This window comes from Rhododendron vialii, chromosome 12a (assembly GCF_030253575.1).
Source record: "Rhododendron vialii isolate Sample 1 chromosome 12a, ASM3025357v1".
NCBI lineage: Eukaryota > Viridiplantae > Streptophyta > Magnoliopsida > Ericales > Ericaceae > Rhododendron > Rhododendron vialii.
In genome coordinates this window covers 23207272-23271280 of record NC_080568.1, presented here as the reverse complement: position 1 = coordinate 23271280, position 64009 = coordinate 23207272, and the positions used below count along the sequence as shown (strand labels likewise).

The window sequence follows — 64009 nt, the reverse complement described above, 5'->3', positions numbered from 1 at the left end:
CCTAATCATCCTAGATTTGATTCCAAAGTAGCCTTTAATCATCCTAGAAATTGACTACAACCTAGACCTATGAATAACTAAACATGGAAGGCTATGCCTTAGCCTAATCAAACACTACCCTAGACTTGTAAGACTTGCCAACCTAGACTATGATCACCTAGATTTACCTAGAAAGCCTAAGATCCTACTTGATTTTATAGCCTTATGCCTAAATATTCGATTTGACAAGTCATGGAAGGCTTTCAATCATGATTTGCCCTTTCAACCATTGGACAATATTTGTTAGGGAAAATTTTATTCATTGGGTAATAGAAGTTAGTTTGGTTATAAATATCACCCCATTCTCACCATTCAACTCACATCTTCATCCTCCAACTTCTCTCTCTAAGAAAGTTTGTGTTCTTACTTGTTCTTGCTTAGTTTTCCTTGTTCTTGAAGCTCTTCTTGTGTTCTTTAAGAAACTCATCCCCAAACCACCTTTTCTATCCATAAAGTAGAGTAGTTTTAGTCACAAACTAGTTTCGAGAGAAACCCTTCTCTTTCGAAGCTCCGGAAGCTCACCGTAAGAAGTTACTCCACACGACGTACACATTCTCTCCGTAGTCGCCACCACTGCCAAGAAAAAAGGTAGAGTCCCATATACGCTATCTCTAAGTATACGTAGAGTCCATTGTCCATTAAACTCAACGTATAACGTAGAACCGTATGTTGGAAGTATAAGTATATAACGCCCCAAGCAAACCACTGGCCTAGTACTCTGATTTTGATCCACAAGCCACACCACATGGCCCAAAAGCTTAAGCACAAGGTACTAGTAGTAGCCCACAAGGTTTGTTATATGCCCAAAATCATCCATGTAGACTTCCGATGTGGGACGGGGTGTTACAATCTCCCCAACTTTATAGCCTCGCGCCCTCGCGAGGGCTTGAGCACTATAATCACCATTATAAATCAAACCAACAACCAAATCAAACCAAACTCCAAGGGCCCACACGGTCGTGTACATGGATGGCTTTGATACCACCTGTAACGCCCCAAGCAGATCACTGGCCTAGTACCCTGATTTTGATCCACAAGCCACACCACATGGCCCAAAAGCTTAAGCACAAGGTACTAGTAGTAGCCCACGAGATTTGTTATATGCCCAAGATCATCCATGTAGACTTCCGATGTGGGACGGGGTGTTACAAGTAGATTCTCCGTAGATAAGGTTATCTATCACTTATAATATTTTGAAATGCATGATAGTTAGTAACTTATTTTCGCTAATGGAAGTATGAACATGTTGGAATAATCGACTTTTTCCCTAATAAACACATGTGTTGTTTTGAATTTCCCACAAATGAAGAAAGAACGATTTTGCAAAAGATAAGACTTTATCGTTGATAGAAGTATTCGTATTTTGATCTTTAGATGGTTATGAGCATGTGTTATGAATTGTTTGCATTACTTGTCTTGTTGTAAAGCATAAGTGATTTTCACTCCAAAGGCGTCCGTACATGTGGCGTTATGCTTTAAGTGATGATTTAAGCATGATTAATAATATAGAGTTAGATGATCTTGCTAGTTTAGTTTCAAGATTACAATGAATGATTTATGATTACGTATGTAAAAAGTCTTACCGCAGAGTCGTTGCATAAAAACGAGACACAGAAATCGAGAAAGTAGAAACATGACACCTAGGGTGTGTTAATGGCAATGTATGTTTTGAAACTGCAATGTGACCGGACGTGGTAGCCCATTATGCGTAAGAAAACCCGCAATGTGACCGGACTTGGTAGCCATTGTGTGGATTTGTGGAAACCGCAACGTGGCCGGACTTGGTAGCCCGTTGTGTGAATGAAAACTCTCAATGTGGCCGGACTTGGTAGCCCATTGCGTGGATTATGAAAACCATAATGTGGCCGGACTTGGTAGCCCATTGTGAAGATTGCCAATGGGGCCAGACGTGGTAGCCTCATTGGTAATATGACTTGGTTATCCGCGGAGAGAAGCCAATGCAAAGTTTTGCGTGCCAATGGGAACTCGGTGCGGCGGAACCATTGTGAGGATACTCGGGAGACCGAAACGGCGGAACCGAGGTTGGGTGTGTTAAAATGACGATTTTAAAAATGTTGATTTGGTTAATGAAAGGTGAAACCAATGACATGGTCTACGAGGAGTCGCGTAGGAGAAACTCGAAAAATAATCGACACCAATGTTAGTTGAATAGCGAATGTGGATGTGTCATTGTTAACTGTTTTGTCGAATATGTATGAACTATGTGGAAATCTTTGAATTTGCGATCATTTGTTCGTAAATTAAGGGTTAGTAGGTATGGGTTATTCTATTGAGCTTTTGTAGCTCACGGTATTACCTTTGGTGACCCTGACATATTATATTGGTGGCGACACTGGTATAATGTGTCAGATTTTATAAACGAACAGGGTGAACTCTACACCTTGGAAGCCTTTGGAGCCGAGAAGCTGGCCAGGATGGAGGAACAGGGGGAACAGTAGATAGGAACCCTAGTTTCCACCCTTATTTGAATAAATGTACTTTTGTTAAGAGTTTCGATATAATATTGAGCCAGACTCTAGTTAGTTTTTCAATGAAATTGTCCTTTTAATGTACTCAAAATTAGGGCCGTTACAGTGTCCACTATAATTTTTGCATATCATTTTCAGTTGCATATATCTCTCAATGTGTAGTGTTAAAAATATGCAATATATGTCTTATTTAATATATCTCAATTATTTCTATACGATAATGATTTTAAAAACATTAAACGTAATATACGTCGAGAGATATAAGTCATTGAAAATGCGATGCAGGACCATAGTGGACACTTAAAAAGAGACAGAGGGAGTGACAAATTCAAATCTCGTTTCATCATTACCTTAGCGAAAGTGGAACAGTATGACTGATTTTCACAAAGTTCTGTAACGCCCCACATAGATCATTGCCCTAATAACTTGTTGGAGTCTAACCACATGATCCAAAATGCTTAATCCCAAGTTAATAGTAGTACCTTGTATGATTCTTTATGTGTTTAGGATCACCAATGTAGACTTTTAATGCAGGATTAGGTGTTACTAGAGCCATCAAATTGTGGCAAAGATTTTTATTTTTTTTTTGAAAGGATAAATTGTGGCGGGAAAATTTCAAAATACCCATCAACCTTTATACCAAAATTCAATTTTACTCCTAACGTTTTCTTCCGTTAATCAAAACGCCCTCTTCTATCCGAATGACTAACGGATTCCGTTAAAAGCTTCGTTACATAGCGTCCCGATCGAATTTCGATGATATGAACCGCTCAGTATGTTCAAAACGTGATTTTAAAGGTACGCTCAAGAAATTAGCAAAAAAAATGACCGAAAAAGGGTTCATTTGAACAGTTTTTATTAAAAAAACTGTAATAAAAACTGTTCAGATGAAGCCCGGAAATAAAAACTGTTCAGATGAAGCCCGGAAATAAAAACTGTTCAGATGAACCCTTTTCCGGTCATGTTTTTTGCTGATTTCTCGCTAGTACCCTTAAAATCATATTTGAATCATATTGAGCAGCTCGAATCATCGAAATTCGATTGGAAAAGGGGATGTGCGGATTGATCTGGATTTTGTTCAAGTTCGGATGTCCGGATTTTGCTTCGGACACGCAAGAAATCAACGAAAAAAATGATCAGAAAGGGCTTCAAAAAAATGATGAAGCCCTTCTCGGTCATTTTTTTTTGCTGATTTCTCGTAGATACCCTAAAAATCATGTTTTGAACACATTGAGCGGCTCGGATCATCAAAATTCGAAAGGGACGCTATTTAACAGAGCTTTTAACGAAATCCGTAAGTCATTTCGGACGGGATGGGGCGTTTTGATTAACGGAAGATAACGTTGGGAGTAAAATTAAAGTTTTTAAAAAGTTGGGAGTCTAATTTAATTTTGGTGTAAAGGTTGGAGGGTATTTTGAAATTTTCCCAATTGTGGCAAAGATCAAGATGGAGAAAAATCAAAAGTTTTTCGCTAACTTTGTGGTACACGGACAATGTTGCAGTGATTTTTGATGAAACTTGGCTTGTCGATGATTCAAGATATTATGGTGTATGCACGGTATGAATTGTCGATGATTCAAGATATTAAACAAGTTGGTAAAGATTCTGCTCTTGGGAGGCAATAATGATGGGGCATTTTCAAAAGACAAGGCATGAAGCACCATTTGGAACTTCTTCAGAATAATGTGTACGGACCAATAAATATCACAACTTATGAGGCACCTTTGTTTGATTCTTATTTTTGAAAAATATTTTTGATGTAATAAGTAATAATAAGTGAAAATAGATAAATAAAGAAAATTATAGAAAAACCGTGCAAAGAGAAAAATAGATTTCTCAGAGATGAAAACAGAACAAAAGGTAACAAAGTAGGTGGGGTATCCTGAGGAAAAAAAGAAGAGTGGAATAGAATTTCATTAATGGTGTTTCAACTTATGAGCTAACAAGTATTTTATTTTTACGAGAGTGTCTTTTTCACAGAACCTCCGGGATGTTTACGGAACTATTTAATCTCACGTGTGTCCATTTCAGTTTTGAACGGTTCAGATTTTAATAAAACTTTTCGGGAGAAATTTCAATCACAATTAATTATTACCGATAATAATTGATTTTCAATCTGGATCGTCCAAGTCGCAATTGACCTCTGTAACTTCTTCTTTACGGAACGGCAGAAAAGAATATTTCCTTTATCTCTACTTTTAAAAGGTGAACAAAGTGGGTGGGGTATCCTGAGGGAAAAAGAAGAGTGGAATAGAGTTTGCCCAAAGATGAGGAGAATTTTGTACGCGAACTTTAGAAAATACCCTCAGCTAAGGAAACTAATGGCATCTAGTCTGGGGGACTCATTTGGCACAAATTTTTGAACAATGGGGACTAAAATCGTGCAATTGTTATATCAGGAACCACAATGTCACTCTACAAGCATATATCGGGGACCAAATGTAAATAACCCCCCACAAATCACGCTTTATATCATTTAAAATGTGGGAATATCACTTTGGTTCCTCGACTGTGGAGGGGACTGGCTCACGACCAAAAACTTTACTCTCAATCGATCGTCGATCATGGCACCGCTCCTCTCTCTCCTCTGCGCCCTCTTCCTCCTCCTCAACCTTCGCGGTAAGCAATCTCTGCGTAAAACCCACTTCTCTTTTCAACTTATTTACCCGTACAACTATTTTCCTAAAACCAAACTTCAATTTCGACGTATTTTCAGCCTCCGCTCGCCTCGTGTTCGAAGAAGGCTACACGGTGAGCACTGTCCTCGACGGCAACAAGCTCAATGTCAACCCTCATTTCATCCTCCCCCGCTCCGACTCGTCCGATTTCATCGTTCTTGATTCGGAAAAAAGTACCTTTTTCACCGTCACATTTACCCCATCCCAAGGTACCCACGTAAATAAGGCCTTGTTGTTCCTGAATTTTTGTTTTGGTATGATTTTTGTTGGATTTGCGTTAATCTATTTTGGATTGACCATTTGGAGGAGTCCTATTAAAAAGTAAACATTAAACAATTACAAAAAATCAAAATTTCACAAAAAAGTAAACAATTAATCATTTGTCCTGTACTAACTATTTTAGATTGACCATTTGTCTCAACGAGAGGAGTAAAAAAGTAAACAATTACGATCAAAATCAAAAAAAGAAGAAGAAGAAGAAGAAGAAAGTACCAAACAGTTGTTTTCAGTCAATTATTTAATACTTTTTCAATTCCTAATACTTTTTCAATTCCTCTCGTCAATGATATGCTGTAGTGGATTCAATTTTGATGATCAGAAGATTCGGAACAGTTTATTTTTTTGTTTTAGAGCCAAAGTTATCTAAGAGGAAAAAAATCAGTTTCATATGATATCGTTAGTCTCCGATCCATCAGTTTTTTGGGGAAAGAATGGACGATATCCAACAAATATGCTTTGAAAAGTAGATAATTCAATTTTCTAAGAGTTAGTCGGATCATCAAATGGTTTGTGGTCCAGAAGTATTTTGTTGCTCTTCATATGTGTTTGTATTTGCTTGTACTATATCTTTATGAATATATGTGTAGAGAGTGAGATCAAGCGGTTATCTGGCAACGATTTGGGGTTTTCGGATGGTGATTTGGCCGCTGCCATGTTTAACAAGCCGAAAAGCTTTGCAGTTGATCTAAAAGGGAATGTATATGTCGCTGACAAGGGCAATCTTGCTATAAGAAAGATTAGCAAGTCAGGTATCATCACATCAATAACCCAATTTCAGATATTTTTTGTTCTGATTCCTTCGTGTTTCCGAAAGTTGGGTATTCATTTGCTTTGAGTGCAAGTTAAGAATTGTAACTTAAAGTGAAATGTTCGCGACTATGAGATCTCGATGGAAATTGGATGTGTGAGTTGTATTGCCAGCAATTGTTTGAGTTAATCAGAATTAACGTCGGCTATGATACTTGTAAGACTGATGAAGTTTTTGTTTCAAGAAGTTACAATGATTCGGGGAATACTACAAAGGACGGGGGGGTCAATTAAGGTCAACAGTTGGACTTTGTCAATTTGGGTCAATTAAGAAATGGTTGAGAAGTATCTAATCAACTTCTACTGGTCGGATAAGGCTTTTCTAAATATTTCCTTTCTCATAGGCACAAGTTTCTTTGTGCAACAAGTTTGAGTGATTACCTGTTTCATATTCAGGTAAAAGAATAACCAATAAAGAATGGGAAAAAGTCATGAACACATCGTGTGACATTTGACAAAAATACATGTACATCCCCGCACATCAGACCCATATCAAAGTCACCCTCTGAAATTGGAATGCTATGAGTTGTCTGTAGTCCCAGTGAATTTCTTATGATGTAGGCAAAATACAGCAAGTATTTCGAAATTGCGCCTCAGTAGTTATTTGCACCTCTTAAAGTAACTGATGGGATCCCATCGTTTTGATTGACTTGATATGGATCATATGATATTCTCGTTAAACCATTTTAAGAAAATATGTTTCGTGAAGTGCTCTTGGCAATTGGCATTACATCAACGGTGCCAGGTTAATTGCCAGTAATTATTGTCCTGATGTGAATATTGAGCTCATTCTTTCGACAATGATGCATTTTTAGGTGTGACCACTATTGCTGGGGGTTCTAAAACACCAGGTCATGCGGATGGACCTGGACGAAATGCATCATTCTCCCCTGATTTTGAGCTGGCTTTTATCCCTGAAAGATGTGCTTTAATGATCTGTGATCATGGTCATAAATTGGTCCGCCAAATTAACCTGAAGTCAGAGGATTGTGCCAGCGGTTCTCATTCTGGTAAGTATTCTCTGTTTTGTTCTACTGGAAATTGTGTTCTCAGGAAAAATAAATTAAAGAATTTCTGTAGACAACATGCTAACGCAATATATTAGGCCTCTCTTTTTGGTGTGTTGGTTCTCTGTAAGTTTGATGTTTGTATTGGTGAAGGTTTTTATAAATCCGGTGTTTATCAAACTAGGATGTGATTCTTCATGCCAAACTAGGTGCACAGGCAAAGATGTATTCCTTATTCGTGTTTTCAAAGGATGTGAGCCATGCAGCTATTCGTTTGGATTGTTTGGCATCCTCTTGTATTATTCTCGATGCTTGGTGACATTTGTATGCTAGTGCTAATTTGTAGGTATCTTATCATTGGAGGACATGATAAAAAGTGCTTTGGTATACCTTGTTCCTGATTATTTACCCTTACCTATGTCGTTGAAGCATCTTTGCCTGTGCACCTGGATTTTGGAAAATCAGTTGAGAGTATTTTTCAGATTCAAAGACAATGACATATCGTTAATTTTGTACATAAACGTTTCTCTCAGAATTAGGCATGTCAACTTGGGCTTGGGCTTTGGCTCTGGGGGTTTGTTGCTCCTTACTTGGCTTGATAATCGGGTTTGTTGCTCGCCCATATCTAACTTCCCGTGTAAGTATCTCCTTTATTTACTGTTGTACTACACGATCACACTGGGTTGCTTACATTTTGTCTAACCAAACTTTGTAGACAGGAAGGCTTCAACCCACTTTTGTTCAACGCGACATGGAAGCATTACCCAATGAGTCAGGGGAGACAAACACTGATGATCTGCTCAGACGTCAGAAACGCAATTGTTAGCTCACCACTTTACCTGGTTTTGAGGAGCTTCATCATGTTAAGCTTATCTCAACTGTCTCTAATGTTTAGGATAAAAACAGTAGAACCCCGAGTTTCACAAAAGACGTCTGTTTCTCTTTTAGATTCTGATGTTGTAGAAAGCAAAGAGATAACCAAGTCTCAAATGTTTGATGAACAATTAAAGGATTTGATGACTTTCGATGGAGTGGTTGAACTGCCTGAGTCTGCTGACAAAATATTTGAGCAAGGCGATGACAATGGAAACAAAAACCATGTTATGTCTGAAGGCCATCAAAGGGTAGACTATATGATACATGCTAATATAAGGGGTTTTGAGGAGCAGGGTAAAGGCGTCGCCGTGGAAGCCCTGGTGAGTAGTAGTTCAGGTTTAGTGAAGAGGAGATGAAATATTGAAGGAAGCTCTTTCTTTCTGTGCGACTTCCCCATTCTTCCTATCCACAACTGTTGTGTATGTGTGTAAGGATGGCTATGTGTGTAACCTTGACTTGTTAACATTTCGTATCTACATTATCATTTCGTGTTTTTCTTCTGATTTCACCTTCTTTTTTACCTGGTGTTGCTTCGCTTTTTGCGCGGCTTTATCTTATTTTAACTTCTTTTTCTTCACTCATAAGCGAAAAAGAAGGGGAAACGAAATGAAGGTGGATTCGAGTAGAGAGTGGTGTTGATTTTCCAATTACTCCTCTTTTTTTTATAGTCTCTCAAAAGAAAGAGAAAAGTGCTCGGTATATAATGTAGACGAATACGTCAAATTACGCATTTACGTCTTCTTTTTTTGGATCAAATTACGCATTTACGTCTATTAAGGAGAGGAGTACAACAATCTTCCTTTTGCAGGGTTAGAGGATCTCCACTCCCCTGTTCGGAGTTTTTGCTGAGCCAAACGGCTGAAAACGAAAACCCAGCAGCTTCGCCAGAAACCTCGCCTCTTACCCCGTTGCTACAGTGACTTGCCACACCCAGTGAGTCACTGTAGCTCTCTCTCTCTCTCTCTCTCTCTCTCTCTCTGCCTTCACAGCCACTTTGACGCCGAGGTTCCAGTCACCCTCCGTTGGTTTGATTGGAGTTTTGTTCCAGTGTTTCATTTCACGACTACGAAGCAAAATCTTGTTTCAGTATTTTTCTTTTATCCGCGGTCCAGTGTTTAGTTTGAGAAATTTTAGGGTCTTGATCTGTTTTCCAGTGGTTTCAATGTTTGATTTGGGATATTTGAGAAATTTTCAATTGTGCTTTGTTATTAGTGAATTTGATTTAGGGTTTTGAGTCATAGGGCTTTGAATTTGTTTTCCATTGGATTCGGTTTGGGAATGGGGAATGGGTGTTGAGTGGACATTTTAATGAGGCTCTTGGAGTATTACTCTAAATGTTACAAATTTACAAATCCCAAACAACCACTACTAATCAAACAGGAGAAAGGAAAATGATGTGATTTTGGCACTTTACTTTCTATTTTTGAAAACATCGTTTAAAAGAGAATTCATTGAGATCTATCAAATAAGATTTATATTGCATATAAATAGTACTATTACCAATTAAAAGTTATAGTTAGTTTTTTATCCGGTTGAGAAATAGGATGAGGGACAAAAAAATGGAAACGGAAGGAATACTTTTTTTTAATCTGGTCTAGTGTGAGCAATTGCGTGCACATGATCACTACCCGGACTTAATTGGTTTATTACAACTCTGATTTGAAATATAATGTAGAAAAGATTCCCTATGGTCACGTGATTGTGACTACTAGATTGTTGAAATCTATTAGAACTAACTAAAATGCATGTCCCACTTGCATTTAATAGATTTGCCGAGACAGAATCTTTATTCAGATACCAGATCATGAGTTTTTTTAGCTGAGTACCAGTTCATGAACATTACTATTAAATTACTACTTCATATCTAAGTTAAGACTTAAGACCACAGTCCACATGGTAGACCACTAATCAGTACTAACTGTAGAAAATCTTGTCTCTTCTTCTTTGGTGGTCAAGTCTTTTGTACCAAAAAAAAAGTATTTGTACTTCTGTTTCCATGCAATTTCAACCGCAGAATTGAACAATAATCTCTTCCCGGAAAGAGTCTTTGGAAACAGAAGCACAGACATTTTGAGTCCAGGTGACCTTGAGTGCGGTTTGTGTCCCTTTGATTGCCAAAACAAAATCCCATCAGCTCTTTGAATCCACTTTCATAGCACTTCAAATTTCCTTAAGGCTACATCTTGCATCAATTTCAAGTTCTTTGGCCACCAAGGGCAACTTGCACTTGGCACCAAATCTACTCCCCCCAACCAATCTCCACTTTCCAAAATGTTATTTTTCTTATACATCCATACCCTAAAATATTGGACTTGTTTCGAAATGCCAAAAACTCAATGTATACACTGATCAATACCCATGGGTATATCCCATCAAACTGATTCGAGAGCGAATACTACGGCTATTACCGATAGGATGGCTGTGATCCAGAGGCTTTATCACCACAGTTTCACGCCGCCCATCTTGCTCCTGAACTGCTCCAAACACAATCTCATTGGTTTTCTCATAGCTCCGCTCATAGTAAGTTTGTGGGGCCGATGATTGATACTGATGGTGATGCTGCTGTTTCTGAATGGGGGGCTGCTGCTGCTGCTGCGAGAAATCCCCATCCCATCCACTGTAAAAGTTACGGCTCTGCCTCAGCTGTTGCATTTTCTCGGCATCTTTGGACATGAACGCATATGTTTTACGCGGGGTTGGGGTCCGTGTTTCAATAGAAGGTGGCTCATCTCCATCTGGTATCACAAAGCTCTCTTGTACTGGCCAAGCATTTGAATACTTGTGGTTTTGGTGTTGTTGCGATTGGTATTGATACCTTAGTGGCTTCTTTCTAAACCCGGGAAATGTTGATCCAAGGATTTCTGTGACTGATGAACCAGTGTTGACAAGAAGCCTTCCAATAGACCCAAAGAAGGTTTCTTCTTGCTGTTCTTGTTCGCCCTCAGTAGGAATTAGGGGTGACCTCACAGAAGATTTCATTGACTTCTGATACGTTGTTGGAGGAATGCTCAATTTGGGTGTGGTCTCATCCTTCAATAGAAAAAGATACAAGGGGAAAACAAAACATGTATTAGATGGCTGCAAAAAAGACAGGAATTCTAGCGCGGTGGCAAACATTTTCGCACAGCTCCGTCAAAAAAAAGTCGCTCGTGGTTTTTTTACCCTCTCTTTATGTCTCGTGTTCTAACCTTAGTTTTGCCCCATATTCACATGCTATTTTGGATTCCTGAACAATTAATTGCTTCCTATAATCATCAGCCCCTCCCCATTTGACTTCAAATGCCATGTTTGTGGTCACAAAAACAATGCATATATTGCTTGATTGGTTACTTTTGTTCCTTAATTTTCTTAGCAAATACATGAATTAATCGGATCCCTGCCCTTGTATTTAGGACAAGTTGGGGAGTCACGTGTTCAAAGCAAAGTTCTCATTAGAAACCAATGGTTTTGTTACCATAACTTCTGAGCATGTTTGCTTTCGCTATAAAGATGAGTATAAAGTTCTAGAACTTGCAACAGACCCATTTGTGTGTTTGGGTGGTGCTTCTACTTGTGTGTATCCAAATGCAACAAGTGAAAGAATTAACATGACCAAGGGATTAGAACCATAAGTATGAACTGAGAATTAGAACTCACATCCGATGGAGATACGATGGTACCAACCCTTCGTTGCAGCAATGCCAACATGTAACCAAAGAAGCCAGCTGCTACAAGAACAACGATTCCTGCATTTAAATATAAGATGTAGTAAAATACTGCAAAATCTTAAATCGCATATAGTATAATGTCTGATAGATTATTTTACCAAGAGGGAAACCACTTCCGTATTGGTAAGCACAGTCATCAAAGTGCAGTTGAATCTCTCGAATTGCCTGGTTTCCTCTGTCTATGACAAGGAGAGAGCAACTGCTTCCGATGTATATCACATCAAAATCATTCGAAAACTTTGCATCTTCACTAGGTCCATCTACATGGCCACCTCCACGACTCCATTTGCCTCCTGCTATTGTTGTAACCCCTGCACAGATAAAAATGAACCACTTTGGCATTTGCTAGAGTGGTAACCCTATATTCTGTGTTTGCATCACTGATTTTGGTGAGATTTATCAGTTGAGGAGGGCAAAGAATAGATAAAAGAAAATTACTAAAAAAGCGAGGAATCTTTAAGAGAAGATAAGAAAGTGAAAAGACTCCATTTCTTGATAAAGAGAAGAATCTCAAAGAGAAGATAATAAAGTGAAGAATCTTAAAATTGTATGTCCGGTTTCAATAACACTTTTATCCTTTCCTTCATACTCCCACATAAATCCATGATCCCAAGTTCCCAACACATCCATAAGTTCTATCATGCTTCAAAGACAACAAGTAGCGAGCAGCATGTACAAGAGCCGAAACGAATAAAGTGATTTCAGAGTTCTAACGACTTCTACTTGAAACACACAATCATAGCCATGATAGCCATGATAGAACAAGAACCTTGAAGAAATGAAGAACAAATACTTCTAAGTGCAGGAATGATAAAAGAAAACATGAGTCGAATGTGCGATTTACCTGCATCACCTATTTTCCTGATTGCCATATTCATAGTATCAGCAATATAAATGTTTCCTCTGTCATCCACTGTAAGCCCCTTTGGGTGGTTCATCCTTACCTCTCTTGGTTTCCCATCTACATGTCCAGAGTATCCTTCTGCAGATCCAGCAACCAGCTTCGGCCGGCTATCTGTAGTTTTATTATACAAAAAGAGTTATTCTACTATTAACTTGAATATATTATTTAAAATAAACCAAAATAAATCATAACAGATAATGTCATCATAACAATTGAATTTGGCAGGTATGTAAACTTTCCATAGGATATAACTCTTGGAGCATAAGTGTACAAGTTAGAAAAGGGACAATCAAACTTTCCATAGGATATAACCTCCCAATTTCCAATTTCAGTTAATTAAGAAAGAATTCAGTAACTTGCTTCAAAATGCACAGCAACGCCAGATGCTAACTTGAACTATGTACTGATACTCAACCTTCAACAAACATGGCTTTGAAAAGAGAAAGTTTTCCAGGAACCCAAAAAAGAGAAGTGCAGAAAGTTCAGAAAATCAATTGAAAGTTCAATGTAGTCTCCTGTCTGGTCTGCTTAAATCATAACTCACCTCAACGAAGTGGAAAACTCTAATACCACCAAAAGCAAATCTAATGGGTCAAAACTGTAAAAGAGTTCAAAATGAGGAGCAAAGCTTCCAGTTAAGAAGCTACTATACATAAGACAAAAAGAGAGCAAATATGACAACTAACAAAAGAAACAATTCATTTGTAGGTTCTGGACAATAAATCAGAACCCACTAAATTTCTGACAACAACCCATTTGAAGCGAAATCTGTTAAAAACCCAAATTAAAGAATTTCAGCCAAATTAACACTTAAAAAAACTCATCAGATAACACCAACCCAGCAAAATTTCAAGCCACTGCACCAAAAAACCCCTTACATTGAGACAAAGGGGAGGAGATCTTGTAGAGATTACTGTTAGCAGAGTCCAGAACAAGAAGCTCCCCACTAGGCAACACCTCCACAGAATGGGGCTCTATCCCAAGCTTGCTCCCATCAAACACTGTCTCAACATTATACCCACTCTCAAACTTCATCAACGGACGGCCAGTAATTGCTGAAAACACCAAAACCACAAAAAACCCACCATTACAGATTAAAAAACTCTAATCCATAATCTACGCATAAACATAAGATAAAACCCAAAAACCCAATGTTGGTTTTACAAGAGTGCCATCATTCATCAGAGATCCGCACCTGTTTTGGTGGTAGCTTTGAGGGACCACAACCATTTCATCAGAACAGAAACAGCATTGGAGAGAAACCCACTAACAATCTCTGCCAAGAAAACAGTATACAGACAGCGCACAATTATATACACATACATCAGCTATAGATTCAAGCTAGCAAGCTGAAACAGATCAAATTGAAACAAAAATAAGAACTCACTTGCAGGGGAAGGGTAAGTGGCTTGAGCAGACGAAAACCCACCAAACAAGACCAAAAGGGTGAGAGCCAACACCAGCACATTCTTTCCGATTGGCGTCATTTTCTTGCTGATCATTGCATGGAACCCTAGTCAAGAAAACTGGCTTGTTCAAATGAAAGGGGAGGCAGTGAAGAGAGTGTGTGTGGGTTTGTGGGGTTTCTGATTGTTTGAGCTTGGAGAGGGAATGCAGTGATAGAGAAAAAGACGGAAGAGACAAAAGGAAATGGGGAAAAGAGAGAGAGAAAAGCGGTGATAAAAAAAAAAGGCAAGAGGTTATAAAGAGGGGAGGGACCAGGGTGGGGAGAATCAAATGCTGTGAATCTGTGATTAGATTTGCGCGCTTTAATTAGCACAAAGATTTGTCCATAAACAATGCCCGTCATTTCATACGTATAATCCTAAGATAATCACTCTATTTTCGTCACCTGGGTGTTTAAATGAATGTTTTTTGCTGGTTCCACTTTCGCATTGAACATCTGGTCAAATCCCCTGTTCATTGTTTACCTTTGTTTACTGGTTACTGGAGTAAATGAAGGTCCACGTAAAATTGTTTGGTGCACACTTATCTGGCTCGCATATCGAAAGAATGGACAGCAACTTCTGTCCGCCGGCGGTGAAAACCGTAGGGCCACTACCCTCATTGTGGTCTCGGCGTGCGTTTGGTTTTTTTCATCCGAAATGCTTATTTTGTAGGATCAGTTAAGTAGTATATTTACGCAAAAATTTATTTTCATTGGACATCGATAGTAATATCAGAAATTGAATTTTGATTTATAAGCGGACAGTCAAGAAGTTGGCAAGGTTCACTGTCCTTGACGGAGACGTGGGTTCGAGTCCCAACGAGTGGCTTGGCCTCACGTCTGCGGATGAGTCTTTAAATCATTGAGGGGGAGCTTATGCCAATTATGCACTAGGTGGTGCCATAATAACGGCCCGTTCTTATGAACGGTAGTTATAGCTCGAACCGGGTATTCCATCGGCGGGCAGAAAGCCCTTATAATCACGTCCAAGGGGTTGCGTTGCCCCCTCCCACCCTTTTTCGGATCAAAAATAAAATAAAATCAATCATTCTATGGAAAATCGACAACTTAACCGAGTTCGTTAACTATAAATCTTTCTTTAGTCTCGTATTTTCTCAGTCGATTAAAATTTAAGAAAATTAGTAAATAAACAATGGTTATTATCATTGGAGCACTTGGATCATATTTCACAATCTAACGTCAACTTCTTCTTTTTTTAAAGCTGTCGTCAGTACTCAGTAGCTAAAATCTGATTTTCGGCATCGAATATCTATTCTAGTGCTACACCTTTCCCTTGTTACCAAAAAAGAACCGAGATCCCATAATTTGTTACTTTGGCTCATGATTCAGAGAAAGGAAGGGGGATATAATGGCACGACTGAGCTAGTCTTGATGACCTTCTTCATCGAGAAAGGGGATATAGTGGTTTGGTGGCTAGGGAGGGGCTACGCCGCGAAGGGTGGCGCACCAGTGGTCTGTGAGACTCTCGCGAGGGTGATGACACCCCGCAACCAAGAGGTATGGAAGAGATACATGTCAATATTTTACTAGACCACTAAGTTTTTAGTACTAGCTAGCCCTGAAGTGTCTATAAATACAAGGAGTTCAAGTTCTGTCTAGATGAGTGGTTTCCGCCATCGTCCATTGTGGATCCTACCAAACATCTATTGCAATAATTTAAACTGTTCATTTTGTAGGAGCCCACAAAATAACATATCTACGCAAAAAAATTAGTTTGATCGGACATCAATAACTATATCAAAAGTTGATTTCTGATTTTTAAGACGAATGGCCAAATTCTACAACTAGTTTTTTAAGTTAAACTATTCATGACCGTTTATTTTATAAATTAAAATTTAATTTTTGATATAGCTATTTGATGTTGGATGAAAACTAATTTTTTGCGTAGGGTATATTATTTTGCAGGCCCTACAAGATTAATGGTTCAAATTATTACAATGACCGCACAGTGAAACCCACAATGGGCGGCAGAAACCATGGAATTTCCACCTCATCCGGAAAGATTTTTAACTCAAATACGAGACCATCTTTTTAGATTTCTTAGAGAGTGACATTTTAGAGAGAGAAATTATGTAGTACTTCATCCGTTCCAAAATGAGAGTCCACTTTCACTTTTTTCTGTTATTTTTATCTTGTTTATATCTTTCAATTTATAATATCTTTTATGATTCTAAAAAAAATTCTAATAAAATTAATTGAGATCTATCAAACAAGATCCGAATTGGATATTTTTAGCATTATACATTAAAGATATAAACAATATTTTGAAGTGTTCAAAATAGTAACATAGATTCTCATTTAAGAACGGATGAAGTATTAAGTATTAATTCCTACGGAGAGTCTCCCTAGAATGACTGCACCCTGTTTTTCTCTAAGAATCATTTCTGTATTTTCATTTTCATGCCCTATTCTTCACCCATCTAGATCACTTCAATCCCTCTCCTTATCATCAATCATCCTCACGTCTCCAGCACTCTTATTCTCAGAAATATTTGGGCTCAGATTTGAACCTCTGTTACAAAATTTTATACTGGAAATCTCCTTAACATCAAAAGTAAGAATTATTACATTTTACTAGAAAAAAAGTATTGGTACACGACATTGAGAAATATCTAAATGCGAAAAAAAAAAAAAAATTTGTACTTGACCATAATTTTATTATGGATAAATGTCCCTTCTTGGCTTGTCTCCTAAAATGAAAATAATATAGCCCTTCATCCTAATTTGTTTTGGCGAACAAATATGAGGCGGGCTGGAAGGGATTTATAGGGGTTGGTTTTCTGTATCTAGTAAGGGCAGCAGAGGATGCTGTTGCCCTGGACAGCTGCCAATCCCTGGGAAGTCGCAACACATAATTAATCTGCGCGTGTGCAAATGTGAAAGCGTTTGTAAATTTTATTTCAAAGTACTAAAATTTCCAATAGTGATAAGTGATAGCGAGGAAGAATTATGGACTCTGGAGTTAACAACCCCAAGGGTTTGGCCTGAGACCTGGGTGTTTACTTTCTCCTAAGATCTTAGATTCGATTTCCCTCGTCAGCAACTCTTAGGGCCACCTCACCCCACGTGTAACAGTTTGAAATGGATGTGGAAGGGGCTGTAGGGATTAATCCGAAGTGCGCGCAAGCTGGCTCTGGACACCCTGCATTACCGAGTGTTAGTTGGGTTTTGTTGGAAGCTATGCGCCCCACACAATTGATTAAGACTCGATTTTTAGGGTCAAACTGCAAAAATAAATATTCTTGTGAATTTGTGCAAATGGGGTGCCTCTGACCGAACCGAAGAGAAAATTAATTGATATGCATTTAGAAAATTAATTGATATGCTTTTAAACTGGCCCAACACCCCACCGTCGAACCAAAATTAAAAAATGAAAACCGAGTCCTTCATTGAATATTTCTCTTTGGTCGGGTACACTGCAGCAAGTGGTCTATTCTTTAGTATTTATGGTCCTAAAATATGAGAGAGAGAGAGAGAGAGAGAGAGAGAGAGGGAGAGGGAGGGAGAGAGAGAGAGAGAGAGAGAGAGGGGTGGCACATTTACTGGAGCCATGTGGAACAGAGGGAAGCACCCAAGTGTTTTGTTCTAAGCAGTCACTATCCTTATCTCAATCAATTTGGGAATCCAAATAGGATTTGTGTGCACCACCTAACCAACCAACAGAATTAGTGTCTGGAGAATGGTTGGTGCGAGCTCTTTAAATCCTTATCCAATTGGGTATTTAACGGACAATCCACACAAAAACAAAAGATTGATGTTAACAATAAGCCACTGTTTTATAGATTCCCAGCACTTCCTCGGTCCGTTTCCTGGTGTGCTAGAATGGGAACATAGCAGTGCGAAATATGGCTATTACGAACCAAGCTGCTTAAAAAGCTAGAATGGGAAATATATGACGTATGGCTGCTATGAACAGAGCTACTTAAAAATATCTCATTCGGGCTTGGCTAGTTTACTTACCGAGTGATTTCAGCTCAATTTTTAAGATTTAGTGAGCGATCAAGTCGAGTCAAGTATGTACACCTAAGACTATGGAATTCTAATCAAGTTTAACTTCTAACAGTAAATGAAGTGTGTGTCTAACTTAGATTACCTTTTTGTTTATGTTTTGATGTTTGTAGATTTTGCATGTTTTACCAATACAACTTACGAATAGTAAAGGTAATTTTCCTATTAAGTTCATAATATTCATTTTTCCCTTTCTGTGGATTTAGAAGGTGAAAACTAGTGCATTTCTATAAGAACCAAAATCCAAAGCACCAAAATTGAAGTTTATTAAGATTAGCTTTTAAAACTGCATTTAAAGTGATTTCTGGTCTAGAAAACAAAAATAGAAGCTATGTCAAACGTTGAAACAACTCCGGGTACATTATGCTCCAGAAGCTATTGCAAATGTAGCTTTGATTTTTCTTTTTGAGCTTCAGCTCAAGCCAAGCTCGGCTAGTCGATAGGAGATTGTGGTAAGATCACGCCGAGCTTGAGCTTCTCGATGCTAGCCGAATGTGAAAACCCATATCTGTTAAACCACAATGCATAATAAATCCGGTTGCAAAATGCAATTAGGGTTTACGATAAGCTCCTAGGTGAAACCTGAGACAGAAGGAAAAGGCAGAACATTTCTATTTACGTAGACATGCATCAACAGTCTTCACCGAGTATTCAATCACCCTATCACAACAGAATCTGAAATCAATTAGCATTCAAAAGGAACAATAGCAATTCTAAGTCAAATTGACATTGACGTATAAGAAGAATGAAAAATCATTGTAGCTATACACATGAACGCTGCTTTCTTTTCAGTAAGGCCAACCATTATGAGGATCCGCAAAAACTGTACACGAAGGGGATCACCCGAAGAAGCTTCCTATTCCGGCTCAATTCTGGTGTCCAAAATGGGACCAAAACTCATCATTCTAATCTTCCATCATGCATCCAACAAACAAGCCGCAAAAACCTAAGGCGGTATTTGGATAAAACCTTCAGATAGAAAAAGGAAAAGTCGAAGGAATCCTATCACTTCTCTATGTTCTTTTTGCTTCCCTTACCCAAATCATTGATCCAAATACAGCCTAAAGACGTCAATCCAAGGTTCAGCCATGCATACTGATTTAAGCTCACACCCACGATCGAGAGAAAAATAATTTTCCAAGAAATTCAAAGCCATCCACACCATCACTCCGCCATTCATATCTCAAAATGAGCTATCGAAAGACACCTGAAAATGGGCAATATTCGTAGGTTTTGGACTCGAAGCATCAGCAAGGCCTCTAAGCAATCGCGCCACATCAGTAGAATCATCAAGATAGTACTTAGCCTTGCTAGGCTTTCGTCCTACAGTACAAGCAAATATCTGTGGAGCTACAGGCAGGGAAGGACTAGAGACCATGCGTAATACGCTCTCGAACATATCTTCATCTGATCTATCATCTCCAATGCACATCACAAAATCCGGCGAATCCCCACTGTTAACCATCTTTGAGAGAACCTTCTCTGCAACCAACCCTTTGCTTACTCCCTGCACATTGGGATATACTAGTGAATATGTTACCAAAGTGGAAATAAATGGAAACTGTTATTATTTTCACGCTAGTTTACCGAGAACATGAAATCCCCAGCCTTCTACAGTTACCCTTGCCAAGTTTTCGTAAAAAATTATTCCCGCCCAAATCATTAATACCATCAAATAAATCCATTCAATGCACATGGCTACATTTTCATTCGTCCAGTGGTCTTTGATTTCAGTAAAATTCAATTTTACAAGAATTTCATTGCTCAAAACTATTCCAACAGGTGTAGTACCTGCTGATAAAAGTCCTTTTCAAAACAGCACCTACTGATGAAAGCAAGGTAACTTAATTACTTAAGTACTTAACAAAAGAATACACTAAAAAATGTTTCAACACCATGACTGGTTATGTGGGTTCTACATTTTCTATTTTGTGGCTAACAATCACAATAGTATGCATAAAAAGGGGAAATAAAAGGTATTTATAAAAGAAATCTCAGAGGTTTTTGCATGAATGTGACAAGAGTGAGTTTGGGAGTCGATGTCTGTTGATGAATGTGGGTATGGGTAGAGTGGGAATTTATAACGACAAACTAACACAACTCGAGCACCATATGAAGTTATCTGTAGAGAGATGTCATACTTGTGGCTTGACTTCAACAATATGTTGGCCCCTAGAGACAACAACTGGTTCATTCGAAAGTACATTTTCCAAATGATCCAACAATTCCTTGGCTTGGCAAGATCCAAAGTCTGGGTCTGCATCTTGATGGTGCCATACCAATGCACTCTCTTTAACTTCAATATTAGACCCATCAGTTGCATCAGTGTATGACTTCATCACAGGTTCCACGATTTCCTTCCAATCCAGGTCAGCACTCGAGAGACTGGTTTCCCAGTCACAGTTTTTACACCACCTACAATAACAAAGGGCCAGATTATGTAATTCACTCCAATGAATGTCTCAAAATTCCAGCCAAACAAACGGAACACAAACAAAACATGTTAGTGTCATACCTAACGAAGTACCCATGTTCAGCAGCTATTCCCAACCTCTCACATTGTGAAAGCCACTCACTCAGTGAACCTCTTCCCCTCCCGCTAACAATAAACACAGTGTTCCTTGAATCGTTACATAAAGTATTGAGAACAGTAACAACATCAGGACTGGGACTTTTACAAATAGAGCTCTGAGGAACCACAGTACCATCATAATCCAGAAATATCGCCCTTCTATTAGACCTTTTGTACTCAGAAACGATATGGTCAATTGACAACTTTCTAAAATTCGGAGAAAGCGAAATGACTCTGAAGCCCAGGCCCAACCCAATACCCCCGCAGCGCTTACTACAGTGATCTTTACAAGCTCTTTCCAAATCCTGCATAAAGCTGCGGGCCCAATACGCCACATCATGAGTACTGACATATCGATAATGCTTCACATGCCTCAATTGTTTCTCAGAATCAGGCATTGTGAGAGCCAAATTCATAGCCTCAGCTACGGAATCAATGTCCCATGGGTTAACCCTAATTGCTCCACTTAAAGAAGGCGAACACCCTACAAACTCAGACACAACAAGCATGCTTGTCCTAGGGGAATCTTTTTTGATACCCATGGCATCATCCATTTCCAAAGAGCCCTGTCTACAGACTATATACTTATAAGGAACTAAGTTCATCCCATCGCGCACTGCATTCACTATACAACATTCTGACACAGCATAATAAGCAGTCTTTTCGTCACGGGCAACGGGTCGGTCAATTAGAATCACTGGCTCGTAATTGGAGGACCCATAATGGTCGTTGATCTTTTTGGCAGTCAAATAGGTCTCTCTTTTTGCTTCCCGTACATCTTTTCCTGAGCTTCTAGCGGGGTTGACTATTTGAACCAAGACTAATTGGCCCTGAAACTCTTTATGCTCATGCAATAGCTGCTCAAACGCCAGTAGTTTCAGACTGATGCCTTTGAAAATGTCCATATCATCGATTCCAATAATTACCTTTTTACCCTTGAACTGTTCTTGAATCTCTTTGGCTCTGAGGGATGTAGAAGACTGATTCAACACCGATTCAAGTCGGCCTATGTGAATACCCACAGGCATAATCTTAATGTACACCATACGGCCAAAGTAGTCAAGCCCAATGTGCCCCCTCTTAGATTCATAGTTCAGACCTAGCATTCTACTGCAGCAAGATAGGAAGTGACGTGCATAATCAAAAGTATGAAAGCCAATTAGATCACAATTCAGCAATCCTTTGAGAATTTCATCTCTAACAGGAAGAGTTCGATATATCTCAGATGAAGGGAATGGACTGTGGAGAAAGAACCCTAGCTTCACTCGATTGAAGCGCTTCCTCAAGAAAGTAGGGAGAATCATGAGGTGATAATCATGAATCCAAACATAATCCTCCTCGGCGTTAATTACTTCCATAACTTTCTCTGCAAATATTTTATTTGCAGCCACATAAGCCTTCCAAAGTAGTTGGTCAAATCGATCGCCGTGATCAGGGCACATAGGTAGCATGTAGTGAAAAAGAGGCCAAATTTGCTGTTTGCAGAAACCATGATAAAAGTCTTTCTGAATTCCAGTGGGAATGAACGTGGGCACACAATTAAAATTGTCAAAAAGAATCTGGGCAATTTCTTCTTGCTCAGTGGGATCCACTTCCACCTTGAGAGAACCCACATACATGACCTCAGTCTCAGGCGAAAAGCCATCCTTTGATTGTAATAGAAGCAAATCTTCATCCCAACTGAAGCACCATTTAGCTGTTTCTGCATCCCTTTGAGCATGCAAAGGCAGCATATTTGCTACAATAATTATACGTTCACGACAAACTGATAAACTTCCATCTGAATCCCCATCCAAGTCAGCAATGATTCCAGGATCTGTAATCACCCTTGGAAGAGCTCTAGGAGTTTGAGGGATATCCAGTACGTCCCCAGAAGCCAAATCCAAAATGTTTGCACACGGTCGTGATGCCATGACTGGTGGGAAAATTTCCATGAATGGTTCGGACCAATTTTGTGAAAACAAGCTTGCTTTTATGCACAATTAAATACCTACAGAGAATGAACTCTATATTAGTATTGCATTAAGCACATCATAGCCCTAGATTTAACACATTCCATATCATATGATCATCCAAACAATTCATACAAGCATAAATAAATATGACAGAAAAAGAGAGTACATACCCCCTTCCCTGTACACCCACAAGAATGTACAGATTTTTGCACCCCTAAAATCAAGTTCTCTACGCACACTCCATCCGCACACACGCACCCCGGGTGGCACACCAGTTAATATTCCTCTCACGAACTATTCTAGTTCCAAAAAAGTTTGGAATCTACCATATAAAAGTTTGATAGATATGATAAAAGGAATTCTAATGTTCAGCATAAAAACTAAAAGCATTAGCTATCATCTTAGAATTCTACTGAGAATCAATCCTTGTTGGGTCTATTCTTTACAATCTACCCTTGTTGGCCGATTACAAAGCTGTAGAGTGGCATGAAAATTGAAAGAGAGACTTTCACAAGTATATGAAAATCTTGTTTGTAAACATGAACTTTAGTTATGTAATACACCGATACCCCTTTTCTCCAGTCAAGACACACTAAGTGTCAAGTTCTTTAAAGCCCGATTGACACACAAATGAACCACGATCTACAAGAAATATGAGACAATCACGACCTACAAGAAATGCTAATGAAATTAATGAAGTAGAAACAAAAGTGTTAACCACAAGACTGAAAGGAAACTGAAACCCTAGCTAGATGATGCTAGCCATACAGGAAACTGTCTGATCTGATTAGATGAAACACCTTACTGGGAACGTCGGTAATCACTAACAGTGCAATCCGATTATAAGAACCATAACTGAACAGTAGGGCACGAATAACGACTGTAAGAAACTGCCTGAGACAACACCATAAATACAGTTTTGATGTATCTATGATCATGCAAATCAGAGTTTATTATCATGAACAGAAGATACCACAATAAACCAAACCAAGTCCTGTGTCCCAATCAATTGGGGAAACACAGGAACCCTTGCTCACTTATCAGCACACCCAGACGCCGATGTGGTGCCCCTTGCTCATTCTTCGAAACGCCCGAAGGCAAAAGCAACGCGTTGCTTGCGGGGAACGCCCTAGCATATTGCGTATTCATATAAGGATTTCAGTCATATAGATCTAACTGGGCTTTTATGTTCTAATTGTCAGCTATCTAACACACAACCCTCCTCCTTTATCCAGGCTTGGGATTGGCAATAGAAAAATAAAAGACTGATAAGATGAAACTCCTTACTTGGGGGCGACCATAATCACCTATAGTATGATCCGATTTTAAAAAACCGTTACTGAACAGTAGGGCACAAATAACAACGAGAGGAAACTGCCTGAGACAACGCCATAATCGCTGTTATCATCCATCAATAAATTAATCATGAAAAGCAAACTTTACTATCACTAACAGAAGATACAAGATTCTCATTTAACCTTTCATAGTTTCACTCCTACCCTTCTACACAAAGTTCCCAAACATATCCCTTAGTCAGCATCTTTCTTCAATTAAATTTTCATCGGGAAAAATAAAAAAAACAAATAAAATAAAATTCTTCAGGGTTCAAATCATCTTCAATTTGTCCTCTTTTCCTAGGGAAATGAAATATAATTTTCTTTCATCCATCCAGCATGAACTTAACACGCTTTTTTCCTAGACACGAATCCGACTATGACTACGAGCTATGCAAGAGCGTTGGATATCACGGAATACGATGCCCTTGAGAGAGCTCAACCGAGAGAATAGATTCATGAAGCCGACCCCAATTAATTGAGATGTAAGGCTTGGTTTGGTATGATTTGGTTCGGTTATTTTCCTAAACAAACTGATCAGGGAGTTCTCATATCTTACACAAAAATGAAAAGGGGATAAACCAAAGAACTCAAAGATACCAACAAGCTTTGTTACTCTCTCTTTTTTTTAATTTATTGAACAGACCAACCAGATTTGTTTTTTTACAATCAGGTGTCCGAACTCGCTTATTCGCACCTCGACTAATCATGGGATCATAAATCCACCATCCACTGGCGGGACCAACCAGCTTTGTTGAACTCAAGATAACAACTCAAACCGTAACCGAGGGTACAAAAAACTAAACTCCAAAACACAACCAAGTCTTCGACCTCTCAAAATGCAACAGCCAAAACATGCGATACAAAAACAAAATGAAATCAAACCAACAAAAAATAAGAAAATTTCTCCCAAGAGACAAAGGGTTCCTCATAAATAAATAATACAAATAAATATGGCATAGAAATTCCGCCTGACTGACCCTGTAGAACTCAAAACAAAATCCATCAATTCCGCATCGAAGACGACAACTGCGCTAGTGTTCGCTACGGTCGTTTAAAATCGAGAAAACGGAAGTAGAAGAGAAGAGTTTCTAAATTTCGTTTACTTCTGTTACAGTTTCTCGGTAACCCAACGGATAGTGGAGGGCAAATCAAGAGCAAATCAGACAAAGATCCCGAGTGTGCGCACTTACCCAAGAAAAAGGTTGTCGTGGTCGGAAACGAACGGATTTGGGCCGGCCAACGGCGTTGAAAGTGATTGGAGAAACAGGATTGGATGTTCAAACGGAAGTGAAGAATAGAAACACAGAGAGAGAGAGAGAGAGAGAGAGATCAGAAAACGTATTTTAGAGAGAGAGAGAGAGATTGGAACAAGAATACCGCGGTTAAGTTTTAACCCTGGATGGGGTTATTAACGTTTTCGAGTGTCTGTTATCATATTATTACCAGCACCCTTAGTTTTGACTGATTTTACGTTGTTGCCGCTACCTAATATGCATTTTCTTTGTACTAGTGGTTTTTTTTTTAATAATAAAAGAGATCATTTACATTATATATGAAGTATTAAAGTATAAATTCGGGATACTACATCAATTATGAGAGTTCATGAGATAACGAAATCCAATAACTCAATCAATGCAAGAAATAATAAACCCATTATAGGATGGAAATAAAGAAATAAAAGAAAAAACTCCTCTAAGGGAAGAACAACTACACACAGATGGGGATCAAACTTCTGATTACCTAATGAGATGCAAGAGTTATAACCAGCTGAGCTAGCTTCAGTTATATTAGTAGCTCGAGAGAGAGATATCTTCATTTTAAAAATGAAAATGGAATAGTGCTCCACATATACTTCGATGAGAGCACACAACGAAGGAAGCCAAAAGGCAACATGCATGGGGATAGACATTGTTTTGTGAAAAAGAGTGATTTTATGGACTAATAGTTGTGAAAAACTAATATTACGTCATTTAATAATATAGTGCGTGCCTTGTTTCGTGGTACTATTATTGAACTAACGGATATGTAACTCATTACTAATCGCTGAATTCAAATATGTTACATGTCTTTAATGCGTAGTCTGAGATGAGAAATATTTTGTAGTATGCGGAGAGAGAGTATCTAACTCCTTAATTAGTGTGACTCCTCTGAATTACTTATGTACAATATTTAATGCGTAGTCTGAGATGAGAAATATTTTGTAGTATGCGGAGAGAGAGTATCTAACTCCTTAATTAGTGTGACTCCTCTGAATTACTTATGTACAATATTTGGGCCGATTATGTTTTCATCCTTATCTATGTACAATTAAATGGAAAAAGAATTCAATGTGGAACTAAGATTGAACCAATGCTACAACTCTAAAAGTCTGTATCTCTCTTAATCAATTTACTCCTACATTTACACGTGTGTTAAGGGTAGGGAAGCGGCCAGGATTTACACGAAGGAGGAACCAAAACTTAAAACCCAAAATTCCATGCTCAAATGATTACATGAATTTTGAAGTTTTGTTACATATATTTTGAAATTTAAGCATGGAATTATAATTGGAACTACTTCCATTTAAATTAAAATCACTCCCTTGGCAAAAGCAGAATGGTAGGATATGACAGCAACCTATTTTTCACTGTTCAAACCATTTAGTCTAAAGCTTTTCTCATATTTATATCTATATTTGGAAGAGTTCTAAGATCAATCTTCTTTAAACTTTTCAGATGTTTACTTTATCTTTGAGCCTCTCATATGATGATAGGTGTAAAATAATAAAGCACAAAAAATCTTTGCTTACTTTACAAACAATTTTACTTTCACTTATGGTGTCTAGTTTCTTTTTGAGATTTGGAGATGCTCATATAGCACATTATTACTATTTAATTAGTAGATTTACACCCCCAGGTGGCTCCGTCCGTGGTTAAGGAGACTATTGTAATCTTCAATGAGGTGTTTTGTAGTTAACCTAGATGAGGAAAATGGGGTGGAATAGTTAATTTCAAGATTAAGTGTGGTTTTGCTCACCCAAACTATGAATTAATTTTAAGTACTACTCCCTCCGTCCCTAAATAAGTGTCTGGAGAGCAAAACTAGGCTTTACAAAACATGCATATTTTTTATTAAAAAAATTAATTTTTTTTCACAATCTAATAGAACTCATTGTTATCTATTGATTAGTGAAAAAAATTGATTTTTTTAACGAAACAAATGTTTTTTTTTAAGACCTAGTTTTGTGCGTCGGACACTTATTTAGGGACGGAGGGAGTATAAGAGAATTCATTAGCATTCAACCACTAATAAACTACATTATCCTCTAAACAGTGTATCTTTTGAATTATTTATTTATTTATGTAAAAGGAGGTCCACCTTCTTTCTTTCAATAATAGTTTAACAAAAAAAAAGTTGGTCAAATTTTGGATAAGCAGAGACCCTGCCTGACTTGTCATGGCCTAACTTGTCACCTTAATTATAAGTGACCCATCCAGTTACACCTCAAGTCCCTATCTGATGGTATCTTTATGAAAATCTCAATATTTCAAGAAAGGAAAATTTTAAATGTGTGAATGTGTATTAAAAAATATAAAAAGTATAAAAATTCTTCTTCTTTTTTTTTTGTCTTTTTGTGTATTTATTATCAGTTTAGAAAGACCGTTTTAAGAAAATCTGAAAACCTCAATATACAAACAACCCGACTAACTGCAAAGCAATTGTGCACAAATCACTGTGTGTAGCTCACTCCGAGTCCACACACAAATAATCTGAGCCGTTCATTGCATGTAAAATATTTGTTCAGAGGCCCCCTTTTCAAAAAATCAACGTAATCCGATACCTATAGGAGCTCGATCCAATCATTTAATTTTTCAGGATTCTGAAATCTGAATGAAAAATCAGATGATTGGATCGACCACTTATAGGAATAAGATTCAAATGATTTTACGTGAAATATTTTAAATTTAATGAACGGTTCAAATCATTAGAGTAAAATCAGGAGTGGACCATGCATCATGATTTGTGCACAATTACTATGCAGATAGACTTTCTGATATACAAAATCTTCGCTTGACACAAACATACACCCACTGCTGATCCAGAAAATCGAAGTAGAGGCACCTTCCAATCATATACTTGAAAACAATTTCCACGGTAGAGCACAACCAACTTTAAATATTCTCCACTTGGCATAAAAAATTCTAGTGCACTTTTTCACAAACATTTCCAAACACAAGCATGAAAATTACAATATTCTACATATAAAAAGTGTAAATTTTGAATATCGTTGAAAAATTTAGACACATTTAGAATGAATACTAAGGTCTGAGGGTAATAGTAAAAATATCAAAAATCAAGAGGAGCACGACAACTGTTGGTCCTTTACTAGATCCGCCCCTTTATAGAAAGAAATTTTTTTCTAGGCCACATACAAGAGTTTTGCAAGAGTGTTTAGAAATTGAAGTTTGTGCTTCATTCCCAAAATAGCAACTAATATAAAGCAACCTTCTAAATTTACCCCATAAAAAGTTGGATTAGACTTGAAGTACACGGGGTTGCATTTATTTTCGAAGGGTAATTGTGAAATCTCAACAATTTAAAGAGGACTTCGTAAATAGTTGGAATCTTCATAAAGAGCAAACAAAATGGGACGGAGGGAGTGCAATATAATACTAGAAGATTAGAATCTTTAATTCAATCATTATTAGCTTCATGAATTATATTTTGTGAGACTACATATCTCTAAACTATTAAATTCATTCGACAAAACAAGTCCTAAAGCGCTAGAACTAAAGGACAATTAATTTCCCACCAACAAACTCCGTCTCTCAAACTCGATTCGATGGATGTGGTGCGGATCTCGTTTGGGACCCATGAAAGACGCACGAACGAATCATGTTTTGCTGAAGAGATGGACAACAAATAGATTGACATTTAAAAGGTGTTGAATTTCCTAAATAAATAAACACAAGTTGATTGCCTGACAATCTTTATCTGATCGAGCTAATCTTTTGACAAAGACTTCATTTTCTAGATACCATAAAACAAACAGTTGTGATTAAGATTGTGTGTCTCATCTATATCTGAATTTTAAGTTGAGCTTGTCAATTTCAGAAAGGGGGAAAAAAAAAAAAGGAAATTTTTTTGAACATATAGGAGTATTATTGAATAAAAATAAAACATGTGAGCTTGTCCCCCACAAATACTTAAGTAACGGTAGGGGGAGACTTTGACTGGGTGCGTGAGTGACCAAAGATGGCACGCCCGTCCTTCTGGCCACCACCTCCTACCTGGCAGACGGCGTGCCGCCTTTCGGATAAGAATTCCATTCCTTCTAAATTATTTCTGCTTTCCATCATGTTCAGTCTTATCCTTCCAAGTGGAGTACTTTTTAGTAAGTGAGTAATTGTTTTCTTTTTTTAATGAAAGACAAAACAAATATTCGTAGGGCAGTAACAATATTAAAACTGTTTTTATTAATGTCGAAACTCTAATGCATAGAATGTTTGTATAATAGATATGGTACAAACTTTTTATGCACTGAAAATTTGACACTAATAAAAATAATTTTGACATTATCATTTTCCTATTTATAACCACATAAAGAAATTATGGACACAATTGTTCCCAAAATACAAGGAACATAAACAAGTACAAAGAAAAAATAGAAAGGAAAAAAGAAGAAGCTTCGATTGGTGTCGGAACCCAACGATTTGCTCATAGAGGTGGGTGGAATAATCCTGATAGCTCGTTTCCGTTGCAGTCGGCAAGCAAGACGCTTTCACCGAATGGGTAGGGTAGCCTTGAAATCCGTCGTCTAAGTCGATCGGATCCAGGAGCCGAAACCCAAACCTGATTCCCAAATCTGAGCCACCATAGTCTAAAAAAGAGGGGAAAAGTTGGAGATCTTCTCTCCTTAATGAAAGAGTCTCAACCACTTCACAACCATGGATGCAGGAGAAGAGGAGAGGAGCTAGAAGAAGGAGGAGGAGGGGGTAAGAGATGGAGGAACAGCTAGCCTGGGGAAGGGGGAGCAAAAGGGGGCCGGGGGCGGCTGTTGAAGAAGATGGGTTCTCTGACTTCTCTCCCTCTAGGGTTTCTGGAGAGAGAGAGGGGCTCTCAACTCTTCTTTTTTTTTTTTTTTTTTTTAATTGTTATTTACACCTATAGGAAACTGCGAGGGGTTCAGCTTCCCTCAAGACCGCTAATTTAACAAACCCTCGAGACTCTCGCACATGGGCCCCACCTTGAGTCGAAAAGAATGATCCGAATTATTCATTTCATACATCATGCAGAGAAGAACATCCCTGCAAAAATAATCAGCTTGATTGGATATTGATAGACACATAAACAAAAATTCACTCTGTAGAATTGTCATGGTGGTCATGAGACTTATACGTGCGCTGCTTCCTAAAAATCTTAGGTTGGAAACCTCTCATGTGCTATCAACTCCTTCGCGGCCGCTAAAAATTTGCTTGGTTCTCCGAAGGCAAGCGCCAGCTAGCTGTCCCGGACACCTCCTTATCAAAGAACAAAAACAAAACGAGAAAGCGAAATTCTGCACTTGTTCTCTTACCCGTTTACCAGAAGAAAAAAGACCGAGCAGAGAAGGCCAAGTCCAAAACGCAAATGCTTGGTTTTCCACCAGTCAAGTGCAAGTGCTTCTCCGTCGGGCTCTATTGTAACCTTTGACTTGTGGCAAGTATAAAGTTCGGAAAAGGGAACGTTGAAAAATCCTCGATGCACTGAATCTGCCCATGTAAATTTCCTTTTGTTCCCTTGCTTCATGTCTCCCTTTTCCAGGTGCATGCATTAGCTTCCTCAATTCCTTTAAAAGCTGAGAAAGTGTCATTTTAACTACGCTGCCATACTTGCTCGTGTATGCAAATCTACAGTACCTTCATGCATCCAAATTTGTACAACGGATTGTAGAAAATCTTTCTACAATTTTTTTGTATTTACTAAAGTTGTTTTAACCCAAAAGATTTTTCTACGACCTCTGCAACAATTTGTCCGCTCCTTCTAGTTTAGTGAAAAACAGTTTGATTATATGTTAAGGACAACTACTTGTTCGCTCCTTTTTAGTTTAGTGGAAACATCACTTGACTAGATCTTGTTTTTAAGAAAATGTCAGGTAAAACCCCCCACCAACAACAACAACTCCAATCACAACTCCCTAACATGCTTGTGGGCCCCGTATCCCTATATATGTAGAGCCAGCAGTGCCACGCCCACCGCTATATTTCACCGCTCAACATCTCACAGTCCATCTCAGCAATCAACAGTCTGAATTTTAAAAATCCTAGAAGAGTTTTTTGAAAGCCGGACTGTTCAAAACATATTTGAACGGTGAAATTGAGAGGCGGAGGGAGAGCAATAAAAATTGAGCGGCAGACGTAGACTTTTCTGATGCAGAGCTCAAGTGAAAGTAAGAGGGCTGTAGTTGGTGGGTGTTCGCGTAGTATTATACCATTGGCGTGTTTAATTTTAAATGCAAATTTGCTCATAAGTCAACAACGTCGGCCATGAAAGTAAAAAGTAAAAAGTCCCGATTGGTTAATCACCCGTTCAAAGGCTTTGGATGGAGTTCGTTTCCTTCGATTGGTTAAAAAGGGACTATTCCAACTGTTTTAACAAACCAAGAAAATAATTTAATATTTAATCCTAAAGAAATAGACAAACAAATTGATTGGGCATATCTTCATTTTTGGTCCTTCATAGTTAAGAATCAAAATCGTGCCTACTGCAAAATTTCGCAAATCTCTGTTTCCTCTTGCTTAATTTATGAATCATTATTCAATGTATGTCACTTTAACTGTCAACTTATCAATGAAAAACGCTTACGTGGTTAATAATTACTTATGTGGAGCTAATGCGTGATGCTAAGAGGTATACAGAATAGTATCTTTAACACCTTAAAAAACCTTAAAACCTAAATACGTACCCGTTATTTTCCAATACAAAATAAAGTTCATGACTCATACCAAACCCAACAGCAAAATCCACCATTAGAACCATCCGCCACTCTCGTCTTCCGTCATCCCTTTTCTCCGCCACATGTCCCCATGGAACGTCCTCACACCACAAGAAATTTGAAGAATTTTAACCAAAAGATTTGTGACCAAGTCAGTTTGGTTGGGAAAAGTGCACATTTAGAAACCAAGAAATTGAAGTTCGTATTTAACAACTATACTGAAGTTGTTAGGGACAATTGTTGGAACATTGAAAGATTTTAATAAAAATAAATTAAAATACTTATTACTTATCATTACTTTTCCGTTACAATATTAGTGCATAAATGTTGTCAGTTACAGAAACATAAAAGTGATATTTATTCTTATCATTATATATGTCAATAAATGGGTCTTAATCCAATAACCTATATATATATATATATATATATATATATATATAAAGAGAGAGAGAGAGAGAGAGAGAGAGAGAGAGAGAGAGAGAGAGAGAGAGAGAGTCCGGTTCCCCTAAGGGATCCCGCACGGGCTTACCTTGTGGGACTCCCCTTTCCCGATCAAATTGCGACGATCCGAGCCACTCAAAGTGATCAGAACGTGATTTTAAGAGTACCCGCGAGAAATCAGCAAAAAAAATGATCGGAAAGGGCTTGATCCGAACATTTTTTTATTAAACGGTTCAGTAAAAAACTGCTCGGATCAAGCCCTTCCCGATCATTTTTTATTATTATTTCTTGTGGGTACTCTTAAAATCATGTTCTGAACACATTGAGCGGCTCGGATCATCGCAATTCGATCGGGAAAGGGGAGTCCCGCACGGTAAGCCCGTGCGGGATCCCTCATTGGATATAAAGTGTATATATATATATATATATATATATATATATATATATATATATTTATATATATATATATATATATATGGGTTTTGACAAGTGTGACAGGTGGTGGAAGTGAAGAAAGTATTTGGAGAGTATACACAAATAATGAAAGAGGGATTTAGAATATTCTTATACTTTTTTCTATAGAGTTGGACAACTCGGTTCGTGACTCGTTCAAACCTCCAGGTGGTCATGAACATCAAGTGAGGAATGCTTGTGAACGCTTGGGTTTAATCTTGGGGCTAGTACACTCCGGTGGAACCTTCACGAGGGGAGGAATATTAGCTTTAAGACAGTGACTACACGACTCTCAATCTCACTAGCAACATCTTTCCTACTTTCACTATTTTCGTACTCTCATGTTTTTTTTTGTTTGTGTTTTTATGTTCATGTGGTCCAATAATTCTTGTTATAAAATGATATTTGTGAACCTAAGTTCTAACAACAAGTTGTGCATTTTGTTGATGCTCAACCATTAGCAAGTAGCAACAAACTTACAATGTGGTGGTGAAAAGCGATTTTTTATTTTTCTGGACCATGTTTTAAGCACATACTTCCTGACCACGGAATAATGACCCGAAATCTCTTTGTAAACCAAAATTTTAGCTTTAACAATCAAGATGTTTGGTCCGTAAAACTTTTACCTGTTGTAGTGCCAGTTCCTACTTCCACCTCTCCAATTCGGCCGCCACCACCACAAAACACTCCCACTATCTCTGTCTCAAACCAAATCTAAAAACTCGCCCTGTTTAGGCCAAGTCTGGAGCCCAGGCTTCCAACCTTAAATGACATTTGGCGACTAAAGTAATAATCTTCAAAGAAAAATGAAGTTCGAAGCTTCTTCATAACGGAAGGGTTGAACTCAATGTGCAGAAGTTTGGAGGGATGATTTTAATATTTGCAACATTTTATAGGGACGAAAAAAGTGGATAAGCCAATTTTTTCCCTTTGAGTCTTACTCATGCAAACGTTGGGCGTACTTACCCTCAGAACCACAAGACAAACACTTTTTTTTTTTGGGGTGAGGAAGGAAGTACTCCACAGCGGGGCCATTAATTGAACCCCACTGTAGAGCGCAAACCTCGGTTGGGGTGACCGAACAACCACTAGGTTCAGCAGGTACCAGCCCTGGTAATACTCGAACCCTGCCCACTTTGGAGCAAAGCCAAGTGCTTTCTGCTGGGCAAGCCTGAGGGTGGTCACAAGACAGGAACTTGTCGACCAAAACGCACATGATAAATGTGCAAATTGAAATTCCAAACTACCCTCTTTCAGTTGTTAATTAGTACTAGCATTTAAGGGTTCCATTAAAGATTTGGCCAGAATTTTGCCACACAAATCATGGGACTATTCCAACTGTTTTAACAAACCGAGCAAATAATTTAATAATTAATCCTAGAGAAATAAGAAAAACAAAATCGTTCCTACTAAAAAATTTCCTCTTGCTTAATTAATTTATGAATCATTATTCAATGCATGTCATGGAAAACGCTTGCGTGGTTAATAATTACTTGTGTGGAGCTGATGTGTAATGCTAAGAGGCATATACAGAATAATATCTTTAATACCTTAAGAAACCTTAAAACCTAAATGCGTACCCATTAAAAGCCTTAAAACCCAGGACCTGAATCCACCATTAGAACCATCTGCCACTCCCCTCCTCCGTCATCCCTCTTCTCCACCGCATATCCCCATAGAAGGTCCCCACACCACAAGAAATTAAAGAATTTTAACCAAAAGATTAGTGACCGAGTCATTTGGTGGGAAAAGTGCACATTTAGGAACCGAAGAATTGAAGTTTGTGTATTTAACAACTATACTAAATTTGTTGGGGATAAGTTGTGCGGTTTGTCCTAGATGCTCACCCATTAGCAACAAACTTGTAATGTGGTGGTAAAAAACGATTTTTTATTTTTTTTGGACCATGTTTTAAGCACATATTTCCTGACCACGGAATATTATTCTGAAATCTCTTTGTCAACCAAAATTTTAGCCGTCGCAAACAAGATGTTTGGTCCGTAAAACCTTTCTTTACCTGTTGTAGTACCAATTCCCACTTCCACCTCTCCAATTTGACCGCCAACACCACAAAGCACTCCCACTGTCTCTCTGTCTCAAACCAAATGACATTTGGCGAAAGAACTACTCCACAACGGAGCCATTAATTGGACCCCACTGTATAGCGCAAACCTCCAGGTGACCGAACAGTCCCGCCACGGCCCGGTTACTAGGTTCAGCAAGTACCAGCCCTGGCAAGACTTTGGAGCAAAGCCAAGTGCTTTCTGCTAGGGCAAAGCCCCAGGGTGGGCACAAGACAGGAACTTGTCAACCAAAACGCACATGATAAATGTGCAAATTGAAATTCCAAACTACCCCGTTTCAGTTGTTAATTAGTAGCATTTAAGGGTTCCATTAAAGATCGATTTGGCGAGATCGGGACTAAAGATTTTGGCCAGAATTTTGCCACACAAATTAATTGCACACAGCCTGCTTAAAATTCCGATAAAATTAATTGCATTTTATAGTATCTGAACACACAGCCTGCTTAAGGTTTTACCGTTTTACTGCCATTTCTGTTGGAAAAAACCTCTGGATTATCAATAGGAAAAGCCGACACTCAGAACAAATTTGAATTTCTGGATTGCCATAAACCATTAGATTTATATTTTTGGTGAACGAAAATACCCTGTTACTTCCGCCAGGGAGTATTGTCCCGTCACAACACACCATTATCTGTGGGGGATCCCACCGCACTAATGTTAAGACCGAAGCTAACATCTCACCACGTATCAGTTAGGCGTATGTCATTAACCATTGACGGAGCTGAATAGGATGTTCTTTGTGCTTTTTTTGTTTGAAAAGGAAAAAAAAAAAAAGCATCATATTCAAAAAAAAAAAAAAAAAGTTACCTGAAATGCCGGGAATGTTCCCATGGTCATTAGCATATTCTTTTTATTATTATTATTAACTCGGAAAGGTCATTAGCATATTCCAGTGCACCAAAAAATTAGCATAATATTCCATGTTGGCAATCTAAAATGGACACGATAAGAGGAAAATGATGAGGGGGGGGGAGTCGAAAATTGATTTGTGCTCAAATTGAATTGGCCACAGTCCCTGAGCAAAAGTCAAAGCTGCCGACGCTTTAGGAACTCTTTTACTTCCTTTTTACTACTTTGATTGATAATTAAAAAACGGTGAAAGAATACAAGTATCTGAATTACAGTATTGTTTAACAAGACTTTATGTCTGCAATCCTAGTAAATTCAACTCAAAGCCCACCAAGAGAACAAATAACCCCATTCAGGGGAACAAATAATCAATAATGTACTTACCAAAATACAAGGATTGACCTCTTGACCTCCCCTATGAAAATGAACACGGGTGGTAAACTGAGCTAGCTCTAAATCGTCTCTTTAATTTCGATACCCATTATAAAATTCCCAAAGAAGTTTGTACATGATGAGCTAAAAGCAATGCACGATATACGGTTTGTTTATTCGATGTGAAGTTAAACTCTGTAGTGATATAGCATATCTAAATTTATATTGTACCTAATTAGAAGATGCTTTGAAACATGAATGGAATACTTTTACGTGATGCTTTAAATGGAAAAATTAACCATAAGGACGGTTAAATAGTTTTCATTTAGGGGGATGACGCAAGCAAAATAGTTTTCAATTGAGGGCCTTTAACTTTTTGAGTTTTTTAGCCATAAGACTAAAACATGTTTAGGTACTTTAATAGAGTTTTAGAGTGCACTTTTCTATTATAGAATTTTTTAGTGGTTTAGACACTTTCATATGGTACCCTAGGGTTTTAGGCACTTTCATAGGGTAATATAGGATTTTAGGCACTTTCGTAGACACATTTGCCCTTATGTTTAATTGCAAAAAGATGATTGTTCTTGAGCTCAAAAAATTTAAATATGAGAGATTTTTTTGCTAAATCTCCCTTAAATATCTTAGCATATTGTTTAGTTACTTTCTTTTTCAAACTAGTGATATCTAAGTGATAGTTTTAAAATCTTATAATGTTCTGCCTCTGGTATTGACAAAGCCTTCACACAAAAAGAAAGAATTGAACGCTTGACCTTCTATTGAGGGATGTATAGGCCCTTGAACTTCTATTGAGGGATGTATAGACCATTGACCTCCTATTTAAGTGATGCTTCTAAAATCTAGTATGGTTCAATTTTTTTCTTTTTGACTCTAGTGATATTTACATAATAGGTTTAAAATCTTATAATGTTTTGCTATTGTTTTGGAGTTTTTTTCTTTATCAATGAATGCTTTTATTAGTTTTTAAAAGCAGTAGCATGATTTATCTACCTTTAATTTTGTTAATAAAACTTCATAAAAGTCCCATCTTTATTTTTCGCTGTAGGCTTTAAACCTCCGAAAAGTCTCGGTCGGCCTAATTCACCAGTAATCGGCCCATCTCACTATCCATTCGAGGCCGAACGCGTCAATCAGTTTCGGCTGGAATTTCAATCAGAACAAAAATCACTACCCTATAGAACCCTTGTGCCGCTAAAAAACTCAAAACTCATCCACCATTTCAACAGTGATGCTTTTGGTTTCGAATCTATTGAAGTAAACGTGTACAGAAAACACAAATTCTATCTCAACAGTAGCCTATTTTCTTCAAAATTATATCTGGTATGCCATTCCAACTTCTAAGGTAGAAGCATGAGGTACACTCAGTGCATAGGTAGGTGCCCTAGAGTTCCTTCTCAACAAATCATACCCATAGTTGATGACAAGCTTCTTCACTAGACTTGACCCTTGCTTTGCCCTTACATACGAGTGTCCCAAAATATACGCCACTCCGGCATCCCGTGCCTCCATCAGCTCTTGCAACTCCTCGCGAGCCCCCTTGTCAATCTCTGGGCTCTCCGGTATAACGAAACGGACCCTTTTCCTCGGTTGCGTTACTGGAGACTCGTAATCCGTGAGCTGCGACGTGCTAGCATGCGGTGGATTATTGCCCTCGTCCTCGTGCATTCGAATACCTTCTGAGTGGGTCGAAGGCGTTCCGATAACTGCCATTCTCTCATCTTCCTTCTCGGAATCTTCACCTGGGTTGTGGGCCCCAACTTTTCCGGTTCGGATGAACTCAGCTAGAATACACATGAGATCTTTCTCGAATTCTAAGTCGTCCTTCTGAACGTCACGGTAACCGTATCTGACAATGCACCGGTAGAGCCGATACTCTCTGGGCCCAACACGGCCCACAAGAAATCTTTCTTCGTGTTTCACGTGTGGGATCGGGACCGACTTGATGCAAAGGAAAATCAAGATTTGGTGGAATGCTGGAAGGTTGGTGACAAAGTGGGAGAAAATGGCGGGGATCCCAGAAACTAGCTCTGTGTGTATGAGGCCAATGCCACGGACCCTAACAATGCCCAGACTCGGGCCCAGACCGAGGAGCCAATCAACGGAGACCTTGTTTTGCATATCAAACTCATATTTCTTCAACGTGCCATAGTGCCATACGTACATGATTAACATGAATATGAAAGAAAGTGCGATGGGGACCCACGCTCCTTCGAGAAACTTGATAAGAGAAGCGGAGAAGTAGAGAGCTTCGATTGTTCCAAAAAAGAAGACAAAGCCAAGAGCCAGGAAAACACTCTGGTGCCAGCATAAAACAATGACCAGGGACATTAGGCAGGTGGTGACCAGCATGACGGTTATAACCGCTAAACCTGGTTCGAAACGAAGAACAAGTATTGGGTTAGCAATAATGCCAGATAATGTAAATACTTAAGAATATTTATGGTGTTATTTCCATATATTCTCATTTCACTGACATTTGATACAACACTAAGTCACTAACACTCTTTCTCGTATTACCAAGTTGAGGCAATTTTCAGACAGTAGGCCAAGACTGTTTCTCAAACAAAATGTTGTGCTGCCTTTTACATAATAAAAGCGCAAAAGAAACACAAACTCTATTCGTCGTAGGCAGAGCAAACATCACAAACTATAGGGTTTCACGGTCCCACTTGAAGGAGACAAAGAGGGACAACTAAGAAAAGGGGATATGAAAGAAGAGAATGCTTCACAGTTTTTTCAGCAGATTGTTAACGAGGAAGAAAAGGACAATGCCCATCCCAGTCACCCCTAGTATTTTCCTCATGTAAATATGCCTAAACTTTCTACTTCTTTCAGTGATTCTAAAGAACATCTCCATTTTTTGGTGAGAGAGTTTGTTGTTCCCGAAAAATTTATTTCACGTGCTTTTTCATCTTGCTCGGGTAACGGAACAACTTTTCTATCGCCTGATGCAATACCAATCCAAGTGGCCACTGTGTGGTTGCAGTTTTCATTATCACTTGATCAGTACAGCAAACACGTGAGAATTCTTGAACCCGTAAACATTCGTCATTTCTTTATCTGATTAATTTTTTACCAGAGAGAATCTGTCATTTGTGTAAACTAATTTGGTTGTGCTCTAAAAAATGTCATCTATTTTTTAAAGATTCCATAAAAACCAAGTTTCAAAAACCGTCAACCAATCAAATTTTCTCTATTTTTTTAATCCAATCAAGAAAATATATTCTACGGAGGACAAATCGAATCAAGATTACAACCGTTACAAATGTTTGTATGCTTTAACTAATGCCATACCTGATGCATTACCCAGACGCTTTGTGTCTCTGAAACCTATAGTAACAGCCAAGCACAACATCATTAAGATCCAGTTGATCTCGGGTATGTAAATCTGCCCATGTACTTTGGACGAGGTATGGACTATTTTGACCCTCGGGAAGCAGCCCAGAGCGGAGCATTGTTTGATGATTGAGAAAGTTCCAGTGATGATGGCTTGGCTCCCCACCACTGCCGCAAGTATGGCAATTACCAGAACTGGCCACCTTAAGTTATCTGTCACATTATAAATATTTGTTAATTCAATTTAACCATTAAATCATACTCCCTCTGTCCCTTTTGTTAGTCCATTTTAAAAAAATTCAACTTTTAAAGAAGACATAAAAATGCAATTTGAAAATTTTCAGTTTACAAAAGTGCTCTTAACTGTTGTACTCAGCTTGATTCTATTTGGAGTTGGTGCTCCAATACAACAGCGAAGGGCAAAATTGTTACCGATTTTTTCCATTAACTCTTCAAAGTGTCTTATTATGGACACCCCAGAATAACATAATGGACTAGCACAATGGTACGGAGGGAGTACATTCTTTGTCCTTCAGCAAGTAGCAAAACAGTACCTACCAGGCACAGAAACATAAAACCCAATCCTATAACCGTTGTCAATATCATGGTGCTCAGAGAGATACGCAGCTTGCCCCATATATGCCAGAATCAAGGATGGATAGACAAAGGATGTGAAAGCAATCTGCACAAATATGACAACCTGTTAAAGAAAGATGAATAGTTCATAGTGATGCAATATGGAAAGTAATTAACAAAACTTCACGCAACCATGTCCTTGTATCCTTGTACTAATCAATTTCACAGCATTACCAGTAAGAGAAGACCAGAGGAAAAACTGTGTTTCCACACTTCTTTGGGTCAAAAGGAGACAGCTTTTCCCCTTTTCTATTCCTACTGGCATGTCTTGACATGCGAAGAACTTTATATCTTGTTAAACTTCAGCAAGTACTGTTTCTCAAGGAAATCAGGTCACACAAAACACCTTAGGATCTTGCTCAACAGTTGGAACTACTTGAAGAGGCACAGTCTACATCACTCACAACCAATATCCCAACTCTAAGGTGTTGGATAAAACCAATTTTTGGAGGTAAACGAAACTGAGGTAGCTCTTTACGCTGAGGATGCGCTGAATTTCATGAGCAAAATACACGACACTAATAGGTTAGATAAGTTCCATCAAAAAGGATATCATAAGATATGTTGTCTACACATAATTAGAAAGTGATGCAGGAGCATACAAGACACTTATGAAGGCCAAGGGGGCCCCCTAGACAGCTTGATCGAGCCAGTAGTTTACATGGAGTTTAGATTTCTTTTATTTATCTTATTTGCCTTTTCTCTATTGGTTACTAATTTACTATAGTACATAGATTATTATTTTGTTCCTAGTCTTATCTGCCCCGGCATGTGTGATATTTTAAATTGCTTGGAACACAGAGAGTATAGGTTTATACTTGCTATGTAGGGCTCAGATGCTAGGACTGCTGTAAATCTAGAATCAATACTCTTTTGTGAGCTTACATACTTGGTTTTTTCCAATCATACTACAGAATTTAAGATTCCCCAGACATTTTTGGGCTGTAAACCTTAGAATCTTATTTCTTTTACATGCCAGCTTCAACGCTACGTAGTTTCTACCTATTTTCTGGTAATTTCGTTGCTTGTGTTGTTCCCTTTCAGCGTGGTTTGACACTTGCTGGAGCAGCCAGATAGCAACTACAGGCTTACTAGCTGCATCACAAAAGTCAAGCAGAAAGTCCAAAAAATGAGAGGTAAAAGACGACAACCACTTCACTGATGGTTGAATATTTCATTTTGACTGGCAAAGTAAAATTTCATTCATCACAAGGATAAAAAAATGAAATTGGTACAATAAGAAAAGCAAAGCATTGAGAGAGCCTCGGAGAGTGCACAATATTCTCCTACCACTGCGACTCGCAACACTGACAGTTGAACATTCAATCAGTCCAAAACCCTCAAAAACAGAAAGGCCTCGAAGGTGGGGTCCTAATCAAGGTGTAATCCTATGTGGGCATAATAATCAGTTAAATAGGCAATTCTTATCGAGTCCAAATCCCAGCCATGACAGCTTAAACTCTACTGAGTCAACAACTAGATGTGGCAAAACCAACTACTGCCCATGGAAACTGCACAAATCCTCCATAATAGTAATGGAACTGTCGATGTAAGAGAGACAAATAATTCAAAAAAACCTTAATGGTGTAGCCTGACTAATTGTGTAAACTTAATTCACCCTTCACAAAGAGAGAGTGAAAAAATATACCATGCTTTATAGATATAGCAGATAAACTACTGGAAGCAACAAATACTAAATAGCACCAATCTGCACGAAGGACACCAAGAATTCAGGTTCCTAAGTGTGCAACAAGTTTGCAAAATGTAGTACCTACATTTGTAAGGCAGTAAACATGGAAGGTATACATATTACATAGTGAAGGACAAAATATATCATCACAAAACCAACAAGCAGTCATGCCAAGTGAATCTAGAATTTGAGTGAAGTTGGTACTTGGTATAGATTCCAGAATGAAGAAGAAAAGTACCTGGATCGACAATTGCGAAAAGTGTCCTAGATCTGCAAACATAGCCTCTGAACCTGGAATAATCCAACATGCACTGTGGAATCTATAAGGAGAATAAAACATGAATATTACTGCAGTAAAATGTATTGACAGCCACAGTTATTGAGCATAAATATACACTTACCTGTTATGCACAACAGGATCCCACCCAAGGACATCCAACCACCTCTTTGGGTTTTCTTTAAAAATTTGTACATGTAATATGGAGAGAGTGCTTTATACACATGAGGGTTCCAGCGAAAGATGTTATATACACCAATAGCGCTGATGCACAACAGCCATGTTACGACCACAGGTGCGAACAAGAACCCGACCCTGTGGGTGCCATAATGTTGAAGGGCAAACAAGGCTATCAGTATGATACATGCAACTGGAACTTCTACACCTGCAGAACATTGGAAATTTTAGGACGCTGTGCCAAACTACAGAACGTGATCTGAAATATGAAGCAATAGCGAACGTGGTCTAGATCCAACTGCAATTCCATTATCAAAGACATTCGGGTGAAGCTCTTAAAAAAGGGTAAGCAATGTCTCACAATGAAGTTTACTAAATAGTTAACATAAAATGCCTACTGATGTTACTTATATGAGACAATTGCTTCAAAATGAGTGACGTTCCCATGCTTGGTACCATATGGTAAATTAAAGCACCATTTTGCCCTAGAAATTTAAAGACTGCTATGATAAGAGATAGTTAGCTGTATCTCTTGGTTGTTGACTTGAGAAGTAGATCCATCTAGCAGCTAAACACATAACCACATCTAGTCTAAGATGCAGAAGGCAAGTCCTTTGTTCAAATCTGCTTGCTCAATTCATGTCAAACTAGAAATGTCAACTACATGCTCCATACTTCTACCCAAAATCATTGTAGGTTTTAGAATCCTCTCTTTATTATTCAGTAAAGTGATCTACAATATTTATCAACAGACTTTTTTTCCTGCCTATCAAAAAAAAAAAAAAAAGAATTTATTCCTTTTTTCAACCGTGAGATGCATTTATTATTTGAGGAGTTCTTCACTCGTTCATCTTATTTTTCATTTTTCTAGGTTATGATTTCAGCATTGTTAGGCAATATTAACAGCCTCAACCAGCGCTCGGAAAATTCTAAATTCATCACTAATGCTATCTGATCCCTAACCATAAAATTCCATCACTAAAATGTAATCTTGAATTTCTAAACATTAAACTGTGCATCATCATTCCTCTTTCACAATTTTCCTGGGCCAATTTCTCTTGTAGTTTTGACAATTGACCAAAACTGATTGTTTATCCATCTTAATAACCAGATTTCAGGTTTGGCTTTTCATTTCACCCTTTTCGCTCCTCTTCGTCGTTGAGGTCATTTCTCGAACTTATTCTTCACGGGTGAAGTTAAAAATCAATCAACATCATTGAGAAGAACATACATGTAAGAAAAAACAAGATAGGTTGCCCAAAGAGATTTGAACATGGTCACACCGATCCAAATTTGTTGCCCAAACATGGTCACATCATTTCGGAAAAAAGCATTGAATCCAATTAACTGTCCTGTTCCCCGCAGAAATCCTTCTGATCATACATAAAATGATAAAATTGATCAACCAGTTGACTAACCCATGCGCAATTGCACCATTTTTGTTTCCATCCTCTATTGCTAAGATGACCCCATAGCATTACATAAGAACCTAAAGATCCCATTTCCACATGCATCTTCACATTCACAAGATATTTGTCAAGATTCAATGTATTTTCCATTCGGTAACAACATGAGACCACTTTCCTTCACAGTCAACATTAGAAAACTTGTTTACCTAACTGCACTCCACCATCAAATCTTTCCTCCTGACCTAACGACATCACAATCTTCAGATGTCAATCGCCAGGTTCATGACACTGGGACTTTAGATGCATGAATTGCTTTAGTCAACTGAAAATTCACCTACTATCTTAGAGAAACCAACAGCCATTGGTAAAAGACCTTAAATAATCATACCATGGATCTAAACTAAAACTGGAATACTGTGCTGAATAATTCGACTTTATGCAAATTTCTACTTAAATACATCACTAATCGCCCAAATAAACTGTTGATTCGTGAGTTGAATTTAGCGAACCCTACAACCCGATAAGGTTCAGAAGAGCCCAAAGGCCCCAAACTATTAATATGTATACCCAGACAGAAATATCATAGTTAGTTCTTTGTACTGGTGCCGGGTTTTTGTTCTTTTGGCGGCGTCTCAATAACGTGGTTCCTTCGTTGGAATTGTTGAGTACCCAACTTGGGTTCTCAGTGCTTCCGAGTTTAAAATTACCTACTCAAATGACCACATCCAGAGAGGATATATTTGGTCATTTGAGCTGGTAAATTTAAACTCGGAAACAGGGAGAAGCCAAGTTGAATACCAATCAATTCAAAAAGAAGAACCACGGTATTGAAACCAACTGATGGAATTTCTTTAGACAAAACAAGCAGCTATTATCTAATACAGAAGACAACGGAGATGACATCAGGTACTATTTTAACAAGTTGGATCAGATCTTATATGATTTGAAAGTGACTGCTACAGGAACCAACAATCAAGACTGTGATGGAATCAGGTCCTAAGGGTTTGCAAATTATTATCCTATAGTCTGTCCGCTAATTTGAAGGTATTGACATCCACTGAAAGACAAAATATGAACTTCATCCATTTGAAAGCCACAAAAGGTTGATAATCTTACCTTTATGATGCTCTTTAGACATAGCAAGCTCCAATCCAGAAACAGCAGAAAAAACTGCACATGTATTTGAACCAAGGAAAACTTATTAGTCAATCCACTAACTAACCTAGACCCACAAGCGCAGATTCAAGCAAACTTCATTAGGAATGCAGGAAAAAAAATGCACTAGTATGTGGCCAGAAAACTAAATCCCCCAATACAAACACCCCAAAGCCCAAATTTGAGCCAAAAAAAAAATCAAATTCTTAACAATTGATCACACAATATATGAACTAACAAACACCCACAAGGACAAACTTAAGAAAAAATTCCAAAAACAAAATTATCCAATAACATTAACCAGTCAAACATTAACAAACTAACACCTGCAAGCCCAAATTGAAGCAAAATGCACAAGAAGATCCATAGCATACCGGAAATTGCCGGTGTGAGGACTCCGTCACCAATAACCATACAAGCCCCAATCAAAGCCAGTACAAGCAAACATTTCTGCAACACTCTATGCCTCTCAAGAGTAGACTTCACACTTGACCCAAGAGCGGATGCAGCAGGAGCAGTGACATGCTTCTTATAACTTGACAATTCCTCATCTGCTAACTGGCAATTGGGCAGTGAGTTAACCCGGGCGTGTCTACAAATGAGAGAATACAAAGCAAATGTGCCCCCTTCCCCATTATCATCAGCTCTGAGCACAATGAACACATACTTGAGAAGGGGGACTAAAGTGAGTGTCCAAAATACAAAAGATAAAACCCCATAAATCTCTTCATTTGTCTCTGAGTGTTTAATATCTTCAGCAAAAGTGCTCTTGTATACATACAATGGAGATATACTCAAATCCCCATATACAACCCCTAGGCTCTGGTAAGCCAAGGTCAAAACTGTTCTCCAAGATTCTTTCTGCAATAAAACCAAACAAGTCCTTCATTCAGAAAACTCAAAAACCCAAATGGGATTTTACCAAAACAACCCAAAATCAACCCAAATAGTGCGCATGCGCGTAAGCTGGCCGGCCACCTGAGTTATTAAAAAAAAAAAAACCAAAATCACAAATTAAAGCATACCCATCTCACCTTAAACCGGTTCTGGTTCATCCCATTTTCCAGATCCATGATGTTTTTCCTCAAACCCAAGAAAGATACCAGCTTTACCCCAAATTGAACAGATTATATTAAGGACAACCCATTACTGCAAACACACTCCCCGTTAAGCCCGGTATTAGGCAAGTTTCTTCCAGGAAATTAAAGTTTATTACAGATTGTGAAGAAAGCATTCAATTACTGTTGATGAAAAAACAAACACGACAAGCCACGAACGGCCGAGGAAATAGGGACGAGGTGTCGTGGGAATTTGGAATTTTTTTAAGCGAGAGAGAGAGAGAGAGAGAGGGGATTCTAGAGAGATAGTAGTTGCAGTTGGTGAGTTTCTTGTTTAATTTGCTTTTCTCTGGCTAAAGCAAGCACATATGGCTTTGTTCAGTTACATTTATTTCTTTTATTTTGGGTATGGCCACTTGGCTATGAGAGAGAGTAGAGTCGTGGCTTTTTTCTTTTTTTCTTTTTTAATACTAGTATTAAGTGTTCGCACCTCAGGGACCATTCTCACCCGCGGCTACTTGTGGGATCCCAATTATAGGTTGAGAAAAATTCTATATGAATTGACTCCAAAGAAATTAATAACACAGGAATTTTAGGAGATAGCAAATTCTTGAGTTTCAAGCTTTAACCATTAAAGTCAACTCCTTGTGGTTAAAAATAGTCTGTTCTCCTAAGTTTTATGGGACTTTTTCTTGTTTTGTTGTTATTCGAATTTTTTCCGCATTAGTTAGTTTTGCGTCAAATTTTTATGAATTATTAATTTGTCTTGACAAGAGAAATCAGAAAAATCCATTTTTTTTACTCTTATCCAAATATTTTTGAAAATATCCAAAGTACAATTCCAAAAGCTGACATTACCAATTTTTAAAGACGCATCATGCTTACACTATCGCTGTTAACCCTCGCACTAATAATTTTTAAAAATGTTATTATGCTTACGCTCTCACGTCTACTGCATATTGTATGTGAGTTAGGTTGTGGCTCGAGTTCAAGCGATCAAGCTAATATCAGGAGCGAACTCTTCGATTCAATCCGAGTTGTCTCTTGAGTGAGTGATAACTTATCGTGATACGTGGAATTGTGAAAATATCAGCCTATACTTAAAGCAGCAATTATTGACCTTTTACTATTCAATTCGAGTACACTATTAAACTAACCTAATATACACCCTTTGGTATAATTTTTGTGGTCCCATTGCAAAGTAGCATCCATTTGAAGTGGCATATTCTTGAAAAGAGAAACAGAAAAGAATAAAAACAAAGAGAAAAGAAAAGAAATACTGTAGTATATTCTTGGAAGATATTATGAAGGAAATTGATGAATCTATTCATCACGAGCCTTCCCATAGGGCGTCCGCACTGTGTTAAAGTGCGGACGTTTTTTTTTCCGATTGAATTTCGATGATCCGAACCGTTCAATGTGTTCAGAATGTGATTTTAAGGATACTGTAAAGAAATTGGCAAAAAAAAATGACGGGAAATGGCTCAATTTGAGCAGTTTTTTTTTAACCGTTCAATGAAAACTGCTCGGATGAAGTCATTCCCGGTCTCTTTTTTTTGTTTATTTTATCGTAAAGACCCTTAAAATCATGTTCTGATCACATTGAACGGCTTCGATCATCAAAATTTGATCGGGAAAGAGGACGTCCGCACTTTGCTGAGTGCAGACGCCCTTATAGGAAACTTACTGATCTATTCATATTGTATACTCGGGTGAGTTCACACTAATATTTTTATTTCCGATATTTTTAACTAAAACTTATTTTAAAATAACAGAACAATAAAGCTACGGAGGATTAGATAAATCTGTGCTAGCTCTTTCCAAACGCTGTTGTTTTCCATCGCGATGATGCAGAAATGAGAGATCAAGGCCTTCTTAGCTAAGATATATATAAGCCCGGTGGATATCCTTGCGCGGAACTTCGATATCCTACAAAAAGTGAGCTTTGAAGTCTCTATTCTGAGATCGTGCAACAAAAATGTGTGGACATTCACTCTCCCCCGCAATCTGCATAATGGCATTAAAACGATCAGTGAAAATATAGACAATAGTACTGAAATTCTGTTTCAAGGACCATATAATAATATAGATAGCATGAGGAGTCAACACACGTTTATATATAGTAATGAAAAAGAACTGGTTAATCTCTTATGGGAGGAAACATGTGGATATAATCAAGCAAGAAAGTAAACTATTGTGTATTTCCTGATTACGACGTGGATGATTTGTCTTTGACCAAACCAGACAGGAAAAGAATTAATTGAGATGTGTGTAAGTCAGCCCGATCACCCCTACCTCTAACCGTGGAACCAAAAGAAAAAAATCAAGGTGGAAGGAATTTTCTTTCTTGTCAATTTTTTTGATGTTAACGTAGTGCACATGTGTTGAATATAAATTGAAGAACATTTTTCTACACTACATACTAATTAGTAATTAACATTTAGCACCCTTGTAGGGGTTCGATTTACGAGGAGGGACCTTCGCCTGAACTAGTACTTCACTTCCGCTACTCCGTTCCTCCGCCGCTGACCCTGCAACAAGTCACTAAGGCTGGAATAGCCTAGTGACCCTCCGACGATCAAGTTAGATGTAAGGAGAGTTGCTTTTAGGTCTAGGGTTAGGGAAAGATGGCATACCTCTCAAAGATGAGTATCCCTTTGTATTTATAGACCTAGGTTAACTTGGGCTCCAAGCCAGTGCGTGGAGGTCACGCTTAGGTAACCGCCCTCGGTGACATCATAGATGACGCCACGGGATAAGACGGTTACGAAGCACATGGGCAGGCCTGGCCCAGATGATCCTTTTCGCCACGCGTCGCTCATGGTCCCCTCCTGCTATACTGCATTCTGCCAAGAGGCCCAAACGGAATGCACACCTCGGTAATTAACCGAAGTGTCAACAGGAGACCTGACGTCGAGCGAGTAAACAGAAAAGTATACACAGGCCCGTGTTAATATGAGGCCTCGGTTGATGGTGGTCCGGTTAGATTACCGAGACCATGACCGAAACCTCCACAATAGCCCCTCAAGTCCCTGGAGCTTTGCACCTCTGCTTCAGGGTCTTGATCCCATCGTATGAGATATCAGGCCTCGATCTTTTTAGAGAATAACCGAAGAGTGAAATTGCTTCGGTAGATTCCTGTTCAATCCGCGCCAGAGAAGAGCCACGTGTCAGCTGTTGCCGAGGTCTCAGAATCAAAAAGCTGCCTCGGCACGTGCCATGTCAGTTGATTGGTACGAAACGTCGCTTCGGTGACACGCGTCAACATGCCTAAGGTCTGAATATCCGGCGCCTGTCCTCGGTGCAGAGTCCTTGATACTAGCCGTCCGATGATAACATATGTCGATGATCTAACGGCTCGATGCGCGACGCTTCGTTTCCTGCGCAGCTTTCCATCCCTACCATTATAAATAGGAGAGACAGAGGTGAGATCGTCACCTTTTCTTCCGCTTCTGAAGTCGAACCGCCGCCGCCGTATACTTCCAACTTTCAATCGAGATTTCGATCGTTTTGGTTGGGAGATCTTGCACGAACTTGAGGTAAGTCGACCTCCTTACTTTATTCTTCATGTTTTGATCATTGTTTTTGAGTCTTCGCCGTTTTCTTGCGCTTGTTCTGGCTGAGCAACCGCTCGCCGCTGTCTGGTTCAAGGCGGCGCTGGGCTTCTCCAGCGCTGTTCACGCTATCACCGAGGTATAAACTCATCCCGAGACCTAGATTCATCCCGAGGCCAAAACTCATCCCGAAACCTAGACTCATCTTGATCTCGAGGGAAAGGACTTCTGATCTTTAGAAATTCTTCCAAGAGGGAAGCACCTTCATAGGAAACGATTGTCCGAGGACTCCGAGGAGCGATGACCATTACGCACCGAGCGTTAGACATTGATTTTTCCCTGAGCACATAGCTAACGGGTTTTTTGTATTCCTTTCCTTGGTTAGGCAGAAGCGAATGGTCATCGAGCTCTCTTCGGACAGTTCCGGTAGTTCAGGCTCTTCACCTATCGAAATTCCCGAGGACATTTGCCAGACACTTCGGGAGAGGGCATTCTTCCGGACTCCAATCGACTGCGTTGAACCATTTGAACCCTCGAGAGCTCCTCGTGAGGTGACGACGTTTGACTCCCAAGAGATGGATGCCCCAAGTACCTCGAACCAAGGTCCGGGTCCATTCGCGGATGCCCTCGAGGAGGTACGGGGACGCAGGAGGGTGATGAGGCCATGCCCATACCGAAACCAGTATTTTGACGGCTCCTCGGCTTCTTATGCTGAATTCAATAGGGTATACAGCGTTCCTCATGACGTTGACGTTCGGATCTTACCGAACAGCGACCCCAAGGACCTTCCTCACCAGGAGGGAGCTCTCATCTTCCCTTTGATGGCTATCACAGAGAGGGGCGTTAGATTCCCCCTTCATCAGTTTGTCCGAAGGGTTCTCCGAGCCCTCTCCCTCACGTCTTCTCAGCTTACGGTGAACTCCTATCGGATCATCACGAGCATTATAGAGCTGAGGAGGCAATACAACCTCACGTTCGGACTCGAGGAGCTCTTCGGTGTATACCTCGTTGGAGTTAACCGGGAGAGCGACCGTCACTACCTCTCCTGTAGGACGGGATACGATACATTCCTTATCGACCATCTTCCCGACTCGGAAGAGTGGGCCAGTATTTATGTATCGGTCACCGGGAATTTTATGTTTGGGCCCGGGGAAAGCGCGGACACAGCCACCACAATTCAGTTCGAAACCGGGGCTCCTGGTCAGTAGAAGTATCTTTTTAGCTTTATTATGTCTGCACATTTTTCTTTCCTCGTTGTATACTGATTCTTCCATTGCCTATCTTTCAGCCGAGGGCATCGTTGCAGAGCTTCGGGCAAGGGCTAACCGAGCGCAAATAACAGCTGCTTACGCCATTCCTATTACGAGTCGGTATGCACCTGATCTGCTCGGATACAAACCGACCTATACCGGCTATTTGAAAAAGAAGCCGAGGCAGCAAGGAGTTTCTCGAGGTGGACGAGGACGTAGCCGAGGGAGAAGCCAAGGAAGAGGAGAAGGTAGAAGAGGAGGAGCTGGGGCGACAGAGGACGAAGTTGGTGATTCTGGTCCCCGAGGCGTGATCCGAGAAGAAATCGACCGGGAGACCCCAGAAAGGACGGGACTTAGTGGAGAGATGAGCGGTCGTGGAAGAGAAGTGCTCAACCTTCGGCGCCAAAGGCCACGAGGACGGGGTGCTGGCGTCAGGATTGGCTCACCGGGGGCCGGAGCCTCGAGGGTGATCCCTGTTTCTCCTCGGGAGCCTCCGGAGAAGAGGGCTCGGACCGAGGAAGAAAGCTTCGGACAAGGAAGGGGCGGGGAGCCGATCTTGATAGAAGAGACGGGAACCCGAGGAGACGAGGGAGATGTGGAAAGCCGGGGGGGAACCGAAACGGGGACTCGTGTTCCGGCGAGGGAGGTCCCCTGGGCCCCCGAGGTTCGTCACTACTCGGGGCGCCTAATTCATTACGCCGATAGCGCGTCTTCTAACATTGGAACGGCGTTTGGGCTGCTTCGGTCGTGTATTCTTCCGAAGGATGCCCGAGCTGTTGAGGGGTGCACCGTGGATCTGACAGGAGAGATAGCGCAGGCACTTCTGAGAGTGAGTTACTTCTGAAAGTTTCTTTTCTTACCCCCTTGATCGATTGTTGGAATTTTGATCAATTTTAATTGTGTTGGTAGGCCGGCGCTCGGGTGCTCGCTGTGAACGAACAATGCCAGGCACGAGAGCAGGAGATGGAGCTGCTGAGGAAAACCCTTGCTCAGAGAGAGGACGACCTAAAAGTGGCGAGGGAAACTTGTGACCTCTACCTGGCCGACTTTCAGAGGTGCGACCGGGAGTGGGTAATTGCTGAAGGGAGGGCCACGAAAGCTGAGGAGGATGCTGACACATTGAGGGTTGCTGGAGCTCGGGAGGTCGAGTTTGCAAGGAACAGAGGCTACGATGAAGGCTGGGATGCTGCCGAAGTAGAATATAAGAAGCAGGTCCGGGAGATAGAAGCCGAGCTCTTCAGAGATCGGTTCTTGGACGGATTTCGGTACGGACACGAGGCCTTGATAAGCAAGCTTACTCTGCCAGAGGGTTCGGAGCTTCGAACCGTGCCTGAGCCCCCTCCTGAAGAGCTCGTGCTACCGGAGGAGGAAAGCGAGCAGGTGCCGAACCAAGAGCCCCAAGCGACCGAGGAGCCAGCTGACCTTAGCGCCCCTGTTTCCTGATGAAGCATAGGAACTTTATATTTCGCAGCTCTGAAAAAGTACTTTAATTTTTGCTTGAATGGTCGGTTTACTGGACGGATCCGGACATTTGGAGTTTGCCGTTCCAGGGATTGTAATCGTTTGATACTTGAAGCAGTACCTTTTTTGTTTATTGTTCGTGAATGAATGCTCTTCTTTTCTTGAATGTTTTTATCTTTGAAATGCTTGTTTGATTGGTTTGCTCCTTAGGTTATGATGCCCCTGCTTCGGTGGGACTTGAAAAGTTTGTAGAAACAAGTTTAACCGAAGCGTTAACCGAATCGTTTTGCCAAGCATAAAAAAGATGTTTAATCAAGAAAAAGTGACTCGTTCCGAAGCCCCAGCTAGTAGGAGGGTCGGTAAGTACCGAATCAGAACCACTCGTTTTAATGAATGACATTGCACGCCTCTGCTGATTAATGGAAATGAGCTTATCGAGCAGGCGCGGGATGGTATTACTGCTAGGGACGTAGGCCGGGGTCACGAAGTGGTATGGTTTTTGCCATAGGTTCGTGATGCAGCGAGTCCGAACAGTGAGAAATTTCTGGTGGGTCGGTGTAAGGGGCTCGGAGAAAAAGGCCGAGTATCCTTACAGCGAGTGACCAGAAATTCAGACGACCGAAGAGGCCCGGGCGACTTGGTGGGAATTTTTCTCCGAGGGTATCACCTATTGGAGAAGAATATCCCTGAAGTCGGTATAAAATGGTCCGGGCAAGAATAGACCAAGTATAAGTAATTTAAACAATCAGTGTACGAACAGTGCCAAAGAGAATTCTCATTAAAACTCGGGGTATTGTCAATACATAAGCAGATTGCCTTCAAAACTTTCTCAAAAGAAAATGCAACGTAATAAGGACAAAACGGGCTTCGGTAGCCGAGCACTATCCGTAGAACTTCTTCAAATTGTTTGCATTCCATGACTTAGCGATGGGGGAACCATCCAGTTTCTCCAATTTGTAATTACCCGAACCGAGGTGCTTGAGAACTCGGTAAGGACCCTCCCAATTGGGCATTAGCTTTCGCTTTTTGGACTTCTCCACCACCTTTTTCCAAACAAGATCGTCAGGCTTGAACGACCTGAGACGCACGCTCCGGTTGTAACCCTTTGCAATCTCCTGTTGGTATGAAGCAAGCTTGATCCTTGCGTTGTCCCGCTCTTCTTCGGCTAAATCGAGGTCCGAAGCAATGGTGTTATTGTTAACCGACTCATCAAAATTTTCTGTTCTCATTGTTGGGAGTCCGACTTGGAGTGGGATGACCGCCTCCATTCCGAATGCCAAGGAGAAAGGTGTGCGACCGGTTGATCGCCGAGGCGTCGTACGGTAGCCCCAGAGTACCCTGGGCAGCTCTTCGGCCCACTTTCCTCGCCGTGACTCGAGTCGTCGCTTTAGTCCGGATGAAATTGCTTTGTTTGCCGCCTCGGCCTGTCCGTTGCCCTGGGGGTAAGCCGGGGTGGATGTATCCCATTTGATACCGTATTCGTCAAGCAGGGCCCGGTACTTCTGCCCTGTAAACTGCCTTCCATTGTCTGTAATTATGGCGAACGGTACACCAAAGCGAGAGATTAAGTTTCGCCATACGAAGCGGATGATGTCTGCTTCTTCAATGGTGACCAAGGGCTCGGCTTCGACCCATTTTGAGAAATAATCGGTTGCGATCAAGAGGAACTTGAATCCACCCGGAGCGACAGGGAGCTTTCCAACGATATCCATGCCCCATTGGGAGAAGGGCCAGGGGCTGGTAAGAGGGCTAAGGTCCCGGGCCGGCTGATGGATAATGGGAGCGAACATCTGGCACTTCTTGCAACGCTTGACGAACTCTTCGGAATCCTTTTTCATTGTCGGCCACCAATACCCCTGAGTGAGGGCTCGGTGGGCGAGCGATTGTCCACCGGAGTGACAACCGCTGTCACCGGCATGAAGCTCTTCGATGATGCCCGGAACTTGATGTGGGTGCGCAACCAATAAGTACGGCCCGGTAAATGATCTTCGGTAAAGCTTGCCGTTGTGATTGAGCCAGAAAAGAGCAGCTTTGTTTCGGAGTCGGTAAGCCTCCTTTTTGTCAGTGGGAAGGGAGTCTTCCCTTAGGTAAAGGACGATTTCATCCATCCAGCTCGGGCCGAGCTCTATGTTGAGTACTTCCTTCTGTAGGTCTTCGAGCTCAAAACTGGGCTTGTCAATAGAATTGAAGGAAATGGATCGGTGCCCAGTACATGAAAATGCCGAAGCGAGCCCTGCCAGGGCGTCGGCGTGGGCGTTCTGTTCCCTTGAAATATGCTCGACTCTGATTGCTTTAAAGCGCTGAATGAGCTGGACTGCGGCGCTGAGGTAGGTACGCATGCGGTCATCCCGAGCTTCGTATTCTTCAGAGAGTTGGTTAACCACCAACTAGGAGTCACTGTAAACGACGAGCTCCTCGATGCCAATGGCTTCGGCAGTCTTGAGTCCGGAGATCAACGCCTCATATTCGGCCTCGTTGTTAGAGGCTGGGAAATTGATGGAGAAGGAGCTTTCGTGCAAGACACCGGAGGGTGAGAGAAGAACGACGCCTGCACCTGCGCCTCGGCTGTTGGATGCGCCATCGACGTACATTTTCCATACATCTCCGTGAAAGAGCTGCCAAGCTGTGCTAGGGTTGGCCTGGAGTACTGCTTCGGTGCTCAGTGGGGGTGCCGAAGCAGATACGTTGGGCGGTGTGAGCTCTGCGATGAAGTCAGCCAGCACTTGAGCCTTTATTGTTGTCCGAGGCTGAAAGTGAATTTCGAAATTGGCAATCTCAACGGCCCATTGTGAGATTCGGTTGGAGAGATCGGCCTTCCGGAGAAGAGATTTGAGGGGGAACTCTGTCAGGATGATGATGCGATGAGACTGGAAGTACGGGGCAAGCTTTCGGGAGGCTGAGATTAGGGCGAGCACGAGCTTCTCCAGGGGGAGGTAGCGCGTCTCAGCGGGAGTCATGGTTTTGCTGGAGTAGTAGATTGGCTGGTGCTCCCGACCCTCCTGTCGGACGAGCACCGAGCTTACGGCGTGCGGAGAGACAGCTAGATAGAGGAACAAGTCTTCCTGGTCCCTAGGAGTGACGAGGAGTGAAGCCGTGGAAAGATACTCCTTTAGTCGCTGGAGGGCTCGGTCACATTCTTCTGTCCAGTTGAAGCTTCGTCGGCTGCCCTTTAGTAGTGCGAAGAAAGGCTGACATTTGTCCGAGGAGCGACTTATAAACCGATTCAGAGCAGCAGCCATACCGGTTAGACGCTGAACATCGCGCTTGTTGTGGGGAGGCGAGAGCTGATCAATAGCGCGAATTTGGGAAGGATCGGCCTCAATACCCCGCCGGGAGACGAGATGGCCAAGAAATTTGCCGGAGCTGACGCCGAAGACGCATTTCTCGGCATTGAGGCGGAGTTTGTGGCGCTTGAGTATCTCAAAGACTTCGGCGAGGTGAGTTAGATGATCACCGGCGCGAAGACTTTTAACCACCATGTCGTCAATGTATGCCAGCATAGTATCGCCCAGTAATCGCTTTAACATCTTGGTTATCATTCGCTGGAAGGTTGCTCCGGCATTCTTTAAACCGAAGGGCATGACAAGGTAACCGAAGATCCCGTGGGGGGTAATGAAGGCGGTGTTCTCGATATCGCCTTCGCTCATGGCGATCTGGTGTTAGCCCCGGTACGCATCCAAAAAGCTGAGTCGCTCGTGTCCGGAGGTGGCGTCGACAAGCTGGTCGATTCGGGGAAGAGGAAAGAAGTCCTTCGGGCAAGCGTCGTTAAGGTTGGAGTAGTTGACGCAGACACGCCATTTGCCATTCTTCTTCTTGACTACGACGGTGTTAGCCAACCACTTGGGGTACTGGACCTCTCTGATTGCCCCAGCGTTTAGGAGTCAGTTGACTTCTTCAATGACGGCCTCGGAGTGAATAGGAGAGGACCGTCGTGCCTTCTGTACGACCGATCGCTTGGCTTTGTCGATGTTGAGCTCGTGGCAGATGAAAGAGGGGTCGAGCCCCGGCATCTCATAGGGGGTCCAGGCGAACACTTCAATGTTTCGGTTGAGAAAAGCTACCGTCTCGTTCCGATCAGTGTCACTAAGTGAGGAACTGACAAGGAAGAAGCGGGAGCCGTCCTCGGTGATTGGGATTGTGGCCACATCTTCGACGGTTTTGTCGTCGGGGGATCTGCCGACGTCCTCCAAAACTGGGGCTTCGGGTGCTTCAATGAGATTCACCCGGGAGGTCTGTTTGGTGCTTCGGACAGCGTTGACGTAGCACTGCTTGGCCGCGGTCTGGTCTCCGTACAGGTCTTCCTGGTGCCCGTTAGTGCCGATGAAACGTACCACTTGGTGATAAGTGGAGGCAATCGCTTTAAGCCTATGCAGCCAGGTTCGACCGACAATGGCGTTGTAAGGGCCAGGGACGTCGACCACCACAAAGTCTATTTCAAGCGTTACCGAGCCGGCACGGACAGGAAGAGTGATCATACCGATGGGCCAGACAGGAGCTCCGTTGAAGCCGATAAGGGGAACTTCGGAAGGACGGAGGTCGGTCTCGGGAATCTTCAGATCCTTGAAAAGAGAGTAGTACATGACTTCGGCCGAGCTACCCTGGTCTACGAGGACGCGACGGACGTTGAAATTTCCGATGCGTAGCGTGACCACGAGGGCGTCGTTGTGGGGAAGCTGGACGCGGTCGAGATCCTTCTTGGTAAACGTTATCGTCCATTTGGAGCCGTCGTCGGTTCTGGGGCGCTTCGGTTCGGGGCCAACTAACATGACCTGCTTGGAGGAGGAGGCTTCATTCAACTCTGCCCGGATGACTCGAGCGGCCTCGGGGTTCAAGGGACCGTGTATGCGTTGATTGTCTGTACCTCTTCCTCGGTATGTGATTCGGTCCGCTGTGTCCGAGCCGTCGTCTTCTCGTGATCGATGAAGTTGCCGAGGTGGCCACCAGCAACAAGCTGTTCCAAGTAGGCCTTGAAGGGCTTGCATGCTGTGGTGAAGTGACCTTGCTCGCTATGGCAGCTGCATCGAACGATGGGATTCTTGATTTTCCCATTTTCAGTTCCGAGCTTTTGATTGGGGAAGGAGAAAAAGGGCTGATCCTTCACTTGATCAATGATCCGGTAGATGGGAATGGTGAAGACGGTCTTTTCGGCGTTGAAGTCACTTGGCTTCGGTCCCCTCCTCGGCGACTGCTTGATTGTGTTGACCTGTTTCTTCGGTGTTGAGACAGGTGCGGGGGCCGGTATGGATACCGAAGTGTTCAACGCTTTTGAACTTGTAGGCTTCCCGATGCCTCTCTCTGCCTTGGACTCGATGAGCTGACACCAGCCCTCGATTCGAGTCATAAGGTCCTTCATAGAGTTCGGCTTATGGCGAGCGAGGTCGTCGTAGACTTGCTCGTCCTGGGATGTGAGACTGAGCTTGAATCCTCGGGCAGAGATGACACCGTCGCAACCTTCTATCTCATTGAACAACTCCCAATAACGGCCGGCGTACTGCCGAAGTGTTTCGTCGTTCCTCTTACGGAGGGCTAAGAGGGAGTCGATCTCCTTCTCGTGCTTGTTGCTCGTTACGAACCATGCCATGAAGGCGTCACAGAGGGAGTCGAACGAGGAGATTGACCGAGCCGGGAGTTGATTGAACCAGGTGAGGCCCAGGTTGCCGATACTTGCTGGAAACACTTTGCACAGGAAAGCGTCGTCCGAGGGTTCATTCCGAAGAAACAGAGACATGACGGTTTTATACTGGACCAGATGAGTGTACGCCTCGGTCTTGCCGTCATATTTGGCGAACTTGGGTTGGGAGAATCCTTTAGGGGGGGTAACCGAGTCGATCTCTCTTGTGAATGGAGAGGTCGAGAGTCGCGTAAGTCGCGCATCGCGATGAGGTCGGATCGAACGGTCGGGGCCGTCTGGACGCTCAGTCGCTGTACGCTTCTTGGGGACGAGTTTGTCCAATCGTTCGTGCTCCTTTCTCTTTGGATCGATACTAACCGATTTTCTGGGAAAACGCTCCTGGCGATGATGTCGGTAGCTATCCCGAGCGGAAGCCTCGAGGCGCTCGGTGACCGGGCTCCTGCTGTTTGCGCCGCCGGGGTGCGAGACGATGGGACTTCTGGCTCGGGGGCCCTTCAGGCGCTCGCGGTATCCTCTAGTCTGGATCTCGACAAGGCCGTCATCTCCCCTGGATGCCCTTGTGAGGCTAGGGGTAGATTCCCGGCCTGTCCTGCCCACAAGGACGGAGTGGGTGGAGGAGGCAGAGACGCTCCCACCACCAAGCCTGTCAAAGGCCGATGGTCTCCTTCGAAGTTGCGCAGGAGAGCGAGAACGGTCCCTGCGCGATGTTTCTTTTGGGGCTCGTGTGTCCACCGGTCTTGGTGACTCAAGACGATCCTTGATGAAGGGCGGGGTCTGTGCTCTAGCAGGTGACCGGCTTCGTGACTGCGTGGGGGGGTGCGACGGTTTGTTCTTCCGCCGCGGCTCCCGGAGGAATGGGATGGGGAGATGAGGAGGTGTTTGATCTCCGCCAATTCGTCTCGGACGTGTCTGTCGCGGTCCACGACCGTCGTGAGATCGTCGATTTTGCGCTCGAGATGGCGGATGTAGGAGTGGAGCTCGGAGGATGGGCCTGCGTCTGGAGCTGACGCTCCGGCGCCAACTCCGATGGATATGTGGGTCTTTTCATGGGCCGCCGCTCCGCTAGAAGCCAGGCTGTGGTCCACGAGGGAACCGAGCCCGTGGGCGGTACCACCGTGATGTGCGTCGTCGATCTCCACCATGTTTGATTCTGGATGTTTTAACGGAGCAGAAGGGGGGAGGTGGAAGTTGAAAGGATGGCTAGATCCCCAGCAGAGTCGCCAATTGTAGGGGTTCGATTTACGAGGAGGGACCTTCGCCTGAACTAGTACTTCACTTCCGCTACTCCGTTCCTCCGCCGCTGACCCTGCAACAAGTCACTAAGGCTGGAATAGCCTAGTGACCCTCCGACGATCAAGTTAGATGTAAGGAGAGTTGCTTTTAGGTCTAGGGTTAGGGAAAGATGGCATACCTCTCAAAGATGAGTATCCCTTTGTATTTATAGACCTAGGTTAACTTGGGCTCCAAGCCAGTGCGTGGAGGTCACGCTTAGGTAACCGCCCTCGGTGACTTCATAGATGACGCCACGGGATAAGACGGTTACGAAGCACATGGGCAGGCCTGGCCCAGATGATCCTTTTCGCCACGCGTCGCTCATGGTCCCCTCCTGCTATACTGCATTCTGCCAAGAGGCCCAAACGGAATGCACACCTCGGTAATTAACCGAAGTGTCAACAGGAGACCTGACGTCGAGCGAGTAAACAGAAAAGTATACACAGACCCGTGTTAATATGAGGCCTCGGTTGATGGTGGTCCGGTTAGATTACCGAGACCATGACCGAAACCTCCACAACCCTTATCACTATGAATTTAATTACTCCCTTAGTCTCTTTTAACTTTTCATGATGACATCATCATTAGATGGCATGCCAAGCAGAAGAATTGGCATGTGATGTGAAGAAATACCAAACAAAATGTCAAATGGTTAGATGTCATTTGACATTCCCTCTCTCAGTTTTGACATTGATGTCAAAAAATATTTTCCATTACCTTAAAAAACTTCCTAAAATTATAAAAAAATGACATGATGGTTGGAGTTGGCAATTAAGATGTCAAATTGCCACGTAAAAGTATCTCCAATGAGATATGTCAATTCCTACATGGACAATTTAACGATAAAAATTGACACCAAAATTCTATCCAACCTAACAACTTTCTTTGATGCCAAATACACGTGGATTTGAAGGCAAACCTTCTCATGTCAATTTTAACAGGCATGGACACAAATGCCAAAATTCAAAAGTTGGCTAGATTTTGAAAGTTTGAACGTTTGAAATTTTCTTTTCCTTTCAAAGTTTGACACATAAGGGTTGGCATTAATGGTTGGAGAATGATAGCTTGATGTCAAATAAATAGAATTTGATATAAGAGTTGGAGAGAAGGCTTTGATGTCAAATTGAAGATGTCATAATGCCACATAAGCCTTCAAAAAAAAATTTTGACGTCTCTAATTTGAAGTTAAGGGTTGGAGATGCTCTAAGCATTCGAAAAAAATTTCATCTTCAACTTTGAAGCCAGGGTGGGAGATGCTTTTACACTTCAGTTTCTCTAACTTTCCGCAACTACCTTTATGGAAGCATAACTCTTCAAAAAAGAATTTACTCAGAAGAACAAAATAGAGAATTCATCAACTCTTACCCACTTACTTTTTCAAAATGATGCTTATTAAGGGATAGCCCGAGATAGAATATTGAACCATAGAAAAGGGACGGGAGGAGTACTAAATTTGATAAAAATTCATATGGCATCTTCTCTATATATATTATGGCAAAATTTCTCTTGTTGTCTAACTAAACGGGCAACAGCCGTCAACAACACGGATTTCGAGACATGTGATTATCCTCACATATACACCAACTAAAAGTCCATAAGCTATGTACAAAATTTTTTTTATGGAAAACCAACCCTCTTTGTGAATGATGACTAAAGGACCTTCCTACATTGAATGAAGTTCCTTATGAATACGAAACTACTTATATTCTCAAAATACATGATTGTACAAGTAACGTTTTTAATGTATTCTAGAATGGTTGGATTTCATCTGATTTCAGTAATTAGGAAAATCAGATATAACAATAAAGATACCCAACCTAAAGAATTCTCTCTTTTTCTAATAGTCAAAATATTCGTCTTTATAATATTTTTTCCTCATTCCTCTCTCTTGCTTTCTCATTTCCTTTGTTTTTTCTTCTCTCCAAATCCATTCATATCTTCAAAACTGCAAGGTATTCATCAATTTATATAGAATGGAACCACAAAATGCATAAAAATATACTTGTCTACACCAGATTCACATGAGATATTTCCCACAAACACGTAGTCCGGCAAAAAAAAAAAACTCCATATTATTCTCTCTCATGTGGTATTTTGTCAATAATCAATATACTTAGTTGATTCATTGTGTGTTGCTCTATCAACAAAATAAGTTTGTACCCGTTTGACCCAAAAAAAAAAAAAAAAGTTTGTATATCTCTACTATACATATCAGAAAAGAATCTCAAAAATGGAGTATATTAGTAAATCCTAAATTAGTGTCATCTCTACTCTCTTTTTTCTTGTTTTTTCCATTCTCCCTTATCCGCTCTCCTCTTTCTTTCCCCTCTTCCCTATGGTTTTTTTCTTTTTGTTTTCTCCTCTCTCAGATCTGACCCTCTCTTGCTCCTCCATCACCAGAATCGTTTGTCCACATGTAATCTGTCGCCGGAGCCCTTGTGGCAGTAGCGGTGGAGGCAGTGAGGGTTGCGATCCATTCGACGATTTTTGGGCGGCTGGATTTAGAGTAAGATCTAGGGGAGTTTTGTCTCTCCTTATGAGAGTAATAAAGTTCGCCTGTGGGCGATTTGTTTACTGTTTGGGTTTGAGAAGATTAATATGCATCTATTTGTGGTGTGCTAGAAATTCATTCGTGTGTTTATTTATGGTCGAAGTTCATCTAATCGTCTCGGCTTTTGTTGTCTTTTTTTTCTTGGCTAGCAATGTATTTCTTTTGAGACTGTTATAGGATATATGAATTTTCTACGATGCGTCAGGCGTTGCCTAGGCAGGGGATGAAAGATATCAATCGCCTCGTTCTTTCTTGTTATGTATCAGTTAGATGATTAGTTTGGCTTTGTCCAAATTATTTGTAATGAATTTCGTTGTGCAAGTGCCGTTGGACTTTATCAAAGCAGTATCTCTCACTTTTGTCCCAAAAAAAAAAACCTCTTGTTGAAATATGGTTTTATTTATCTCCTTGCTTTGGGTCAACAGAAACATACTACATCTTCCAAAAGTGTCAATATAGGGCTTGTGTTGTTTGACTCAGTTTTGTGGACTTTATTATGCGGGTGATAGTGATACTACTGTACTCTAATGGCCTCCTTCTTATGGCGAAAATAGTAAAGTGACCGATCAAAAGTGCACGTACATACAGTGTGCAGATGGCATGTGGGGCCCACTACGGGCTCTGCACAGACAATCCCAGCTGTTCAATAATTCTAAAATAGCTTTTCAAATGGCTTATGTAAAAATGAGCTTAATCTGATATATGTAAGTGTTTGATCCAATCTTTCCATTTTTTCAATCTAAATGAAAAATGAAATATTGGATCAAGCACCTACACATATCGATTGAGCTGATTTTTAGCGGGATCACTCAAAAAATTATTTAAAAATTATTGAACAGTTCGGATTGTCCGTGCAGGGTCCGTAGTGGGCCTCATTTGCCATCTGTGGTATGTGCAATTTTTTTTTTCTACCATATAGATTATTCCTCATTCAAAGTTGATTTTATTTTTGATATTTCAAGACTATACTCAAGGCCCCAAATTAAAATTTTGTTTTGGACCCCGGCAAAAGGCTAGCGCTGGGGTAATGATTTTTGCACTCTACTTTCTTATAAATGGACTCCAAAATTTACCATTTAGTGCTCACAATTACACACAACAAAAGTACGAGAAGACCAACATATTTTTTAGCGCATTCATAGAAAGTGAAATGCAAAAAATCATTTTCCAAGAGAATACTCTAATAACACTAAACCCAATTTGACACGATGTAGTTGCCCCCTGTAATTCTACTGAGATAGATTTCTTAAAAAAAAAAAACACACACACAAGATTCGTAAGTTTCAACAAATTGGACTTTTTGTCACTAGACTATAGTGACTTTTCTTTTCTTTTTTGTGTTAATAATGAGGACTATTAGGGCTTTAATTAGGTAGCTTTCTTGAAAACCATATTTCAAGATTTATGTGACGAAACTTGTGACTTTTTATAATTAGTTTTTCTGTATCTTCCCTAACTTGCGTAGTAGAAAAAGGCAAATGATAAAAAAAGAAAGAAAAGTCCAACAAATTAATGACTTTGACAGGGAAAAATGGAGAGGCTGGTTGGTGGTCGTAGTCCTACTACTCTAGTATTTGAAACTGGGGTCACAATCAGAGGCGAATTTATTTGTTGATTCATTCAATTAGGGCAACTAGAGGAGCATGCCAATGCACTACTGTGTGTAGCGTACTTTGGTGGCCGCTATCGAGATCTTATCATCGTGATTCAAATCGGTACATTTAAAATGATCATTGAACGTGTTTATATGTACTAAAATTAAGTTAATATTAAATTGATAATCATATAATCGAGATAGAGAAATAGTTTTCGGTACTTGTGATGTGCTGACACTAGAATAATACGTGTTGATGTAGAGCATGGGAGGTACGTCACTGCAATATAATCTCTGTTTAAGTCAAGAGTATGTTGGTATTTGACGTATCAAAGTTAACATCGTTTATCCTATTTTAATGACAAAATAAAGGCATGTGTATATTAGTTTGTAGAGTAAGGGACGCGAAGATATAATAATTTCTAAAAAAAGACGGTCAATGCATTTGTCAAAAATCTCGGGGAAGGTCAGGGTAATTTGCCCATAGATAAATTGGCGTCGCGCAAGTCTTTTGAATTACCCTTTTGTCCTCCTTCAAAGTTTGGTAACTTGGAAAATTATTTGGTGGTCTTAGGCACCGCTACATTGTACATGAATAAGTAGTGTGTGTGTGTGTGTGTGTGTATAGTAGAGTGTATATATAGCACCATTCCTTCTTG

The 64009-nt window shown here is 40.6% G+C and overlaps 4 protein-coding genes across 5 annotated transcripts; 1 reads left to right on the top strand and 3 right to left on the bottom strand.

Annotated features, from left to right (window-relative positions):
* Window positions 1-4987: 4987 nt before the first annotated feature.
* On the top strand, window positions 4988-8669 carry LOC131310921 (uncharacterized). Of its 2 annotated transcripts, none has more exons than XM_058338186.1 (6): window positions 4988-5148; window positions 5246-5416; window positions 6074-6235; window positions 7109-7303; window positions 7834-7937; window positions 8020-8669. In XM_058338186.1, the coding sequence occupies exons 1-6, from the start codon at window positions 5094-5096 to the stop codon at window positions 8530-8532; spliced, it is 1200 nt and encodes a 399-aa protein (XP_058194169.1). In that variant the 5' UTR covers window positions 4988-5093; the 3' UTR covers window positions 8533-8669. The 2 variants fall into 2 exon arrangements, with proteins under 2 accessions (XP_058194169.1, XP_058194170.1); XM_058338187.1 differs by having other exon boundaries at window positions 8016-8669.
* A 1642-nt stretch (window positions 8670-10311) lies between these two features.
* On the bottom strand, window positions 10312-14457 carry LOC131311486 (uncharacterized). The gene is made up of 7 exons (XM_058338976.1): window positions 14175-14457; window positions 13983-14063; window positions 13666-13842; window positions 12728-12898; window positions 11982-12194; window positions 11813-11901; window positions 10312-11206 (listed from the first exon to the last, which is right to left on the bottom strand). The coding sequence occupies exons 1-7, from the start codon at window positions 14287-14289 to the stop codon at window positions 10526-10528; spliced, it is 1527 nt and encodes a 508-aa protein (XP_058194959.1). The 5' UTR covers window positions 14290-14457; the 3' UTR covers window positions 10312-10525.
* A 4396-nt stretch (window positions 14458-18853) lies between these two features.
* LOC131310726 (probable alpha,alpha-trehalose-phosphate synthase [UDP-forming] 9) lies at window positions 18854-25507 on the bottom strand. Its single transcript, XM_058337906.1, has 4 exons — window positions 25318-25507; window positions 20779-22825; window positions 20405-20678; window positions 18854-19770 (listed from the first exon to the last, which is right to left on the bottom strand). The coding sequence occupies exons 2-4, from the start codon at window positions 22767-22769 to the stop codon at window positions 19447-19449; spliced, it is 2589 nt and encodes an 862-aa protein (XP_058193889.1). The 5' UTR covers window positions 22770-22825; window positions 25318-25507; the 3' UTR covers window positions 18854-19446.
* Window positions 25508-37597: 12090 nt separating this feature from the next.
* LOC131310889 (potassium transporter 6) lies at window positions 37598-46401 on the bottom strand. The gene is made up of 8 exons (XM_058338146.1): window positions 46013-46401; window positions 45353-45839; window positions 44940-44993; window positions 42362-42622; window positions 42199-42251; window positions 40193-40316; window positions 39593-39847; window positions 37598-38667 (listed from the first exon to the last, which is right to left on the bottom strand). The coding sequence occupies exons 1-8, from the start codon at window positions 46049-46051 to the stop codon at window positions 37610-37612; spliced, it is 2331 nt and encodes a 776-aa protein (XP_058194129.1). The 5' UTR covers window positions 46052-46401; the 3' UTR covers window positions 37598-37609.
* Window positions 46402-64009: the final 17608 nt, after the last annotated feature.

Excerpts from the sequence above, each read along its gene's own strand:
- LOC131310726 (XM_058337906.1), bottom strand. The coding sequence starts at position 22,769 with ATGGAAATTTTCCCACCAGTCATGGCATCACGACCGTGTGCAAACATT. Across the intron at positions 20,679-20,778 it reads GAACATGGGTACTTCGTTAG|GTGGTGTAAAAACTGTGACT; the intron begins GTATGACACTAA and ends TTGTTATTGTAG. Across the intron at positions 19,771-20,404 it reads TTGTTGAAGTCAAGCCACAA|GGAGTAAGCAAAGGGTTGGT; the intron begins GTATGACATCTC and ends CCCAATGTGCAG.
- LOC131310921 (XM_058338186.1), top strand. The coding sequence starts at position 5,094 with ATGGCACCGCTCCTCTCTCTCCTCTGCGCCCTCTTCCTCCTCCTCAAC. Across the intron at positions 5,417-6,073 it reads CACATTTACCCCATCCCAAG|AGAGTGAGATCAAGCGGTTA; the intron begins GTACCCACGTAA and ends ATATATGTGTAG. Across the intron at positions 6,236-7,108 it reads AAGAAAGATTAGCAAGTCAG|GTGTGACCACTATTGCTGGG; the intron begins GTATCATCACAT and ends ATGCATTTTTAG.
- LOC131311486 (XM_058338976.1), bottom strand. The coding sequence starts at position 14,289 with ATGATCAGCAAGAAAATGACGCCAATCGGAAAGAATGTGCTGGTGTTG. Across the intron at positions 12,899-13,665 it reads CTCCTCCCCTTTGTCTCAAT|ATAGCCGGCCGAAGCTGGTT; the intron begins GTAAGGGGTTTT and ends ATAAAACTACAG. Across the intron at positions 12,195-12,727 it reads CAGGAAAATAGGTGATGCAG|GGGTTACAACAATAGCAGGA; the intron begins GTAAATCGCACA and ends TTATCTGTGCAG.
- LOC131310889 (XM_058338146.1), bottom strand. The coding sequence starts at position 46,051 with ATGGATCTGGAAAATGGGATGAACCAGAACCGGTTTAAG. Across the intron at positions 42,252-42,361 it reads GATCCTGTTGTGCATAACAG|GTTCAGAGGCTATGTTTGCA; the intron begins GTAAGTGTATAT and ends GGATTATTCCAG. Across the intron at positions 38,668-39,592 it reads GCGTCTGGGTAATGCATCAG|GTTTAGCGGTTATAACCGTC; the intron begins GTATGGCATTAG and ends GTTTCGAACCAG.